General features: G+C 41.5%; 1 protein-coding gene and 1 long non-coding RNA gene across 2 annotated transcripts in view; one reads left to right on the top strand and one right to left on the bottom strand.

Moving 5' to 3' along the window:
* The first annotated feature begins 49,148 nt into the window (after nucleotides 1-49,148).
* LOC134286702 (uncharacterized) lies at nucleotides 49,149-54,159 on the top strand. Its single transcript, XM_062848358.1, has 2 exons — nucleotides 49,149-50,665; nucleotides 51,168-54,159. Exons 1-2 carry the CDS (start codon nucleotides 49,149-49,151, stop codon nucleotides 54,157-54,159), a joined length of 4,509 nt encoding a protein of 1,502 aa, XP_062704342.1.
* Nucleotides 54,160-71,524: 17,365 nt separating this feature from the next.
* Nucleotides 71,525-72,089, bottom strand: part of LOC134288250 (uncharacterized) — a 943-nt gene continuing 378 nt past the window's right edge. The window contains exons 1-2 of the long non-coding RNA XR_009997842.1: nucleotides 72,029-72,089; nucleotides 71,525-71,942 (exon numbers count right to left, since the gene is read on the bottom strand). The exon at nucleotides 72,029-72,089 is cut by the window's right edge and continues 378 nt beyond it. This is a non-coding gene — a long non-coding RNA (uncharacterized LOC134288250). The remainder of the gene's footprint in view (nucleotides 71,943-72,028) is intronic.

Raw genomic sequence — 72,089 nt, 5'->3', positions numbered from 1 at the left:
TTATTCGAAGTACAACACAATAGGAGATAATATCACATTGGTTGATTACAGTACAAATGCGAAAAATCTCCCTTTTCCCCCTATCCGCAACCCGGGGACGCGCCCTGTTGGATTTCGGAAGCCTTGGAGAATATTACAAACCTTCAATGGCATTCCCATACACTAACCCACATTGCCCATTCAGGGGTCTGACTGGGCCTATTACCCTTCCTCAGTTTGTAATATTCTCACCAACTTGGAATTATATTTTCCCGACACATAAATGACTTCGCCAAATGTTCGATATACTGTGCAGCAGCATGATCAGTATAACTATGTATATCAGATGACTTGAAGATCTTATTTTTACATAATTGTTTACCATTAATTATACATTCAGCTATTCCAATCATTACTGCAAAGCACATCGGCTGCATGCCTGAATTCAAAGCTTCCTGGAAAATATAATCCAAGCCCAGGGATTATTTGGGGTTAATTTCACGCCGAAATCAGCAATATTAGCATAAAAAATATTAAATATTTCTCTGCTTCGATATAACGTACACTTCGATATAACGTACAAAGAGAAAACTTTTTTGTACGTTATATCGAAGAGTACCTGTATTCATAATTTTTCAATAATCCAAATAAATCTGTGAAAATCGACTGTTTATGTTACTAATAATTGATTTGCAAACAAACAAATATATTTTATAAATTATTTTGGTTTAATTTGCTGAAATCCATCAGCAATGTTCTACCGGATTCCACGCCGGTCGAAATTCAGGTATTCTTCGATATAACGTACAACATTGAAATTTTTATTTTTTAGCAGGAATAACCATCAGATAAACTACGAAATCACTCATTTCAGTGCTGTGTTGCAGCATCAGCCTTGTTACGAAAAGTAGCGCAATTTGAGGAAAAAAATAGTGTACGTTATATCGAAGCAAAATGTAGGTTATATCGAAGCACCAAATACGAAATTAGTTTTTCGTGAAAACTCATGTTTTTCATTAATGGATTTGTGAATTTCACCGAAATCATAATTAAGGATTCATTTCACGTCAAATAAATCAACACTAGCATAAAAAATATTAAATTTTTCTCTGCTTCGATATAACGTACACTTCGATATAACGTACAAAGAGACATTTTTTTTGTACGTTATATCGAAGAGTACCTGTAACTTAATTTTCAGCAATCTTCAACAATTTGCTGATTTTTTTCAGTAAACTTTTGACATTTTTGTTGACATTTGACTTTGCTGAAATTTTCAGTATTTTTTATTGCTAAACGGATTGCTATATTTTCAGCTCGGCTAAATTCAGCAAAGCTGATTTTAAGCGAAAAAAAATTTTGTGTGTAGGGCAGTGGAGGAAGCTTATGCTCCTCTGAAGAGAGAAACAGCGGGGACAGGCTTGATGATTAACTCTACCAAAATGAAGAACATGATAGCGAGTAGAGTTATAGGCAGGTCTAGTGGTGTTAGTGCTGAGGTAGTATTTGATGGAGATGTGTTTACGGTTGTTGAAGAATTATTTTTATTTTGGAACACTTGTTTAACCAGTTTAAGTCCCGTAATTTGCAAACACAAAGAAATTCGCTCTATATAAGACGCTGATTCTTCCAGCTACTCTCTACGGCCACGAGGCGTGGATGTTAAAGGAGGAACGATAAAAAATAAAATTTGGACATGCACGGCGATGTATGGCTTGTTCCGGAGAGCTAATAAAAGTGGATACTTCTCAATATCGATTATTGGATCAAACAGACCCTATTCTGATGACTTATCGAAAATGTAAATTGTTTCTCTAAAACCCCTCAAATGCACAGGTATGCAAGACGACATACAGTTCACAGTCACATACAATATTCATCTCAAAATCGTTGAAATAATAATTGTAAGAAATTTAAAAGCTTTATTGCAATGAAAAATGTTCAATAAAGAAGCATTAAGCAGCCAATCTCTTAACATTCTTTTAGAACGCTTAAAATAGGTGGTGTCCAAAATACATTACAAGTTTTCTACTGTAAATATATTTTGGTCATATGACGATCTACATGGGGATGCTGTGCGATTGCATACTTGGAGGCGTATTCATTTGATTATTTGCAAAAAAAATATGTGTTAATGTATGCTACTTCCATGATTTAGCAGTATCCATGGCATTGAGATAATTGCCCTGTCCAAATTATATATACCTGAGGGTGTCCAAAACATACATATATTCGGTGTCCAAAATGCAATTCTAACAGGCGATTGTAAATTGTGATTTTCTCAGCTTAAAATGCTTTCGTTAAGGTTTTTGTCACCAGAAACGCAAAGTACAATCTATTATAAGCGTATTAGTAACTTTGCAAAATAATCAATTACTTTCTTAGGAAGCTAGGGGACGATTTTTCCAACGTTGTTCTCAGCCTGTCCAAAATACATGAATTACCCTAGACCGAAAAGCTTTTGTAGTTTTTGAGCACATAGTGCTGCAGACAATTCTCGGTTGGAAACAAGAAAATTGAGTGTGGCGCAGACGCATAAATCACGAGTTGTGCCAAGTTTACAAAGATGTGAATATTGTGAAACGTATAGAATACGACAGACTTCAGTGGGCTGGACACGTAGTGTGAATGTCGGAAGGAAAATAGCAAAAACAATAGTCAGAATGCCACCAGGTAGAGGCCGACGACTTCGTGGGCGACCGCGAACGCGTTGGCTGCTCGCAATTGAAGAAAATCCTGCGATCCCTACGCATACACGTTCGGGGGAACTGGAGGTACATCGCCCAAGATCCACGAAGATAGTGCTCTACTATACGCTCGGCGTTGTAGAGTTACTTTGTATCCAACAAGGTATAAAGGTAGGTTTTATGCGCATTCTCTGTCTTAAACGGGCCCATTTATCCAAAGCGGTAAACGCCCAGGAATTCAATAAAATCATGCTGGAGATGACGACATTGATTGCCGCCCGGTCCAAGATCTGTTTGTAATGGAAATATGCTTGACTTCCTTGGGAATACATCATCATCGTCACAATGATTCATAAATGAAAAAAAATAGTCATCTGTCAAATTGGTATATTATATTCTGAACGTGCCTAAAACGAACCTTAAGCTTGTTTTCTGCCGAAATAAAAAAAAAATCTAAATTGTTTGGAAAACAACCAAGTAGTTTTTATTATTATTATTAACCGAGTAATTGCGCACAGCCATATGTGGCTGAGTGACAAAAAAAAAATGCTTGAACAAAACAACTCTCTACCATTGGGTTTGAGGTACTGTGTTGTGTAAACATTTCCTTACAAATTGGTCGTGTAATATGTAAGGAAATGTTTTTACGTAGTGTTGTTTTGATCATGAATGTCTTCATGATATAGCTTCAAATTCCATGAAAACAATTTGACCAACATCAAAAACAATTGTTGTCAATTTACTGAGAGTTTACGCTATCTACCCGCAGGTAAATGATTTCCTACATTCCCAACATTATGGTTCCAGAGATATGTGTTTACCTTCAAATTGAGACGCAATAAAGCCACCGATTCCCTAGTCTTCAACAATACTACCAATGTTACAAACACTCGAATCTTTTTACGACGTTCTGTAATAACGAAACCTATCCCAATGTAACTGAGTAAGCGTATTGACCTACAAACCACTACATCCAGCATTTGAAACGGGAATATGTATTCCCCAAAACTGAGTAAATGCTTCCCTGCCCTGCCCCCGGTTATATTCCATCCAATACACGCACAGAAACGTTCCGGCTTATTCCGAGATATCGCCAAATTATTAGTCACCACAGACAAAAAACAACTTCCCAAAAACAACCTCCCGTTGTAAACAGTAAACATCCATCAGCAACCGGTTCGATCCGGATCGTGACCAAACCTTCTAATAAAACTGTGCTCGCAACCAACCAGCTGATATTTTACAGGGGGAAAATATGACCCACCTCAATGTTGCTCAACGTGGATAGGGAGCGGAGCGACCGACCGACCGACCAAGTTCAAAACAACAACCAACCCAACCAACCAGCGCCAGCGCCAACGCTACGCACCACACAGTAGAGCCCGTACCACCACGCGGCGACGGGCATTCGAGCTCATCGCTCATCATCATCAGCGCGAACCAACCAACACCGCGATATGTCGATGAACCTGTGCTCTCCATTTGAAGGGCAAAGCTGGGACTACTGGACTCATCGGATATAGAAAAAAGTATGCAGAAAAAAAAAAGATTCGTCCTATAGGGTAAGGGGTGTATGTTGGGTATGCATACATAACTTGGACAGACAGAAGGCGTTACAGCTGTTTTAAGTAAGCTGCCTCCTAACATAGCATTGGCATCTACAACCTTGGTCTTTTCAAACTTTTTGAAGCTTGAGCATAGATGAACGTATTCACATTTTTTGGAGCTGCTCCAAACAGAGTGGTTGACTATAATAACAAAAAATGCACATAGAACCAACCACCGACAGGAGAAGAAAATCGGGCACCGATTCAACGCCGACTGGAAGACGCTGCTATAAAAACGTCCTTCGTTAAGGAGCTGGACAACCGTGCTGCGAATATCCCGGAAGGTGGAAGATCAATGAAAGGCCATCAAGAACGCCGTCATCGCCACCGGTGAGTATAGTATTTGGTAAGCTACGCACTCAGAAAAAAGCTGTGGATCACAGATGACACCTGACAGAAATAGAGGAGCGAAGGAACGCCAAAGCCGCGATAGAGTAAGCGAAAATACGAGGAGCCAAAGCCGTAACCCGTCAGAGCTATTCGGCTCTCGAGAAGGAAGCGAAACGCTTCTCTAGACGGAAGAAGAGCGTGGGCGGACTCCCTGCTGACGAAGGCGAGAAAGCCGTGAATACCGGCGACATTCGTCTTCCTGGGATGTCTCACGTCGCCTTAGTGAGACTAAGATGAATACTACGAAGCCCGTGAATGAAACGTCTGGACAGCTATTGGCCGACACGGCTGACCAGCTGCAATGCTGATTCGAGCACTTTGGAAACCTTTTTCAAGTGCCGGCCACGCCACCAACATCTCAGCAGGATCCGCTACGAGTTCGAGGCATTGCCCGTGTCAACACCCAATCTTTACCATTGCAGGAGATAGTATCATAGTATCTGCATAACGACTGCATCAATTTATTCTGTAACATATGGGAAACCACGACATTTCCGATCGGCTGGATGCAAGGTGTCTTAGTAAACGTACCTAAAAAGGGTTACCTGACTGTTTGCGATAATTGGTAGGGTATCCATGTTACTGTGTATCGTTCTCAAAGTTCACTGCAAAGTGATCCTTTACCGGATACAGGAGAAAACTTGATGCAACTCTCCGACGGCAGCAAGCAGGATTCCGTGCCGGACGATCCTGTGTGGACCATATTGTCACGCTCCGTATCATTCTGGAGCAAATCAATGAATTCCAAGAGTCTCTCTACCTGGTGTTCATTGCTTACCGAAAAGTATTCGATCGTCTCAACCCCGAAAATATAGGGGGAGCTCTCAGGCGTAAGGGTGTCCCTGAGAAAATCATCGGCCTCATTGAAGGGTCGATGCTGGAGTGAGGCAAGGATGTATACTATCACCGCTACAGTTCCTCATAGTAATCGACGAGATCCTGGTAGGCGCGTTTGATCGTGAAGAAAACCGTGGGTTGCGGTAGCAGCCCTTTATCATGGAGCACCTAAATGACTTCGAATTGGCTGTTGACGTTGCTCTCCTAGCTCAACGGCGCTGAGTAAGCTCAATGACCTTGCTGATCGCTCCATCAACGTCAACAAGAACAAATCGAATGATGTAAACACGGTCAACACTTCTAGTTTTACGATAACTGGGCAAACAGTCCCAAGTAACCAGCAAGCATTTAAAATAGCATTCCTTCAGCATTATAGTAGCCTTTACGACAAGGCGTTAAATGCTAATTAGCCGTATATGCGCCTATAGTGCTACCTCACAGCAGGTTTTGGCAAAATAACGGGCTGTCTTAGTGCTATCCCTTCAGGAACGTCGTGACGAAATGTCAAAGAAGCGTAACGCCTCGTCGAGCAAAAAAAAAAAAAAAAAACAAAACAAAAATAGATTGACGTCTGCTTCTCGTTCTCTCAGCTTGCTTCCCTGCTTCATCGTCCTTCCATATTCTAGCCGGTGCTAGGTGGTACTTTTTTGCTGATGTAGGTTTGAACTTACGATCCGGAGATTGATTAATCATATTTGCTTCGGATTCTGTTGCTCCTGATCCACGATGCTAAAGCTGTCCCGGTGGCGTGCGTTGATTTAATCGCCAATATAAAGAATGATTCGATAACAGCTTCAGATTCAACATCCAATACTTGTTTTCATTGAGATATTTCATTGTGGTAGAGCATTACGATCCCTTCTTTTAAATATCTGTGGAATAAGATTGTTTCTTCCCTCTTTCAAACAATCCTATGACCCACCAAGGCATCCACCTATTCGGCACATATTTTCCGACGAAATGATAAATAATTGGTGATTTTTTTATGGACAAGTTCCCAATCCAATCTAGATGCAGTAATGTTTTCTTTGATGCGTTTGGATGAGTAGGGGAAAATGAAGAAACAAATAAGATGTACAAATTTGTAAACAGAAGCATAGGCTCTGTAAGAGAGAGACAAAATGTGTTGCCAAATGCGTAACATAGCTCCCAACCTTTTTGCTCCTAGCACTTAAAGAGCAGTTGAAAAGCATTCTGTATGCTCCCAAGTGAAACCACTTAAAGCAGTTGAAATGCTAATTAACAGCCGAAAGCTTTTGAGCAGCACAGCTTATGCTAACTCAAGGCAGCTATGCATTCGACCTGCTTATGTAGGGCAGCAAGCAGTTTAAATGCGTAATACGGGCTGATACACGGCTTATTCAAATGCTTAGTGGTTACCTGGGAGTGGATAATGGTGATAGGTTCCAATCTGTTCGGCCGACAGCGGCACCGATCAAGAAGGTGAGGCACTGCTCTAACCTCGTTTTAAAGACATGTACAAGCACATGTACATGAACAGTCAACGCACAAAAATCCAAATTTTCAACTCAAACGTGAAATCTGTGCTGCTGTACGCCAGTGAAACCTGGTGTGTATCAACGGCTGCGGGTCTTCATCAATAGGTGCCTGCGGTATATAATTCATGCATGGAGACGTCACCATTGGGTCTCCAGTGTGGAGCTCCATTGTCGATATCAGCAAAAGCAGATAGCGACAGAAATTCGGGAGCCGAAGTGAAGGTGAGTCGGCCACACTCTACGCAGGGGCAGAAACGCAAACTGCAAGATTGGAACCCAGCAGGACATCGCAGCAGAGGTAGGCCCAGGGGCTCATGGCAGCGCAGCCATCATAAAGAAATAAAGGAAGTCGACAAAAATTTGACCTGGCCACAGGACAAAGCGATGGCGGGCAATCGCCCAAGATGGAGTTCTTTCAATTTGGCCCTCTGCACCTCCATTGATGCTTAGGAATTGTACGTAAGTAAGTAGTAAGCCCCAAATTTTTGTGACTTGATAACAGACAGGAAGAAGGCAACCCCAAATACGGTGGGCTAGGACTGTTCCATCTACGAATTTTGCGGTTCGATAATAGAAGTACACTAGAGCTCCAATGGCGCTGTAGTCACTTTCCCTATTCAACTTAATTAAAAACTTTATTAGTAATAATTCGACAATGATTTTTCTTAAGGGCCTAACTGACTTCATCGATTTCTCTTCGTCGACTCTCTCTTTCGCTAATAACTTGATCAAAACAAACAAAATCATTATTCTATTTGTTTCTAGAGCAAGATGTAGTCGTCGTCTTCGCATTTCAACCAAAAAATCTTTGAAAAACTTAATACACTTTCCGTAATACATAACACAAAGAGAGGATCAATTAAAAGGAATGGAAAATGTCAGTTAGGTTCTAATGAAGAATCAGTGTCGAATTGATTGTTTGTAAGTGTCCAGCTTGTAGAGGATATATTGATTTGATAAACAAATTTTATTTGACACTTCTAGTACCGCTACTGACCTGACGCTGTAAGGGCGTGGCAAACTAGATGTTAGTCACACGAACAGTGGACTTCTGTGACTAATTATTCTAATAGTTCGATTAATACTAACGCTATGCAAGTTAACTTATGTTATAACAAAGTGGTTGTGTGTGTTTGTTATTTGAAAGCTATTTTCGATAGTACCTTTACCAAGAAAATATTGAATTGCAGGTCGAGTTTTTTTTCTTAAACTTGTCAAAAACACATCGTTTACCCTATTCAAACTCCCTGACCAAGCGGAAGTTGGAGTTTTTTTACCCTATCCCCTAATCCCCTATGCGTACCAGACTCTGTTCGAACGCGTTGGATCTTCAGTTGAATGTGAGCGCAAACGCGAAAAACAGTCGCGGTTCCAAGGCCATCCGCAACTTCCCTCCACGTTTCAGCAGACTGCTGTTCCCTGCTATCCCCTCTGTTCCATTGGGTGATGATGTGGTTCTGTTTGTGTTTTTTTACCGTCGAACGCGCACGCCTATCGCTGCTGTATGGTATCCATCCATTTATAGCCAGCTGATAGTTATAGGAATAATAAGTCGATATTTTTGGGAATCGCTTTGGTGGGATAGCTCTACCACCGCGTGGTGGATGACCAAGACGAACTACGTGGCGAAGTGAATAGGGTAGTGGAGGTATTTTGGACCGGGCAGGTATTTTGGCCCACCTAGGGAGTTTTATGATATTTATCACATAATCTCTACTAAATCTTGGTAAATTTTTATTGGAACACGAAAAGTATTCAAATATGTGATGACGATTATTTTGGATGTCAGTTAAATATGCTGTTCAGTATCAAAAATAGAGAAAATGTTTTCACTTCCAATGAAACGCACGGAAAAGCACCAAAAACAGAGAAGGTGACAAATTTGTAGTCGGCTTCGAAGAGGTATTAAATTTTAAAAATAAATATTTATTTCATGTGAATGTAGTTAGGGCCTTGTAAGAACTCAAAATAAACTGTTCTTAACCTCGGTGAAGCGATATTATTTACTAAAATGGTGGTTTGAGGTATGGCCAAAATATGTTCAACATAATCAGATGTGAATATATTTTGGACCACCTGTCAGATCCATCTCTCCAGTTCCTTCTAAAGGGAGAAAATATTCATGCCAATGTAATGTACTCTAGAAACATATAAATAGAATAAGTTTGGACCTCCCGTGGTCTGGGTTGTTATACGTTTATTTTACAATGTTGTGGGTTCGATTTGTTCTAACAACTTTTCGCCTAGTTAAAAATTTCGATTCGATTGACAACTTTTCGACAAGTTGAAATTTTCAGGTATGCAGTCATCCAGTTTAGAAAAGTTGTCCTTCTCAGCAATCAGTTGATGATTGAGACAATGTCAGTGACAATTTACGTATCATTCAAATTACTTTATTTTTGATGGCCCTTCCACTCATTACAATATGTGTGGAACGCCTTTATATTTAGCAAAATCTCTAGACTTTCACACTTATGTGAAGCGTTACGTAATTTATGCATGGTGACTGACGTCATGCAATAGTTAATAAATATACGTTTTGCGTAACTTTTTTTTATGAAACATCATACTACAATGCGTAAAAACTGGCAATTGCAACAAAATGTCATCTTTTTTTACCGTTACGTAATTTTTAAACGTTCCCTGCTTCAAAAAATGAATAGAAAAGATCTAAACTTTACGTAATTTTAACTATGTTTAAATTTTTGCTGAGGTGGCTTTCATTTCATCAATCAATTGAAGTTTATTTTGGTGGGCCAAAATATGTGCACTTGGTGGTCCAAAATAAAATCAGGTGGTCCAAAATAGAAGCCCGAGATCCTTCAGGAGTTTTGATATTTCTTGTATTTACTACAACAACTTTGAGTTCTGTTTGGCCTTTTTCGACAGAAAACATGTTGCTCTACGTGATGCCTACTGAAATTATCCATATTTTGAAGTGGGAACTTTCTTTTTTCGCTGAATTGTTCATCCACTTCCTAAAGGGGTCCAAAATACCTCCCTTACCCTAATAAGCAACATGTTAGTAATAGGGCATTAGAACATTTGGATGCTTCTACCGAGGCTTCGTCAATGAAGCGTTCCGAGAATTTGTATTCCAGAAAAAAAAATCAGCTCAGCGAGTCACACTGTTATGGGGGATGGTTATAACATAAAAGTAATCTTGTTAGTGTCGGAAAGGAAAAGGAACGAAAATTAAGCAGGCTTCGCGAGAGCTCACTGCGACGGAAATGTTGCATGAGGGAATTACTCATCGTTGCTGTAACTTCTACAATGTCCAGGGATGACCATATATGGTGGCGACGAAGACGACTAGGAGACTCGCAAATGCAATCACCTGATTCTACCAACAGTTGGCTGAATGTCATCCTTTATCTGGAAAATAAAGCGACAAAAAAACTCTGAATATTGGACTCATTTTCTGGAAATACGTAACGACTATGCCAAAAATTAGTCACATTTTACACTTAACTTTTGCACATTTTAAGAGCATTTCACTAAAATATTGCATAGGTGAGATCATCATTTTTTGTCACCATAGGCTGTTCATATAAATGTTGTTGTTGATGTTTCAGTCTTGGGCACCCATGGTGGTACAGAGGGCCGAATTTAACCTTCTTCGTGCATTAGCTTGTGGTCACCTCGCTGACCTAGTGCACATTTAGGGGTCATAATGACCCCAATGCACGACGAGGGTTAAAGATTTCCATCCTGGCGATTGCCAGCCATCGTCTTGACCTGTGGCCTGGCCAGGTCAAATTTCTATCGACTTGCTTGATTTCGTTGTTGAGGCAGCGCCGCCATGAGCCTCTGGGTCTGCCTCTGCTGCGATGTCCTGCTGGATTCCAGTCTAACGCTTGTTTGCAGATTTCGTTTCCGTCCCTGCGTAGAGTGTGGCCGACCCCCCTCCACTTTCGCTCCCGAACTTCTGTCGCTATCGGCTTTTGATAACATCGACAAATGGAGCTCCACGTTGGAGATCCAATTGTGACACCACCATGCACGAATTATATAACGCAGGCATCTATTGATGAAGACCTGCAGCTGTTGAGTGTTCTCCACTGATACACACCAGGTTCACTGGCGTATAGCAGCACAGATTTCACGTTCGAGTTGAAAATTCGGATTTTGGTGCGTCGACTAATCTGGTTGTTTTACCATACATTTCTTAAACTCGCAAAAGCAGCACTCGCCTTCTTGACCCGTGCACCTATGTCGATCTTGGTGCCGCCATCATCGGCCGTCATTTGGCTACCAAGATTTTGGAAGCTTTCAAAATTCTCCACTGATTGCCCCGCTACCGTAAAGCTGGAAGGGTTGACCGTGTTTACATCCAACGATTTGGTCTTGTTGACGTTGATGGTAAGACCTGCCGCTGAGGAGCGATTGGCAAGATCATCGAGCTTGCTCTGCATATCAGAGCGCCGTTGAGCTAGGGGAGCAACGTCATCAGCCAGTTCGAAGGACTTTGAGAACGATACACAGTAACATGATGCCCCGCCAATTACATCTATATAAATAAAAATGAAGAAAATGGTGTTTGTATGTCGCGAATAGGCTCGAGAACGGGTCAACATATCAACATTATTCTTTCACTGTTACATTCGTGCAGGGCTCCGACGCGACGTCTTCGTACGGAAAAATAATTGCAAAAATCGACTGGGAAAGCACCGAAAACGAGAAAGTTTGAAAATCCATTTTTCGGGCCATTTATGTGCAGAAATGCATGCCAGAAACATAGTAGGCAGCAGAGCGTTCATGATTAACAAAAATTTTAATCATGATTAATCATTATTGATTAAAATTTTTATTTCAGTGATTATTGATTATGATTAATGATTAATTTGGTTTTGAGGATGATTAAAGATTATGATTAATGATTAAATTTGGTTTTATCTGTGATTATTGATTATGATTAATGATTAAAAATGGCTCATTGACTAAAAATCATGATTATAGGGTGTCCCAGAAAGTATGGGCACAACTTTGCCGCTCTGCCATTTGGGAATGGATGCATAAACAAACTTTATTTTCACACATATCCTGCCTTAATATGTCAACATCAAATGCCAATCATTAAAATTTGCATTTCACACTTCGTTTGAATGTGGTAGAACATTTCCTGAAAGACCTTTTAAAGCTTCTGCACAAATTGCTATATTTTTCAATAACATCGCTTAATAAATTGTTTTCTACGCATGAAATGAAGCTCGATAAAAATTTCAAAAAATTTATACGTGTATTTCAACATGCGTATCTATTATACAACCCTAAGTTCGAATTGAAAACATATACTTTTGAACCTGAAAAATGAATTGAAACACCAAAATTGATATTTTTGAAAACCCGTTTTTCTAATAGTTGAAAACAAGCTTCTGAATATGTATCAAAACATGCAGAAAATTACATTTTAATTTCACTATAAGTTCAATAAATGCTCCAGCTTTATAAAGTGTAGATTGAATTGTTTTTATTCTCGACAAAACATGTTTTAAAACTCGAATGTCTGTGGGCATGTCTAATCCAGAAATAGAAAAGGCGAATTTTTCAATTTTCTCAAAATTATGATTTATCCGTACGCACAGTCAAAAAATATTTTTATAAAAAATTTCAATCAACCATCTAAGGAAACATGTTTTTGAATGTATCATGTGAAAAGAATTCGAAAAAAATGTTTCGAATTTGGAAATTTAGCAAAACCGTAAAAAAGTAGTTTGTGCAGAAGTTTTTAAAGATGTTTTTCCATTTTAATCATTCTGCATATAGAAGCCATTTTTAATGGATAAACTCTTCACAGTTATCAATCAAAATGCTCTGAATAATAATACAAAAATATAAAAATTGTTGTTTGTTAAGAAAATGATTGTATTTTCGCTATACAAAGTTGTGCCCATACTTTCTGGGACACCCTATAATCAATCACAAAAACTGGAAGTGATTAAAATATATTTGCCGTTAAAATTATTTTTGAAGTTTTAAAAATAAAAGGTAACTCTGTCTGGGAGATTTTTGAAAGAAGAATCATAAATTATAATGTTTAGAACAGCATTTAAACCAACTTTAATTGAATAATATATTTTATTTGATGAATCATTTTTTGGTGATGAATGATTAATGATTGATTAACTTTTTTTCTTATGATTATGATTACTGATTAATGATTAAATTGCGACATCAGTGTGATTAAGATTAATGATTAATGATTAAATGAGATTTTTTTTGTGATTATGATTAATGATTTTTGATTAATCTTAATCATTAATCATTAATCATGATTAAATTTATGATTAATCATTAACGCTCTGGTAGGCAGGCAATACAACGTTTGCCGGGACAGCTAGTAAATAATAAAAAAGGAGTAAAAAAGGTTACCAAAGAGAAGGTCTCAGTAAATTTCAGAATAACCTTATTTGAAAGTTTTCTGCAAAAATTATTTGATGAACACTTTGTTTTTTTTATGTTTTTTTGTTTACTTGGCCTGTTTTTAAGTTTGTTTATTTATTCGGAATTGAAGTAGATAATTCAGCCCTACTTCTGCGCGACTCTCCCATACGTTTCGTGATGTTTCAATTGCACCATAACCCTGAACCATTCAGGAGATCGCTTTAACCCTCTAATGGATACCTGGGGTCCATTGGACCCCAGAGCCACTTTGAAGTGGTCGCAAAAAAGTTTGGATTGACACATCGGTCCCATTTTCACAGTACCTTCAAACTACACCCCGATGAGTTATTTGTGCAAAAATAACAAATATTTCATGGCGTACTATAGATTATTTTTTACGTCAAAGTTGAACCGGGTGATTTTGGTCTCCTGGGGTCCATTGGACCCCACGACACGAATGATTATTGTAGAGATAGAGCATAAAACATTAGAAAATTAAAATAAGCTTAGTTTGGAAGTATCAAAATAATTTCCCGCAGTGTATCTATTCAAAAAATGCATGCATACGGAAATCCTATTACAACGCGGGCGATTCACAGAAAGCAAGCATCCGAAATCCTGCTCTGGGTCTGAGCGTGCGCTGATGAAGAGGAAGAAAGATAGATGGTCGACGGGTGATGAATAAAAGGAAGAAAGAGAGAGGTAATAGATTTGATTCATGGTGCGGTTGAATGAAAAGTTCAGTTATGAGATAGATGTTGTTGAGAACGGTCTAAGTGAGTCGGTCGGAAATAAAATATTATTTTAAAATAGAAAAAGTAGTGTTAATTTATTCGATGCGGAGAAATCCTACAATGGCGCAGCCGGTAGGATTCGAACCTACGCTCCCAAAGGGAATCTGATTTCCAATCGTTTTACTATACAAATCTCCCTACAAAATATTCTACCTTTCATTCGCAACAACTGCTGATTTTGACCTTGCTCTCTTGGGTGGAGCTTACCTGGCTCCAGAAGTATCCATCGAGCACAAAATCAGAAATTTCCAATCGTTTTACTATACGGATCTCCATACAAAATATTCTACCTTTCATTCATCACAACCGCTGACTTTGACCTTGCTATCTTGGGTGGAGCTTACCAGGCTCCAGAAGTATCCATCGAGCACAAAATCAGAAATTTCCAATCGTTTTACTATACAGATCTCCCTACAAAATATTCTACCTTTCATTCACAACAACTACTGATTTTGAACTTGATCTCTTGGGTGGAGCTTACCAGGCTCCAGAAGTATCCATCGAGCACAAAATCAGAAATTTCCAATCGTTTTACTATACAAATCTCCCTACAAAATATTCTACCTTTCATTCACAACAACTGCTGATTTTGACCTTGCTCTCTTGGGTGGAGCTTACCAGGCTCCAGAAGTATCCATCGAGCACAAAATCAGAAATTTCCAATCGTTTTACTATACGGATCTCCATACAAAATATTCTACCTTTCATTCATCACAACCGCTGATTTTGACCTTGCTATCTTGGGTGGAGCTGATGTGGCTGACGATCAGCAGATCCGGTGTTCGAATCCATGCATGGAATTATTTTAATTTTCTATGTTTTATCTGTCAAATCGGTTCTAGCGATTGCTAGACGCTAAGAAAAATCAGTTTTATTTTTTACTTCTTTTTATAAGGGGGATAATCTGCTCAACAGACACCCTAACAGAAGGTTAGGGTAGTGTAGGTCTGACAGGCCGTCTTCTACAACAAAAGTAAAATCCAGGACTACTCTCTCCTCGTACCCACTAAACCATTCCTATGGTCGCCAAACCCTACGTCTCTCCGGAACCACCAAGAAGGTATTGCTTCAGAGAGGGGCTAGTGCACATCGCACCCACAAGGTTAGCTGCGTAGCCTGCAGCAACGAACATCGATGACTCGCTTTGGAGAGTCCATCACGGTAGCATGCTGGCGCTTAGCCAGTTTCCCGAGTGGTCCTCGCCACTCCCTTTGTCCTCGGAAGGCGGGCAGAGTCAACCCCGCCCGCGCCCTACTGCTGAGCGGACATCAAGAACTGATGCCCACATGCAACCCGATCTGACCTGCCCGCAAAGGAAGGGTATCACTACCCTTCAGGCCCTATCAGATGCATCCGTAGGTTGCTGACGGCAGGGTCTCCACCTGCCCCGACCCTTGCAGGGGACCCCTTTCCAACCGCGGGCTTGGATCCAACCCAGTAGACCGACGCCACAACAGCACCGCTACCGGGACTTCCTCTCCGCGGCCACTTAATCGTTGTAAGGGTCGATCTCGACCGCATGGCACCGGTATGACCTACGAAGCCGACTCCGAACCCCTGGACCACCTCTTGTACTGCATCTGGACTAGCCATTCTCCGAGTCCACGCGCCACCTCCTCTGTAGCTCCCAGACGATGTGGGTAATAGCCGTTGAAACGGCGTTCCAGCCAAACTCATCCCTACACATCCTCTGGACCAAGTTGTCCGGAGTTGTGTCCTCCCCGCATGTGGCAAGCATGCGGTCACGCATTGTGCGAAAACGCGGGCACACGAACAAAACGTGTTCCGCAGTTTCCTCTGAACCATTGCACACTGGGCATTCGGGAGAATCCGCATGCCCGAAACGGTGTAGATACTGTCGGAAGCAACCATGACCTGTAAGGACCTGTGTCAGGTGGAATGTGACTTCCCCATGGCGCCTATTAATCCAACTATGTACCCTCAGTATCAGCCTATGGGTCCACCTTCCTTTGGTGGAACTGTCCCACGCGCGCTGCCATTTGACCATAGAGGCCATCCTGACAGTCCTGCGTATGCCTCTTGTGCCGCGCATTTCGAAGCACTCCATGTCCTCACTGATAAGAATGCTGATAGGCACCATACCAGTAATGACGCAGAGAGCGTCGTGTGACACGGTATGGTACGCGCTCGCAACCCTCAGGCACATGAGCCTGTAAGTACTTTCCAGCTTCCGTCGGTAGCATTTAGTACTTAGCGCGGTGCCCCACGCCGGGCCGCCATACCTAAGTATGGATGTAGCAACACTAGCCAGAAGCTTGCGCTTACTGGCGTACACCGCAGAGCTATTGGACATCATCCGGGACAGTGCCGCAATAGCTGTGGAGGCTCTTTTACAGGCATAATCGACGTGGCTACCGAAGGTAAGCTTATCGTCGATCATCACGCCCAAGTGTTTGACGGAGCGCTTTGACAGGATAGTACAGTCTCCTACACTGATCTCCGTCTGCTGCTCCGACCTCAGGTTGTTAACAACCGTCACCTCTGTCTTGTGGTGAGCCAGCTCCAGTTTCCTGGACCGCATCCACGCCTCCACAACCTTAATCGAGTGGTTGGTAGTCAACTTTACCTCCTCGATCGTTTCACCGTAGACTTCGAGCGTAATGTCGTCGGCAAATCCGACAATCACCACTCCCACTGGATACTCTAACCTCAACACCTCGTCGTACATGACATTCCATAACACCGGACCCAGGATGGAACCTTTCGGGACTCCTGAGGTTATGTGAAAGCACTTCCGACCCACCTCCGTGTCGTAGACTAGTACACGATTCTGAAAGTAACTTCCGAGAATCTTGTACAGGTACTCCGGTATCCCCAGACGCAAGAGCGCATCGGCAATAGCAGACCAGCTGGCGCTATTAAACGCATTCCTTACATCCAGAGTCACTACCGCGCAAAAGCGAATTCCCCTCCTCTTAGGCTCGAGTGCTTTCTCGGCGGTTTTTGTAACCGACAAGATAGCGTCTACGGTGGACCTCCCCTTCCGGAAGCCGTACTGGTTACTCGAAAGACCATCTTCGCCCTCGGTGAACCGCAACATTCTATTGAGGATGATCTTTTCGAGCACCTTCCCCGCCGTGTCAATCAAGCATATTGGTCTATATGCCGACGGGTCTCCGGGTGGTTTCCCCGCCTTTGGCAATAGTACCAGGCTCTGCCTCTTCCAAGCTTCTGGGAAAACTCCCTCGTCCAGGCATTTCTGCATAGCAGACCTGAACATCTCGGGAGCCTCTGTAATAGCTACTTTTAAGGCCAAGTTCGGAACTCCGTCCGGACCTGGGGCCTTCCCTACGCTAAGGGACTTAGCTATCCCCGCAAGTTCCACATCGGTGACCCTCTCCTCATCGCCAGCCCCAGTCCCCGGCTGTCCTACGAAAGGAGGCCAAGGACTAGGATCATGACGCGGAAAAAGTCCTCCAATGATCCCCTCCAACATCTCTGGAGATTGCTCTGTAGGAGCCATCACACCTCTCGTCTTGGCCATAACGATCCTGTAGGCGTCACCCCACGGGTTCGTATTGGCACTCTGACAGAGACCCTCAAAGCAGGCCTTTTTGCTTGCTCTTATCTCGGTCTTAAGCGCGACTCTTGCAGCGGCGAACACCACCCGCCGTTCGTTTCGCTCTTCCTCTGATCGTGCTCGCTGCATCCGCCGCCTAGCCCGTAGGCAGGCGCGGCGCAGGTCCGCAATCGCGTCGGTCCACCAGTAAGCCGGTGGCCTCCCATTTCTAGGGTGGACTCGCCTAGGCATGGTCGCATCACACGCACGTGAGAGCACCGCTACCAGCTCGTCGCCGTCTAAACCGATTAAGTTTCGCTCACGGCGGAGCGCCTCCCTAAATACCCCTTCGTCGAAGTATGATGTCTTCCACCTGCGAGGGCTTGGCCTTGGCCTAACCGCCTCTTCTTCTATCCGCTGTCTGCTGTTATTGTAGTCGATACTGTAGCGAACCGCCAGGTGGTCGCTGTGAGTGTAGCCATCATCTACTCTCCAGTTCGAACTACTTGTTAGGCCAGGACTACAAAAGGTCACGTCAATAATTGACTCCGCTCCGTTTCGACTAAAGGTACTCTTGGTACCGACATTAGCCAAGTCGACATCTAAGATGGCCAGTGTTTCTAGCAGGATCTGACCCCGCTGGTTCGTGAAACGGCTTCCCCATTCCACGGCCCAGGCATTAAAGTCGCCCGCTATTACCACCGGCCTTCGCCCTGTTAGCACGGTCGTTAAGCGGTCCAGCATTTGCGTGAACTGCTCGATCGGCCACCGCGGAGGCGCATAACAGCTACAGAAGAAGACCCCGTTTACTTTGGCGACCACGAAGCCCTCATAGGTAGTAGACACCAACTCCTGAACGGGGTATTTACCCGTCGTCCATATCGCCGCCATTTTTCTGGTCCCATCCGCGACCCAGTTGCCGTTGCCGGCGGGTACTCGGTATGGGTCCGATATGATGGCGATATCCGTCTCCCACTCAGAAACTGCCTGACAAAGCAGTTGCTGAGCCGCATCACAGTGGTTCAGGTTCAGCTGCGTTACCTGCACTGTGATTTGTTGCTCACTGCGGCTTTCTTGAAGGCCGGGCACCTTGGACCACCCATCGGATGTCTGTTGTTCGAGGATTTCCCGGTACAGATCATGCAGATGGGCGGACTCGTGCAGCTTTGGGCCTTATGACCTTCAGCGCCGCATCGCCTGCACAGTTTGCGCCTGTCGGGGCCTTTGCAGTCCCACGACTTGTGTCCTGGTTCCAGACACCTGAAGCAAACCTCTGGTGGCTCGTGGAATGTCAGGTGACATACACACCAACCCACCTTTATGCTCCCTACTTTAACGGACTTTTTGACGTCTGCCACAGGTAGCTGAACCAAAGCTATCTGTGTCCCTGCTGGCCCTTTCCGTAGCTTAACGGCTGCGGCGGCCACCTGCACATCGCACTGTTGCCGCAGTGCCGTGACGAGCTCTTCCACTTCGGTGATCTCATCGATGTCCTTGACCTTCAGAGTCGCCTCATGTGTCAGAGCCCTCACTTGCACACCCTCACCAAGGACTTCTTCTGCCAGCCTCTTATAGGCGGCGCCCTTGTGCTCCTTCTGGCGCTTCAGCTCCAGGATCATCTCGCCCGTACGAGTACGTCTAATACTGCGTACGTCGGCTCCAAGACCCTCAAGCTTGGCGTCGCTTCGCATCATCTTCAAGACGTCCGAGTACTTGGACTGTTCCGTCTTGATGACGATAGCGTCGCCTTTCTCGCGCCTGGCATCTGCCTTCCTACGCCTTGGCTTGGCGTCCTGCGCTACTACCTGCGGATTCGCCTTCTTCTTCCTCTTCCGCTCTACCTTCGTCCAAGGGGGGTCCTCCCCTTGGATCGCCCTACTCTGTGGCTGTTGAGGGCCCACTAGCGGTCGCAACCCCTTGTTCCCATCGTTCCGGGACGGGCCAGCCTTTTCAGGCCCACCCTTCCCAGCTTTCCGGGAACCCAGGCTGGGGTCCGACCTTCCGGCATTATTACCGACTTTCGGGGTAATGATTCGCCTGGCCTTGCGGGCACCGCCAGACAGCTCCTCGCCTGACGGTTGCCTCGCCCGCTTCTGCGATTGCTTGCCCCGTTTGTCGCGAGCAGTCGCTTCCGCCTTATTCGGACTTCCTGCGAAGGAGAAGGCCTCCGTTTGGGTAAACTTCGGCACTTTCTCATTTGCAGGCTCCGCTGCTGCAGCAGTCAGCAACGCGAGTGCCGCGTGCTCCTGCTTGGCATTGTCGATCGACGCCCTAAGTCGAAGCAAGGCCGTTTTCAGGTCCTTGCTTATGTTCGACTTAGTGGACGCAAAGTCGATGATTTTGCCAAGCTGCTGCTCAGCCACCTCTATTGCGGACCGTCCTTTGGATCCTCGGTTGACGGCCCTCAACAACCACGCTCCGTCCATAACCTCCACCGGCTGGCTTGCCGGGAAGTGAACTGGACCACCCACGCTTGAGCTGCGTACGCAACTCCCAGCGCCTATCTCCTCACTTCTCCTTGTCGGAGATCTCATCAACCCGCTTCTTGCGAAAGGGTTGATCCCACCACTATTTCCACCTAGATTCTGATTTTTATTTGACTTCATGATTAAATCCCACGAGTAGGTTGTTTGTCTCTGAGGAGGCATTTGTTCTAGAGTTGATCCGGTTTGATCTGATGGGTTTGCAAAATAACTTTATAAAAAAAAATCCTCAGCAAAATGTATCTTATTATCAATGATATAAGTATGACGTAGTTTCAAAATTGGCCACGATTGTTGGAAAGATATTTAAACTATGAAGTGTAAACGCTATCACTAGATCAATGTTTTTCAGATTTCCATGTTGCACAATGTGACCCGTTGGTTGAGAAACCCAACTTTAGACATGAAATGGACAAATGGAAAAGTTTGTTATCGCATATTTGGTGTAAATCAGGTCGGATCAAGCGAAGGTTACAATACAAACCACTTCTAGATCGCGGTTGGTCAGTGTTTCTAAGCTGAGCACTGAACTAGGGAGTATTTTTTTATGTACATTATTTATTTGCAGGAGTTTTATTACGCTTATAAATATGTTTTCGATTGTGGGGTAAAATAATCAAATTCCAATTTTCAGATTAGTACAATCTATCTTCAACGTTCGCTTGGTTGGTAAGTATGTATTCATTTATTTAAAATAATATTATTTTATTTTTTTTTTCAGGCTTATCGCATTCACATCTATGAATTCATGCATTCGAATACAAAATAATGTAATTATGTCTGGTTTAAATTTAAAGCAAAAGATATTAAAAAGGCACTTGAATAAAGAGTAGGGGAGAAGAAGGATGTAGAGATAGAGCATATAACATTAGAAAATTAAAATAAGCTTAGTTTGGAAGTATCAAAATAATTTCCCGCAGTGTATCTATTCAAAAAATGCATGCATACGGAAATCCTATTACAACGCGGGCGATTCACAGAAAGCAAGCATCCGAAATCCTGCTCTGGGTCTGAGCGTGCGCTGATGAAGAGGAAGAAAGATAGATGGTCGACGGGTGATGAATAAAAGGAAGAAAGAGAGAGGTAATAGATTTGATTCATGGTGCGGTTGAATGAAAAGTTCAGTTATGAGATAGATGTTGTTGAGAACGGTCTAAGTGAGTCGGTCGGAAATCAAATATTATTTTAAAATAGAAAAAGTAGTGTTAATTTATTCGATGCGGAGAAATCCTACAATTATATCTTGTGATCGTCACTTCCTAGAATAATGCTGTCTTCGACAAAATTGTTCAATAGACCAAGGGCAATCTTATGACGAACAAATTGAATTAGAATTTGCCCAGTAGGTGGCGCTATTGTTTATTCAAATTATGGATTGAAAGTTAAATTTAGCTTGAATATCTTGAGATTCGGAATGTATAGAAAGTTTGTGTCTTCGGCAAAAGTGTTCAATACATCAAGGATTATTTGGTAATGAAAATTATTTTAAAGTTTTTCTGCAAAATGGCGCTAATAAGTACGCTTCTTTTGAAGTGAATATCTTGAGAATAACACAATATAATTACATTCTGTTCACAATACCAATACTTCCAATTTGGTGGATAATTTACTTCAGAATTGACTCTCCAGGAATTCCTCCCAAAATTTCTGAAGGAACTCCTACCAGGATTCTTCCAGAAATTAATACAGGGATTCTTTCAGTAATTCCTCCCGAGGTTCCTCTACGATTTCATCTGGGAAATCCACTTAAAAGCCCTCCGGAAATGACTCCCAAAACTACATCAGGAATTCCACCAGGGATTCAACTAGGAATTCGTAAAAGGATTCTTCCACAAATGCTTTCCGAGATTCCTCCACGAATTCCTCCCAGAATTTCTTCAGGAATTTGTCTCCGAATTGCTCCCGGGTTTTCTCCAGAATTTCCTCCCGGGTTTCCTGCATGAGCTTTTCTAGGAAATCCACTTGAAATTCCTCCTGAGATTTCTTCAGGAATTCCTCCGGGGGTTGCTTCAGGAATTCCTCCTGGGATTTCTCCAGGAATTCTTACCGGTATTTCTCAACGAATTTCTCCCGGGATTCCTCCAAGAATTCTTCCTGGCATTCCTCCAGGAATTCCTCTCGGGATTCTTTCAGGAATTTCTCCCGGGATTCTCCAGAAATTTCTTCCGGGATTCCTCTAGGAGTTGCTCTCGAGATTCCCCTAGGGATTTCTTCCAGGATTCCTCCAGGAACTCCTCACGGGATTCCTTCAGGAATTCCTCTCCAGGAGTTCCTCCCGGTTACGGGAAGGAAACGTTGAAATTTACATTCCATTTTATTCGATTTTTCATGAAAATATATTTTGTATCACAGAGAACAGACATCCAAGCCTATAGAAAATTGTCTCGAATGCTGTGCAAGGATTCAATTTTTTTAGCGTTGACAACACTAGCGTCACCTATGCGGCAAGTTACTACAATTAGTGGTGAGTACGCATATCTACATAAGTTTTATATTCACCACCGACAACAGCGTGGGAACATTGGGATAGCAGCGCCACCACAATGTTGCCACTTGTGTTGCCATTTCAAATGAACGTTTAATTCCTTAAACAGTTTTGAAACTGAGCTTGGATGTCTGATCTCTGTGCTGTGGAAAATTGTGTAGATTATGATCAAAGTATAATTGTATATATCCCATAATCTGGGAGGGTGGTGGGGAGAATCTCTGAATATGCTACGAGCCATGTATTAGGTATGGGAAAATAGGGGGAGAAGGGGGGTGTCAAAAATTGTCAAAAAAAATGCTACGCCACTTATGGATGGCCCCTAACCAAGCGATCTGTCAATTCGTTTATCCAAACGAGATTTACGGAACGATAACGACTGTGGGTTGTGTGACGTCATTTTCTATTAGTACACACTAAATTCACTATAAAACACTCTAAAATTTCGTAATTCAACTATTTCTCCCCAAGTCTGTAGATTCTATAGTGTCTATATTCGGTAGGTCCATGTCCTGCCAAATAACAGCTGTAGACACCATCTCTATAAATAATAAGCATCCCGCACCAGCGTCTCCCAATAGGAGAGTTCGTATCAAATGGCTCATCAACTGAACATTTTTTACCTACCTAACAACTAAGACACCATTTTTCTAAGAAATCAGGATCCTGAGATATTATGAGATAAAAAATTTGCATGCTATCTAGCACTGCCTAGTGGTGGAATATCGAATCAAACGGTCCATAATCTATAAGTTCTTGACCAACAAAACAACTTTGCCGAAGACATCAACTATATAAGTAATCAGGATCCTGAGATATATGAGATTTAAATTTTAATAGTGTTACGTCTGTTTGTCTCTGATTCCTCTTGGGTTTATTCAAATATTACGAAACGCAAAATTTGACAACTTAAGGGCTCCTCCCTTCTCCGTGCAACAACTTTGGTATGGAAAATTTTGAATGAAACGTAACACAGCGCTAGACCACCTCCCACTCCTTTGCGTCACGTAATATTTGAATGACCCCTTTTGACCCGCTGAACATATATGTCTACTCGTCTACAGCAGTGCGATTTACCCTATTGTTTCGATACGTCTTGTCCTTGTCCGCTTGTTTAGGTACGTTATATCCTGTAGATCGGGAGCATTTTTCAATGCTCACTAGTACCACCTAGTGGATACTTCCCGAACTAAATTGTTCATCACTAGATAGGCCTTGACTTTCCTAACATCTTTGCTGAAAACATCACCCTTTCAAAAAGTAAGGATCATGAGATACGCGAGAATATATGTTGGGGTCCAATGGACCCCAGGGTCCCAAAACGGACCTTCATTTAAGGTATCCTCTTGAGGGTTAAAAGTGTTTGCCATGGACAACTTGATAGGAGTTGATGAAAGTTAGTAAGTTAGAGAAGGGTATTTGGTAACTACGTTGTGCTTCATGAAAAATGGAGATTCATGAAAACGGCAGAAGAAAATGCAATGAAATTAAGAAGACTGCGATGCATGGAGATTGAAGAAGTTGCAGATTCATGCAATTTGCGTGATATTCAGTCGGTATGACCGATGGCCGTAGATGATGCACATGTCTATTTAGCTATTGATACAGAAGAGCTCAGTATACTTTTAATCGGCTTTTTTTAAACTAAGGTTTTTATTTAAAATTTACTTTTTTAAACGTGTATTTTAACTTATAGCTAATTCTACACTTTTAAAATTTACTTGATCTAATGCTTTTGGCGTGACCCCAATAATGTTTTAAACATAAATGTTCATTTCTTAGCATTTTTTTTTTGTGCTACGAATTGAAATTTAGGGTATTTTGTCCAATAGTGAACCCTTAATCTATAGTGGACCCCTAGCAATTGTTCTCAAATTCTACCGGTAAACTTCCACCCGAAGACCGTATCTCGTGTTCCTAGACAGCAGGCTGGAAAGCAATAATTTGATTATTTAAGAAAAAATGTGAATGTAAACAAGTCCGATTTAACATGATTAGAGAATACGATCTACCCAATAGTGGACCCCAACAACCCAATAGTGAACCTCAGGGGATCCACTATAGGATAGTTTGATCGAGAATTCAAATGATTATTTTATGAGAAATATAAGGTGGTTTTGTTCAGTTTTTGTGTGCAGTATGTAGGAAAGATATAGAGCAACAATTGGTGAACCATATCCTCGCTGTTATAATTCCAAAAAGGAAAGAGTGAATTTTGGAAGAAATCACGATTGAAATTCCCAGAATCAAACCTTGAAGGAACTCTTAGATAAATCCCAGAAGAAACTTATGGTCAATCTTGGAAAATCTTGGAGGAATACCAGAAGGAACTCCTGAGGAAATACTCGAAGGAGCTTCTGGAGGAATCCAAGAAAGACTCTAAGAAACTTTTTGAGGAATCTCAGAAAGAACTCCTTGAAAAACGAATCGAAGAAGAAACTTCTAGTGAATTCCCAGATTTAATTCCTGGAGGAACACCAGAAGAAACTGCTAGGGTGATTTCAGCTGGAGCTCCTGGGGGTCCCTCGAAGGAACCTGTGGAGAAATCTTAGAAAGAACTCTCAGATCAATCTCTGAAGGCACACCTGATGGAATTTCAGAAGAAGCTTCTGAATGAATCTTAGAAGAACCCTAGATGATATGAGTAGAAATTTTCGTAGGAAAATTAGAAGGAATTAATGGAGGAATTCAGAAGGAACTTCTGAAGGAATGCCTGAAGCAATTCTTGGAGAATTATCACTCTGCAGCAGACGAATTCGTTGGTATTTTGTTTACTAAGTAGAGGTTACCCAGTAGCCCATATAAAAAAAGGCATTTTTAAAGTTTTGGATTATTTACGAATATGAGCAATAAACTTGAAATTTTCAAAAAAAATGAGCTTCTAAACGATTTGAAGAACATTTCTAATTTTTTGATATGTCATGTAAAAATAGTTAAACTTCGGTAGAAATATAAAAAAGTATAAATAATAAATGGATTTGATGAAAAATTACAAAAACAAATAGGCAAAATCGTCAAACTCATTGGATTTGTTAAGAAATTTTCTTGACGACTTTGATTTGACTTTAATTTTTTGAATAATTTATAATGAATAAATTTTCCGAGGGGGGGGGGGGGGGGTTGACATACGAGAAAATCGAAATTTGTGTCAGCCTTACTTATTTTACAAATTAACTAGCTAAATGCTCAATACACGCCCTTTTTAAACCGTTATATAAATTTTTATTAATTTTTCCCACTACACACTAATTACGTAATACAGGTTTTTAAAACTCGCCAGCTGTTTATATACCGCGGCGTTCTTTTAGACTAACAGGGGTTCAAAACTGCAACCCGATAATCCCTTAAATCGAAGAAGGTGCGTTTTGCCTCAACAGTGCATATTACCCCAGATGCCCTTACAATCTTGGACTTACAAAACATTTCTGCTTTCTTGCGTTTCTTGCAGGCAGAGTCCTATGTTCCTGCTACTCAATGAGAAACTAATTTGCCAAATGTCCACCCTGTATTCGTATGAATGCATTCGATTGGGCAGCTATATTATCGCTCAATTAAAAATTAGAAATTAGCAATAAACTTGATCAAAATCGCCTAACACTTTGTATGGGTGAAGCAATAAAAAATTCGGTTTTTGTTGAATAACTGGCAATCCTATGGATATTTTTCAATAGTTTTTTGTGCAGATGATAAAAAGAAGAAACATCTCTCTGCTATCAAAGACTTTGATAGTTTTAAATTTTATTTCTGTGAGATATTGGCTATTGCTAATTTTTGCCGTTTCAGTGCGCGTTAATATTTTAGTCTCTCGATTGACAGTCGTGATGATACTTCAAGGATCAAGGAAATTAAGAACATCGCCATTTCGAAAAGATCTTTGATCGTCTGATAATCGAACTCGTAACCCTCAGCCGGCGTGCTTACCGCTTCGGCTATAACACCCTTATCATTTTGCAAATCATTTAAGATGAAAATTGATTTACTTTCATTATGTGATTCAAAATAAAATTATCATTCATTCATGATTGAAATGATACCGTAAATATTTACATGAAGCACCTACACGTCGCGTCACAAAGTAGTTGCCGACAAGTCTACTTGAAACACTTCCGCAAAGATTAGTATCCGTCCTAGGGGCGGGACAGCTCTAATATTGATTAGCAATATTAGCAGTATTAGAAAATATTAATCCCAAAGCCGTGGCATACTTTAACCAAGTAAGCCACGCCATTTTCAATAACAACAAAGAGACATGACAAGAGATAGTCGTGCTTCAGTGCTTTACGGTGGATATTTATAATCAGGATAAGTACTAATTAGGACAAGATCGATGAAAATCGGTTCCATATCGTCCTTCTCACTCTAGTACTTGCTAGCGAACACGACCGCTTTTAGCTGTAGTATCTTTACGTTTTCGTATTTGTTCAAATATTGCATGTGTACAATAGGACACACATTATAATGCAATGTAATGTGTGTTGGACACACAGTTCATTCGTTGTTCAATATTCAAAAGTTTTAGACTCAACAATTTATTACAGTAGCATCCAAACTCAAAACGGCATTAATCCTTGAGTAGTCTTGTCTTTGACTACCTTAAGGGACACCGCGCTCACGAAGATTTTATCAGCTTGCGCGGTAGCCTCAGTGAAATCAGAAAAATTCTAACCATCATACGAGAAACGATGTCTGTTTCTAAATTCAGAATATTTATTTTTATTGGGCATGGACGTCTACACACAATTTAAATATGTAACTGTTTATCCAGGAGCATCGTGATGAAACAAGGACCTGAGCTTGTTTATTTCGTCTATTTTGAATTCATTAAACACTGCGCCATGGGTTTCCGAGATCCACATCCTCGCTGCTGAAGATTGAAGCCAAACTAAAATATATAATTAGAAGAAATTAAAGATTTCGTCAATTGAAGACACTTCACCGACCAACCGTATTTTCTCCTCTCGTCTTTGTGACAGTTTATTGTTGTATGAAATTCCATGGCATACTACACAAAAAATGTTGTGGTAGATGGTGAAGATTAAGAAACTAATATTTATTAGGCAGTATTAGCGCTGGTATTAGGAGCTGTCCCGCCCCTAGTATCCGTCGATCAACAACGTGGGTTCCATCGTTGCTCAGCAACCAATCTGTGTTTACGCTGATCGCGCGAGATGATGAATGTTTGTAGGGGTTCCGCTGCGCTGCTGGCTGGTTAGATCCCCTCAGAATAAATCATTTCGGCATGTCATGTGCTTGACATCCAGTTTTTGGAGAAACAAAACAAAAAAAAACAATACTGATTCGAACTACACAGCTCTAACACTGTATGGTGACCCACTACTTCAGTCAAGGCTGAGTTCAAAAGTTCTTGCAAAGAGCTTTGCACAATAATGTTGTTCATGCATTAGTCGAGTTGGCTCAACGGGTAGTTGCTGGCAGATCCTATGTAGACTCATGTGCACTCTTCTATTTGGCGTAACGTCCCAACTGGAACAATGCCTGCTCCTCAGCGTAGTGTTCTATGAGCACTTCCACAGTTGCAGTTAATAACTAAGAGATCCTCGGCCAATGGCCATTTTGCATGTGTGTATATCGTGTGACAGACACGAAGATACTCTTTGCCCAAGGAGATTAAAGATATTTCCAACGGATTGTTCCTAGACCAACCAGGAATCGAACCCGGCACCCTAAGCATGGTTATGCTGAATACTCACGCCTTTGCAACTGTGGCTATATAGGCCATGATGTGCACTAATGAATAACTAATATATGCATTATTTTAAACTAATGACCAAGGAAAACGATTTTGCATTGTTTAACATCCAACGTTTCGGTGTTGATTACTGTTGATTATACCTTCTTCAGGGAACTAGAACTTATCACTCCCCTTCTCAATTAACATTTTCCTAATTTTCACCTAGAAAAAACTGATAGCATTTGAATTGAAAAGAAATTAAAAATGAAAGATGCATTCATAAATTCATGAATCAGAAAACAACATTAGGATGTCCTCCACATCTGCAAGCAGCATCCAAAATAACTTAGCAAAACATTTCAAATCCTGCTCAACTTGCTCTTGGGTCGCGATCGTTCCGCGTGAACCACGATTATCGCCCAACAATCACGTTCAATTTGAATGTCGAGGTGATTGTACATACACCCGCCGATGATGACGACGACGACGACTATGGTGGCAGCAGCCGCAATGACGACGGCTTAGAGGTTTATTAAAATTCATAATACGCACACCTTGTCGCTCTCTCACGTGTGTTTTGTTTCCTTCATATTTCGCGTTGATCGACGGGACGTTCGGTGGCGTAGTCGGTGGAAAAGTGGTGTGCGCGCACTCGTTGAAGTCCACTTCCCGCACTTACCGTTTGACCCTTGGTGAGTGTGAAGTGTACCTGCGTATGTTTACCCTGAGAGGAATCATCCGTGTTTTCGCATTACACTGTGCGGTATGTTAGATTGTGATTATAAATTTAAATTATAAATGACTTGATATATAAAGTCAATTTTCCACAGGTGTCTCTCCGGCAGAGCGTTCATGATTAACAAAAAATTTAATCATGATTAATCATTGGTGATTAAAATTCCAATTTAGGTGATTATTGATTATGATTAATGTTTAATTTGATTTTTGGGATGATTAATGATTATGATTAATGATTAAAATAATTTCAACTGTGATTATTGATTATGATTAATGATTAAAAATGGCTCATTGATTAAAAATCATGATTAATCATGATTAATCAATCACAAAAAACAGGAAATGATTAAAATATATTTGTCGTTTAACATATTTTTGAAGTTCCAAAAGTAAAAGGTAACTCTTTCTGGAAGGTTTTTAAGAAAGGAATCATAAATTATATTATTCAGAACAGCATTTGAAACAATTCAAACTGGATCATATATTTTATATGGTAAATCATTTGTGGTGATGAATGATTAATGATTGATTAATTTTTTTTCTAATGATTATGATTACTGATTAATGATTAAATTGTGAAATCAGTGTGATTAAGATTAATGATTAATGATTAAATGAGAATTTTTTGTGATTATGAATAATGATTTTGATTAATCTTAATCATTAATCATTAATCATGATTAAATTTATGATTAATCATTAACGCTCTGCTCTCCGGTCTATAGACCGGTATACATCTTACCGTATCTGCTTTCTCACACAGCCATGCAAAAGCAGAGGAATTCTCAGTTTCTAAAAACAACGCCCCGAAGGGCCATATGGCCGAGGCGAATAACTCAAGGGTATTATGCAAGACCATGCTGATGATGTCTGGCATGAGTTCAGCTCCTGGTCAGTTGCCCCGTTGTTATGCTCATTTTCAAACTGGTGTACTTGTCCCTTTTTTCCACAAGTATCCAAATATTAGCTCACCGCGTTGGTGACAACATTGCCGCCACAGCTGGGTGTAGGGTAACATGCGTTAATAGGCATCAGCGATAATCAATATTTATCCAATCACTTGAGTATCACCACCAATGTCAGTGTCGGGGTCAACTGCAGCGCCGTCGCAGCGACGGCAGCAGCAGACTGACAAAGGGGAATGCGCTGCTACCCCGCGAATCATAAACTCTGAATAATCGTCGCGACCTACCCGATGGATGATGCCGGTAATACCTAGTAGAACGAATAATAGATCAAAAGTGTTGGCATCTCTAAGCGCAGTTGTACCCTACTGGCAATTACCTACTTGGAGACTAAACTAGCTCAGGTAATAATCGATTCGCCTCAAGCTTGCATGCACCGGTTAAGTACGCTGTAATGAGAGCATTAGTTTTAATACAGTTCACTCAAGATTTGATTAGCATCGGTATCATAAATGGTAATGTTTAGCGGATACAACGGAAATACAGTTGTTTTGAATTGTGTTTTGTTTTCATCACATTTCTGTCTGTTCATATCTACCTTAATGGCGTCAGCGTAGCTTTTGCAGTGCGTAATGTTGAATAGGGCTACATCTTCATCGGTCTTGAGCGTCGTTTTTTTCTGCTCATACATTCAGGAGTCCCAGGTCATCTCTACCGCGTGCAGCCAGTGCATTCGCAGTCATCCCTCAAGTCGCCGACCTCTACAAGATTATCTGCTGAACATTAATTTCGTATGACAGCAACGCTACCAGGATTCTCCCTGTGTATGATCTACGTAGGCGACTGCGAACCCTTGGACCACCTCTTGTATAACGTCTGAACTAGGCATTCTCCGAATCCACGCGCCACCTCATCTGTTGCTTCAAGACGATGTAGGTGATAGCCGTTGAAATAACATTCCAGACAAACTCATCCCTACACATCCACTGGACGAGATTGTCCGAAGTTGTGTCCTCCCTGCATGTGGCAAGCGTGATCACGCATAGTGCGAAAAAGCGAGCACATGAACAAAACGTGTTCCGCCGTTTCCTCTAAACCAGCACAAACCTAACATTCAGGAGAACCCGCATGACCGTTACGATGTAGCTACTATCGGAAGCAACCATTCCCCGAAAGGATCTGAGTCAGATGGAATGTTACTTCCGGCACCTGTTAACCCATCGATCTACCCTCGGGATCAACCTGTGAGTCCACCTTTCTTTTGGTGGAACTGACCCACACATGCTACCATTTGACCATGGAGGCCAACCTGGCAGTCCTACGTATGCCTCTTATGCCGTACATTTCGAAGCACTCTGTGTGCTCCCCGATAAGGATACCGATAGGCACCATACCAGTGATGACGCAGAGCGCATCACGGTACGCGCTCGCCACCCTCAGGCACATCAGCCAATAAGTACTTTCCAGCTTACCACGGTACTTAGCGCCGTGCCCCACGCCAGGCCGGCATAGCTTAGTATAGATGTAGCGGCACTAGTCTGAAGCTTGCGTTTACTAGCATGGAGCCGTCAGCGGGTCAAATCGCGTTGCACGCAGTATCCATTCTTGATATTGTCGGCCCGCCACCAAACCGGACGTCGCACAATCAAGTCGCGACGCGACCCAACTCGCGACGTTTTTGATTCATGTCAAAAGTAGTGCGCATCCTTCCCGTTGTTGTCAGCAACACAGCGCACTAGATGCGAAACAGTTGCGACACTTGTGGACCAAGAAAATGGCAATTTTAGATTGAATGTCGGTCTTGATTCCAACCGGATAGATAATACTTATGGAACAGTTGGGCGCGGGCTTGGTGATTGTTCATGCTCGTCTTTCGAGAACAACTGGAGTGGTAAGGTCAACCCGGGAAGCTAGCAAATACAGCCAGCATGTTACCTTGGCGGACCTTGTTGCTGCATGACTACGTAGCTAAGCTTGAGGGTGCGATGTGCACTAGCCTCTCTCCGAAGCAATGAAAAGACATAGGGTTTGCCGAAAATTTCCATTTGTTTAGTCTTAGTGGGTCGGAGTTGTAGTCGTGTCTTATGATTTGCCTGTAGGAGATGGTTCCCAACCCGTCCTGGACCTGGGCCGTGCGGGTATCTGTTAAGCAGATTATTTCCCTCCCCTCCATTGCTTAGAGAAAGAGAAACAGCTGGACGGTGAAGCTGCTGGCATAGAATAGCACTACGGAGCACCTGTTCCGGTGATCAGAGCTTGAGTACCTCTTATTCCTGCGTAAGGAACTCCTTTTCCCTCCCCCGGTAGCGTGTCGGTAGAGGTCATGGATGGATGGTGTTTGACGAGGGCTTCTGTCATAAAGGTGGCTGCACAGCATCTTGACTCTCCATCTTTGACTTTGCGTCTTTCAAGTCGAACATAAGCAAAGACCTCCAGCACAGCTTATTGAGACTTCGTAAGTCGATAATAGTGCCCAAACAGGACTATGATAAACTTATGGCAGCTGGGCAGCAGCACGGACTGAAGCTGTTAGTACACAGCGTCAAATATTTGTCCAAAAAGAAACCAATGATGTTTGACTTGTTTGACTCGATCGAATTTTCATTAGTGTCAAAGTCAAATTAGTGAGTTCTTTCCTTGCCAAATATTTGACTATGTGTACTTCAGGCCGTACTCGCAGAAGCGTGTGAGATGGCCGTCTCAGGAGCAGATACTACCGGAGCAGAAAATAACATCAAATGAATGACAAATTGAATAAATAAAAGGTGTTGTTATATCAATAATAATTGCAAACCTAAATTTCAATTGCTGTATTTGATGTCCAGAAGGCATTGAATAGCAAAGTAATAACATTTCATATTATTAAATTGTGCTTCAGGCCCACCCAATTGTATGTGATTGGGTGGGCCTGAAGTAGTTGACCCATTCCGGGTCTAAAGGAGCAGGGGCTTGTGACCATAAGATAAGAGCAGATCAGCGGGAGCCCACCCCCTGAACTCTAGTAGACAGGCAAGAAGACAGACTACAGAAGAATAGGTGCTTAGGAACGCTAAGCCAACGAGACATTAGACGGGATGCTCCAAGAGCGAGATGGGAGGCGCTCTCGCCATCAAGACGGACGAGTCCACGTACTCGGAAGGCGATGAGGAGTAATGCCAAACTCATGGATCTTGGAAGTGATATACTCAGTATTCGACGTACTCATACAGGCAAAATAAACATCGAACTCAAGCGCGACAAACCCGCAAGAGTTCCGCCTAGAAGTGTTTCGTGGGAAAGGTCCTTTGTGAGGGTGTCGAAATGAGGGCTCTCACCACGGAAGCGGTTCTGAAGGTTAAAACCCTGAAATAGATCATGGACGCGGAAGAGCTTGTCGTGGCACTACGGCAACAGTGCGAGATACAGGTGGCCACCACAGTCGTTCGGCTAATGCCATAGGTATGGACCTCAAACGGAATTGCTCAAGTTCAGAAAATGCTTCCGCTCAGTGCATTCTTTTTCCTTGACCGGAATGATCAAGATATTCAACACAGCAAGCGCCATTTGATTTGACGTTTCTTCTCATCTCCGTACTGGGGTAAAGAAAAATCAAACGTTTTCTCATTTCTTGAGCGATTCCTTGCCTGATTGAGTAGATTAAGTACCACCGATAAAAAAGACCCGGCAGGGATATAGGTCGTCGTGGTTCAGCTACTTGTAGCGGACGCCAATGAGTCCGTTGAAATATGAAGCTCACGCTTCTGAGCTGAGAAAACAGCAAGTTAGTGTAACTCTTCGCAAGTGAGTGTTCCCATTCTTGACGTCAAGTATACCGCACCGAAATTAAAGCTATAAGGACTGTTTGCAGATCAGAAGAAATTTCTCGGCCTATCTTGATGCATGGGAAATTCCTTGCCTGAATCGCTCAAGAAACCGTCTTTTCTCCGATCGCAGTACGCAATTGCAAAGAAATGACAATTCAAATGGCAGTCACTGTAGAAAGTTTCTGCCAGGAATCGGTCAAGAAATTTTTTGAGCGATTCCTTTGAAACACGAAACTGAGCTATAATAATGACACAAAAAATACACACTTGGTTCAAATGTGTGAATAAGTTACCGACGATGATGATTGGTGCCTTGGTGCTCAATCTGGAATGAAATGCTATAATAAATTGAACGCATTTGTTCTCCAGACTCAACAATTGATTTATTAATCTTGTCCAAGGACAATCCATCTCCTCGCCGCTATTCAACTAGGTGAGAATTATTGTAATTGTGTATTCGGAACCAGGAAATATGGATTGCACGTAGCACACTTGTTTGTTGACAAAGCTCCAATAGCTGGCCAATGTCAAACTCTGGGCGAACACAATGGTATAATTATTTAGGCAGACTATGATAAAGGATTGATAACACGAAGGGCTTACTTCCTAAAGCGTAGCGCTAAAATTCACACCCGTGAGTGCCTGCTAAACGACAAAATATAGAGCAGCGTGTGGTAGCAGCAGGTATTCACCTTGTGGAAAAATAATACCCAGATAAGTTCCTTATTCCACCGCGAGTGCTGCACTGCACGACACACGCATAATCGTATTTAGTGTTGGAAAATATAGCCATAAACACTTGTTGGCTTGGCACACGTCGCCCTTTTGATGATAGCTAGTAGAGGGACGCGATACCATGGTATAGAATCTAAAGATAGTCATCGCTGGAAGGTCACCTCACGTGGATCGAATTATAATCCTGGGGCTTCGGGAGTAGTTTTGCCTATATGCAATGCCACGTTCCTTCACGTTGTATGAGGAGTCGGTTTTTCTGGAAGACTGTTCCAAATGGGTTCATGCAATGTTGTCCTAAGGGACAGAGCTTGTTTCTCAGCTCAATGTTCGAATACACGCGCGTTTTCTCCTTCGGGTATTTAAGCCCATCGCAAGGCCCATCGTAAACTTACTATTTTTCTTAACATTTTTTGTCACAACGCATGCTGACTGTTACTACTTTTATCTACATTGGTTGTGATGATTCCATTGGCTTCGGTGATCATTGTGACATGCTCTAGTTGAAAATTGATAAGACATTTTCAGCCCTAGTTTTGGGCCAACTTTTACGAGCATTGAATTTGGTTTGATTATAATTAGTTACTGATAACGTGAACATTAGGCAACGCAACCTGTTGGCAAACTTACAAGAATTTTGGTCAAACTCTATGGACCAATGCACCTGTTCATGCGATTGATGTTTGAGCGATACCGTGTTATCTATACACCGTGGTGTAGGGTATTGGTTCCCTTATTAAGCATGTGGCTCCCATTTTCATCCCACGAAAAACAAAGGATTGAAGCACTGTTTGTTTTGTTTCTTATTTTTGTATGTTTTGTTAGAAGTGAGCACCCATCACGGTGTGCCAAAAACCGTTATTAACAAATAAAAATGTCCACCCAAGTGGCACCCGGCATTCGAAAGATATACTATTCTAGTATCTCCTCTGAAAATTTGAAAATGTTTCATCGAGGGAAATCAAAGCTTTTGTGATTTGAAGATTTTGAGCCATTTCTATAGGATTTTCTTATATGAGTAAATAGGCACGCACGGTGTGCCTGATACCACTATTAACAAATAAAAATGTACTCCAAACTTATACCCGGCGTTCGAAAGATATACTATTCTAGTATCTCCTCCGAAAATTTGAAAATGTTCTATCGAGGGAAACCAAAGTTTTTACTGTTTGAAGATGTTCCTATATTTTCATAGAATTAGCTCATATATGGGAATATTGTCATACAGCGCTCTTCATATCTTAAACAAATAATAACATCGCTAAACAAAATTTAAAAAAAAAAACTTTGTAAAAAAGAACAGGGTTTGGAACCATAGGAGTGTCACAGTGAAAGGATTTTCGAAAAATATTGGAACGGGCCTTCATAGATCAAGATCGAACTTTGAATTGAGAACTTGGGGTGTTCAATTGATATACGCATTAGAGTTTCTAGGGTCACAAACCCCTATTATTTTTTTTTCTCATCCCATAACGCGAACTAATTTTAAACGGTGTCATGAGTTTCACAAATTCCAAAAGTACAATAAATATTCAAGCAACTTCTCTGGTAATTTGGCAACATTTTTTTATCTGTATTAACGAGAATTTTAGCCCTAGGCTAGTTCATCTTGGGACCCACACTTTACTTCCTTTCCGATGGAAAAACTCACATTTTGTGAGTTTGTCGAGAGTGGAATTCGATCCCAGGTCCTCGGCGTGATAGTCAAGTGTTCTAACCATCACACCAGGTCCGTTTCACATTTGGCAACATTTCATTGAGAGGAATGTCAATTACCGTAGTTTGAGAATCTAATTAATATTTCATAGTTCTACCTGCTACTCGAATGCAAATAAAAATGCGGCACGCCGTGAGCGTTGATTACATAAAATTTCTAAGTGTTTGGCACCGGTTTTTTTGTTTTAGGCACGTTATAAATATGTTGGTTTCTTGTCGGTGAATTTGAAAACGTTTCATGGTGAAACGAGATTTAAAATTAATTATCAGCCCAAGGTTTTGGTATTCCTAGGAAGCTTTGTAAATCGTTGGTATAATGTTTAAGATATTGAAACTTTTAAAGTAAACCTAAATACTAATCGTTTTACTACCCAGCTTTCATACGTCATGTTACTAACGTGTCTTCCGTGAATTTAGAAATTTTACATTTAAATGATCATCAGTAACAACAATTTTAAGCTTTGATTTCAATTTCATCGGAGATATGCATACTATCGCTTTATCTATACACTCGTTAAAAACACCTACTGAGTTTTGTAATAGTATCGCAAAAAATGTGAAATATAATCAAAGTTTTAGATGATTTACAAAATATATATTCATTGCGAGGAATGATTTACATGAGAAATTGAAATAATATTCTATGAAGTTACTATATTTTCAATAAACTTTATTATATCTTATATTTTCTAACCACTGTAATTTGCGACCGGTTCAATGAAATGTTGTCAAATTTTCAGAGAAGTTGTTTGAATGTTGTATCTTTGGAATGGTGCTTGTGAAACTTATTAATATTTGTTTATGATTTGAAGAGCCAATGAAACATCCTTTGACAATATCGCCATATATGAGCTTATTCTATGAAAATAGAGGAAAATCTGTAAGCATTAAAAACTTTGGTTTCCCTCGATAAATCATTTTCAAATTTCCGGAGGAGATACTAGAACAGTATATCTTTCGAATGCCGGGTGTGAGATTGGAGTACATTTTGAAGTGGTATTAGGCACACCATGCGTGCATATTTACTCATATAAGAAAATCCTATAGAAATGGCTCAAAATCTTCAAATCACAAAAACTTTTGTTTCCCTCGATGAAACATTTTCAAATTTTCAGAGGAGATTCTAGAATAGTATATCTTTCGAATGCCGGGTGCCACTTGGGTGGACATTTTTATTTGTTAATAACGGTTTTTGGCACACCGTGCCATGAAAACAAAAAGAACGGAGTCAATCGGTGCCGTTATCGCTTGTTTTCGAAAAAGATGAAAATGGGAGCATGAGATTACTGATGGCACACATACCCTATATTAGATCGGACAAACGCCGGTTTTCATACAAAATAGCGATCTTTAAGATATGGTGTCACGGTGTACTTTGATGGTTTGAGCTCAAATTTAGATGCGAAACTACAAATACGATGAATTTTATGTTTACTAAGTACAAAATGTTATCCAAATTTTGACTGTTTATCATACCTATTATATGTGCATCATTAATACAAATTTAGGCGCGATTCAGAACGCGAAGTTAGAACCGTTCGGGTAAAACACTATTTTTTAGACAACTAATTTTTGAGCTGTCATATCTCGGAAACCAGTGAACCGAATTGAATGAATTTTTTAACGTTTATCAACAATATATTGATACTTTATACAACGTTATAAAATGTAATATTTTCTCACGGCGAATTAAGTTATATTTGAAATTTTTAGGCAGACAATAAAACGTTCCATAATAAATACAAAATTTTCCATAAATAATTCGAAAAGTACCAGTGAAGAAACAGGGGCGTGAGCAGTAATAAATAACAAAAGTTCCATAAACAAATAAAAAAATGCATTAATAAATCAAAAGTTTCTATAAATAATTGATTTTTGAGCAATTAAAAACGTCAAAAATGCAATGAATAAATCAACTGTTGCAATAAAAAAAGCCATTTTTTCCACCAAATAACTTCGAATTTTTCATAAATAAATCCGATTTTCCATAATAAATTAGAAAATTCACAATAAAAAAATATCGAAAAGCAATAAAAAATTAAAAAAATGCCATAAAAAATGACTAAATTACCCATGAAAAACAAATGCAGGAAAGTATGAGGCAGTAAAATGCTGAATCGCACTTATATGACTGAAACGACTGAAAAGCCTGCGTAACTATGATTGCAATTTACCGAGCAATTGCTTGCTGTCCGAACTCGCTATCGCTCGTCGGACCTAAAAAAGGGATAACATCTATGTTTGCATTACACCGGGCCAATTCTTGGATCTGTGGTTTGCCAAGAACCGAAACGATGCAGTTGCGGTGCATCGGATATCGGAAACATCGGCGGCATTTTGCCGCCTCAGTTCCTCAATCCTCTATGCGGCTTCGCCGCATGGTCCATGTGTTTTTTTGGCTTAAAATGCATTTACGTTTATTGCTCGTTTTTTGACATTTATTGGACACATTCTACGGGCCCCGTATCATCAATACCAATTTTTCAAAGTTGAGTTATGGCATATTTGACATTTTTATCACATTCTACATTACTTTTACCATTCAAAAATGTATTCGACATGATATTATTATGACAATAAATATAAATTGAACGACGATTAAGATTAACATTAAAATCGTGATTTTAAGTCATTTAGGCACACTTTTCATCCAAACTGTCGTATTTTAAACACCAACACACTGATTTTTCAAAAGTCTTCCATCATTTGTAGATAAATGTATGTAGATTTTTTAGCATAAAAAGATTTTTAATCGGAAGACTTTACAATTCTGAAAAATGGCTGATCATAGTATGGGTTTTAATTGCGTTGTAACGTCACGAAAAATCAACATTTTTAAATTTTATTCAAATACGGAAAACGTTACAAATATGAAATTTTGTATGCTCTTTGTACTCGAAAAGATCTTTCAAATGAGACTAAAAAAAAGAAAATCGGTTCACGGAAGCCTGAGTTTCACCTGGTTGAAGTTTGCGTTGTAACGTCACGAAAAAAAAGTTCTGTGGAAAAGACCAAATCTTTCTGGCTTGGACGGCTTCTGAATTGGACAAACGTAGTTCTATATTCAAAACAGTTTCGTTCTCGTTGTGTATGAGCTCTTTTTCAAGATATCGTTTATAAATTGCGTACCATTGCCCGTTCATAAACTACGTAGATTTTTGAAGGACGGGGGAGATGGTGTTTGGCCAAAATCTACGATGTAATTGTACTGTGATATTGTATTTTTTTAAATCGTAATCAAATACCACTCAAACCAAAAATTTCTGTGATATCAGTAGCCAACAGATGAAACACTGACGAAATTACAAAGTTATTAAGTTGGTCAAAGACTAACAGTTGATAGATAGTTGGATTTAAAGTTCCACCAACAGGCGGCGCTAGAGAACTTACAAATTTTAAATTCATACATCTCAGGATCCCTATTACATAGAAAAACGATTTCTTCGGCAAAGTTGTTTGGTAAGTAAAGGAATTGCAGTTGATTTACCAATAGATGCGAGATATTGCCACTAGAAGACGTTAGTTTCCATTTTGCAAAAGCAGTAAAGGGATTAGAATTTCTTGAAAAGTATTCTACATTCTACAACTTTTTTCAATTTGGACATATTGTATTCAAATCAAATAGTAATCAAAGATCAATATATAATTCTTAACTTCAAAATTTAATTTGATTTGATTTACTTATTCCTAAGATATAAGAGTTAATAGAACACCAGTCAAAAGTATGATTCTGCTTAAAGCGCTCCATATTTGTGTAGAGCTAACCAATCAAGTCCGAATTTGTAGAAATTACAGATAACAAGATGAGGAACTATCAGTCCAAATTTGAGAATTTTTGATATAGTTTATGTAAAGTTACGGCTTGTTGAATGTGTTTTGGATAATTAATAAAATTGGCATGCTTTTAAAAATTTGCAACTACCATCATAGTGTGTCAGAAATTAATACCATACGGCTATTAAACTGAAAATCCTTGATCTACCAATCAACTTTAATAAAGCAACAATCTTTCCAATTAATCACGATCCTGAGATAAATAAAACTAAAAATGTGTATGCCCTCTAGCGCCTCCTAGTGGAAGGATTTGAAATCATACGGCCCATCAATTGAAAGTTCTTGACCAGCCAAACAATTTTGTCAAGGACACCAACTGTCTAAATAGTTAGGATCTTGAAATATATGGGATCGATATTACGTCAGTGTTACATCTATTTTTGATATAACAAGAATCACTGACAAACAGACGTAACACCTACGAAATTGAAACTCATATATCTCAGGACTCTAATTACTTAGATTTTAGACTTTTAGAATGTGGATGTCTTTGGAAAAGTTGTTTATCTTGTCAAGAATTTTCAGTTCAAAAGCTGTTTGGTTCAAGTTTCTAACTTACTAGTGGTACCGTAAACCGGGGTCAAATTGATCTTCGGGTCGAAATTGATCACACGTTTTTCGGTTGGGTTTGGCATGGTTTAAATAATTTCCTTTCAACTATCGTGCAGTTTGGAAGCGATACTAAACGATAATGTAAATTATTTGAAGTTTTTTTTTATCTAACGGAAAATCGTCTGATCAATTTCGACCCGGAGATCAATTTGACCCCGGTTTACGATAGTTGAAATTTTGAAAAATCATGCACTTTATATTTGGGGTAAGTGTACCAGTTATCGTCATAGTGGTTCCCTATTTGGTCATAGTGTTAATTTGAAAAGTTTTCAAGCTTTGACCTATTATGAATGTTTTAGTAGCAAGAATTTAAAAGCATCTTGTCATTAAAACTCTTGAAATGATGCACAATTTTGAATTATCTCAAATAACCACTATGGCCAAATAGGGAACCACTAACTGGCGATAACTGGTACACTCAGCCTATTCAAAAAATATTCAACATGTTGTAACTTTTTATAAAGTGCCCAAAAATTTTGCCAAAAAATAGTTTCTCAATTAATCAAAATTTGTTAAAAACTTTTTGAGAAATTCTAATCATTTGTAAACTATTGTAAACTTTTAATAAGCGTCGCCCAGTGTGCCAGAATCCCACATCCAATAGTAAATCATTTGTAAGTTTTTGACTTATCAAACAACTTTTCCAAAGCCACTAACTCTTTAAGTAATTTTGACTTTGACATATATAGGTTGTTTTTTTTTTTTTACCAGAATTAGGTCTATTTGTCTCTGGAATCACAGAAATTGATGCCCCTAAGTGGTATGCAGATCCTCAGGTATGTCATTGGTTCAATAACTGCTCGCACATCTTAAAACGTTTTTAATTGAATCAATGACATTGCATAAATTATTGAAAAAATGTTTAATTCGACGGCATGATTAGTTTTATGCTGCATAATCTAAATATCTGGCGGTGCGAAGTAATGAATATCAACGGTTTAGTCTTTGGGACAAAATTAGACGAATATGGGTCGTATTAAGCCGAAGATGGGTACCATTAACCTTCATGAAGGAGTTTTCATACTGCTGATAGCTATAACTTGGCGCTCCGAGCCATTTATCACAAAACGGATTTTCAATGGGATAAAGTCCCCCTTGAAGCAGTGAAGATAATGCAATGATGTATTCACAAATTCGGGTAAATTTGGCTGATTATTCTGATTCTAACATGATGTGCATTTTCGTTACGTTACAACGCGAGCAGAACCCTGTTTGAAACTGAACGGGCGTTGTAACGTCACGAAATGTAAAAGTCGATTATCCGAAAATAAATCCGAAATTTAAATGTTTTATTCCATTGAATTGAAGAACAAACCAATAAATTTCAATGGTGGAAAAAAAAATCAGAATATCATAAAAATCCGAGCAGATTTTTTAAGATGTTGGTAGTGCGTTAGAGAGGGTCGGATTCTAGCGCGTTGTAACGTCACGCTGCAAATACGCATTTTGAACACGTTTTTCTAATGAAAACTAAATGTTCAATAGTTCAAATATATCAGAAATTTTACAAGGAATCCGAATATGAAAAAACATTTTAAGGTTTACGCTCGTTTTCATGAGTTATAGTGGAAAATCTGACTACGAATGCGTCAAAACGTTGTAACGTCACGGTAGAATGTGTCATTGATAATTTAGTTTCTTTTAGTTTTTTTTCGAGAAAAATCCAAAAAGTGTCAATCCATGATAACTTTTTTCAACGTTCAAAAAGTATCTATGTTTTAATAGTTTGTGAAGCATTTGTATATTGTTAGTGTGGTTCTGTCACATTCGCCCGAAAACCACTCGCCCGAATTCCAAATGCCCGAATGACAAACACCCGAATGTAACAAACGCCCGAAAGTCATTCGCCCGAAAAGACCATTCGCCCGAAAACCATAATAATCTAGAACACTTTCTGCAATCAGTTTAGGCGTCGTCCACGCGTATGCCTGAACGCCATTATCAACTAAAAGTTACTGCAACCATTTTCATCAGAGGTTTTTGCTTTCTTTGAACACAGTCTGATTTAAGACTTATACTGTTACAAACATTTTCGGCAATATAGCTGTGGAAACATTGATAGGAATTGTCCCTTCTTTTGTTAATAGGCTTTTCTTTCTAGTTTCACCTTCAAGGACATTAAATACAAATTTATGTCATTTGTTACCAGAAATTTACTCTTCTTGCAATCATGGGCTGTTCTTTTAAGTTATTCTGTTATGAGGAACCTTGACGTTTTACGTTTTTACAACTTCTGGATTCTAAACATGATTTCAAAAGAACAGCTTGCTCAAATAAGAATGATGAAATAGCTCACACGTTCTAATTTTTATCAATTATTGTTCATTTTAACGAAACGTAGTTATTCCGAGTAGATCAGTCGTGAACACTATTAACTTAAAAGTGTTGACTACTCTGTGCTGTGTCTTTATCCTTTCGATCATAAGAATATCGAGTCGGAAACGGGTCATGCTCCTAAAAAATCGCATCTTCATGTGGCAGATGTTCCTAAAAAGATACTATCATCGCCATCGCCCTGTGATGGCCACCAAACCCGAAGAAATGGTGCTAGCCAGAGCATCGTAATGTGTAAAATTAATTAGGGTTTTCTCCAAAACCGATGGCGTGAAATACCTCTACCTTGCGTACCCGGAGAAAGAGATAGGTGCACGTGGAAAATAAAAGCAGGGGTACCAAGTGGAACCATCTCCAACTTCCACAGCTCGGGAAAGGGGCACCAATTTGGTACCATTTCGCTTCACAGTTACTCTGTTGGTGGCTTGAAGGTGTGTGCAGTTGTATGGGTGGCCTGGCCACCATCCACAATCAGAAAGAGGGAGAGAGAAAAATCACGGGGAAGGATGAGTAATGTGCCATTGACCTTGTAACGAAACAGCTGATTACTCTTCGTCTTTTTGGTAGGCATTACCGTCGACCAGCTGATTTTGTTCACTCTTTGGCTCCACGAATGAAGAGATGGTTTTACATAACTTTCTTTTTGCGCAGGCCAGACAGCCGGCGTAGTGCGATGTTGGATAAGATCGAGACACCGCTAGTTCGGTTTATTTAAGCTGTATAATCGCGAGTTTAGGTTTTTGCAGTATGGATTTAGTGGAGAACGGGGGTACATTGATCTTTTTTTTACACTGAACTCAATCAAATCATATAACACCTTGTAATTGAATGGGGATTCAATGGAAATTACATCCTTCCGATATTCCCAATCGGTGTATAAATAAGACATAAACTGAAATGACGAATACATAAATATAAAGGTCAACCTTCTAAACTAGAAGCAGATCACACCTGTTCAGATTAAGTTCCGCATCGACATTTTTATGGATACCCATTCGGCTCTATAAGGCACAAATGCAATAAAGTCACCATCACCATCACCATCCCGGGTCGGAAGGTAGAATCACTCGAATTAAAGGCCAGTTCATTAGGATGTTCGAAAACTGTTGTAGCGTCATCCCTCTAAGTTGGGGCAAATTGTGTTGGCCCAATATGGATATGACTGATCGCAGCGTGACCTAATAATCCTCACCCGGAATATAGTCGGGTCATCATCCATAGATGGAAACAAATCTTTACGACGATCATGCCGAATTCAAGCTGAATAAATCTTCGAAATCCCCCCAGCCGATCTTTCAACCACTGACTGACTGGTGGTGCTCTCGCCATAATGGGCGCCATGTGGAAGCAAACTGAATTAGGAGGCGAGCCGAAAAAATACTTCCTCTATTTCCTCTTATCGACACCATCGGAAACGAGATTTAAATATTCAAGACAGCAACAAAAAAAAATCTCAGCACGACAGAATATAAACCGTTGCACACACTAATAGGTAGTTCGATGTCATTGATCCTCATGGTCAATAAACCATCCGATGCGATGTGTGCGGTTTTTTTTTGGCACTGCCGAAAAAGTTTGTGTCGCGGAAAGTTTGGTGGAATGGAAGATCGTGCTTCGTTGGTGATACTTATTTAGTATGACGATTGGAATTCCCAAAATTATCGTTGTTTTTCGGGGGTATCCCTTTCATTGCGGTGATTTCACGTTCACGATCTGATACTTGTTAGATATTGAAATTCCTGACAATCTGGCATGTATCTACTTGATTAAGATGTATTCATTATCAGTTCTGCAGTAAACAGTATCAGATATCAGTAGTCCGGCTCCAGAGGCATCAGGTCCATTTGGGAAATTTGTACTGTGAACAGTGCAGCCACACTTCCAAAGGCTCAACGTGATATGATGTTTTCATTTGCAAAGCAAACAAAATGGCTGGTTCTGTTGAGCCGAGTAGAACAAGATCTTCAATACGAAACGTGGCTGGCCGAGTCAGTATGACGTTACCCAATAATGTTAACATCTTTTTTTATCAGAAGCGGTAGTAATCATTGTCTATGAATAACACTTAGAACCGTCTGTTCCACTGAGTGGTATGAGTTCACTAAAGGGGATGTTCACAAACCACACAGACCAAATTATGGTCATCTCAGGGGAGGTGGATCCCCCTCAGACTTTTGTCCATAAAACAATTTTAAAATTTGTATGGAGCGTAGACCTTTGGCCAGACCCCCCTCCCCCTGCCACCAATAAGTCATACATGGATTATGAACAGCCCCAAATAGGTGACCCCTAATTCATAGTGTATTGAGGCTAAGGACTTCCGGACAAATTTATGCTAGCCTGCTTCCACTGAAAATTTGACGTTTGAACGGTGCCGGCATCGTTAAGACGTCAAGATTTCTGTGAGAGTATACACTTCGAAAATATCTCCGTCCATCGTATTACACCGCTGCCAAGGTTTGTCCTCTCTCGCTCAGTCCCACCTACCAGCATGTACTTTGTCTTAGCCGCATTCACCACCAGTCCGACCTTTGCTGCATCACGTTTCAGGCGGGTGTACAGTTCTACCACCGTTCCAAATGTTCTAGCAATAATATTCATGTCATCCGCAGTGTTGGTAAACTCACACTCAAAGCTCACTCATGAACCGCTCCTGCGTGAGCAAACTCGCGCACGATTCTAAATCATTTTCTCACGCGCGAGATTTTCATGCAAAATCTCGCTCTCACGAGTCAAGCGCCGAAATCTCATTTGCCTGTAAAACGAATCCAAATCAATTTAAACGACAATCTTTGTTGTTGTATGCAAGGTTTGATCTTGTCCTGTTATACAATCCTAAAAACTTCGTTGTAAATAATAAGATTACCAAGAAATTAAGGAATGAGTAAAATCACGAGTCAACTCATGCATGATTTTTTCGGCGGTGAGTTTGGCGAGTCAAAAATCGCGCGTGAATCAACTCAACCATGAGATTTGAGAATTTGAGATTTTACCAACACTGGTCATCCGCAAACCAGACAAATTGGCCGGATTTCGTGAAGATCGTATCCCGGCTGTTGAGCCCGGCTCGTCGCATAACACACTCCAGGACGATGTTGAAGAGTAGGCAGGAAAGTCCATCACCTTGCCGTAGTCCCCGTCGAGATTCGAATGAACTGCATAGTTCACCCGAAATCCTTACGCTGTTCTGCACACCGTCCATCGTTTCTCTTATCAGACTGGTAAGCTTCCCGGGAAAGCTGTCCTCGTCCATGATTTTCCATAGCTCTGTCGTAGGCCGCCTTGAAGTCGATGAACAGGTGGTGCGTTGGGACCAGGTATTCACGACATTTCTGGAGGATTTGCCGTACGGTGAAGATCTGGTCCGTTGTCGACCGGCGATGAAACCGGCTTGATAACTTCCCACGAACTCATTTACTTTAGGTGAAAGACGACGGAAGATGATCTGGGATAGCACTTTGTAGGCGGCATTCAAAATGGTGATCGCTCGAAAGTTCTCACACATTAACTTGTCGCCTTTCTTGTGGATGGGACAGATTATCCACTCCTCCGGTAGCTGTTTGGTTTCCCAGATCTTGACTATTAACTGGTGCAGACAAGTGGCTAACTTTTCCGGGCCCATCGTGATGAGTTCTGCTGCGATACCGTCCTTACCAGCCGCTTTGTTGTTTTTGAGCTGGAGGATGGCATCCTTAACTTCCTTCAGCGTGGCAGTTGGTTCGATCTCGTCCTCTGCTGCACCAACATAGTCATTTCCTCCGCTGCCTTGATTCCCCGTGCCTACATTCTTTTCGCCATTCAGGCGCTCGTCGAAGTGCTGCTTCAACCTTTCGATCACCTCACGTTTGTCCGTCAGGAGGTACCCGTCCTTATCCCTGCAGATTTCGGCTTGCGGTACGTATAGCCTTTGCGGGATGCGTTGAGCTTCTGGTAGAACTTACGTGTTTCTTGTGAACGGCACAGCAGTTCCATTTCCTCGCACTCTGCTTCTTCCAAGCGGCGCTTTTTTCCCGGAAGAGACGGGTCTGCTGCTTTCCCTTCTGTCTGTATCGCTCCACATTCTGTCGGGTTCCATGCTGCAGCATTACCGCCCGCCCTGCAGGACCCAAACTTCCAGGGGAGAGAGGAAAACTTAAGGCGGTAGTTGGTGGAACGCGAGCCAATAGAGAGTACTCATGTACGGTCCCCGTAACGCGAAGATAAGGAAGAGCGAGAATAAGTTTTTAGTGGGTCGAAACCCACATAACCCGAGGTACCGCCTCTTGAGTATATCATATATACTGCGTTTTATATATACGAGGAAACGCAATATACAAACTGTTGATTCTGGCAACACGCCACCAACTAGAAATAAAACAAAAATTTCATTACGTAATTTGTTAAACACCCATCACACAAACACATATGTATCCACACATTTGTTCAGAGTAAAGTTGACTGTTGTACCAAACAGACGCGCGTTAATTTCGCTCCTCCGAAAAGCCGAAACTCGTTCGATACACTCCATACCCGCGAATATCGAGGACATTTTGTGGTCCGCCGATCCGGATTGTTTCGGTTTCTGATCAATTGCTCCGATAGCAGTTGAATTCGCGAAAAAGTGAATTGAAACACGCACCCGTCGCGCAGTGAGGGCTCACAAGTAGCCCGGAGAAAAGTGACGCCACCCGAATAACACATATGTTGTAGATGAGTCTATATGACTCCTATATGACCAAATTTGGTCATATTAGAGTCATACCGACTCATGTATGACATGTGTGCTACTAGGGCATTGCTGGTGGCGAGCAAACGGCTGCCTCGGGTCAAGTGTTTTTCGTTTTTAAACGTGCTAGCGCTGATGCTAGCAGCGTTTTCGTTGAAAAGTGCCTCTGGGAAGGTCGATTTCCCATGGATTAAGTGCTTTTTCGAGAATTCCGTACGATTTGATCCGTGTAGTGAAACGATCACAACGTGTACGCGCATGCTCTTGGGCTTTGTGTGAAAGCAAAAGAAAATGGCCACTACCAGTGCAAATTGAACATGCTATAGTGTTTTTCGCAATCGCGATCTGCTTCCCTTGAGTGGAACGCAAGTGCTGGGAGTTTGAGGGCGATATTCAGTGAAGTGTGAAAGAACCGCATTGTCGGTGAGAGAATGAATAAGCACGATGAGCATGACACGTACACCAATCGTGACGCGAAGTGGAAAAATAAAGGCGACGGCAAAGAACCCGTCGGTACGGAGAAGACCACTGGCGGCGAAGATCCCGTCGATGGAAACGTTACGCCGGTGAAGGGAAACAGCCAGAACAGTGAACTAGTGTCGATCAGTGAACAAAAGAAAAACAAGAAAAATAAAGAAGCAAAAAAGAAGATGGCCGCTGAATACAAAGTGCTGAAAAATCAAATGAGTGCATTAAAAAGAAAATTAGTACGAGTGAAAACGGCGATGGAAGCTGACACCGACGACCCCAATCAAAGCCTGGACTGCAAACAGTTTTTGCAGCTTCAGCTAAAGATTGTGGAGAGCGTGAACGATAACTACAACACACACCAACAACGAGCTCACGGCCTCGACATCAGCGATGAGGATCGTGACGAGCTGGAAACGCTTTGCATCGAGTTCGAGCAGCTTTACGGTGAGTTGTATATTGTCCTAACTAAATTGTTGTAATCGCCCTCGCAAAAGGACGCGCAGTTGGTTCAGCTACCCGTTTCGTCCCCCGTGAACGTGTCGCAGCTGCCTCCGTTAAAGGTGCCGTTGCCAACGTTTGATGGATCGTACGAGAACTGGTACGCATTCAAGTCGATGTTTGAGACCATCATGTCCCGCTACAGTTCGGAGTCCCCTGCAATAAAACTCTACCACCTCCGAAATTCGTTAGTGGGCAAGGCTGCGGGAATCATTGACCAGGAAATGATAAATAACAACGACTACGACGCAGCTTAGGCCACACTGACAGAACGCTTTGAAGATCGCCGGCTAATAATTGATAAGCACATCGATGCCCTATTCGATTTGCCGAAGCTCACCAACGAAGACGCGATTGGGATGAGGAAACTTCTGGATACGTGCACGAGAAACGTCGACGCTTTGAAAAATCTAGGTCTGCCTGTTGATGGACTGGGGGAAACAATGCTGGTCAACCGCATCGCTTTGAAGCTCGACAGCGAGACCCGCAAGGCATGGGAACTGGATCAAGTTTCAACGACTCTACCCAGCTACGATGAAACTTTGGATTTCCTACGCGAAAGGTGTCGCGTTCTTGAAAAGATTCGTCCCCTCACCAAGCCACCAGTGAAACCTCCATCGAAACTCCAGCTTCGTAGCTCCGCAGCGTCCCAGGTCCGGACGAGTTCTTTGGTCACCACGACGGATACTTGCCCACAATGTTCCGAAAGTCATGAGTTGTGGAAATGTGACACCTTCAAAAAGGCTGGCATCGCTGATCGGTATGACACACTCCGCCGGGTCGGCGCCTGCTTCAATTGTTTGCAGAAGGGGCATCGCACGACTGACTGTTCGTCCAAGCGTTCGTGTAAAAAATGCAACAAACGTCACCATACTACGTTGCATCCAGCTGACAGCCAGCAAAGGAAGCCAGAAGATTGTACGTCCGAAGGTTCGCAGCACGGTCCGCAGCCAAAGCCCGAGAAAAAAACGACACCACCACCACCAGCACAAGCAGCTGCAGAATCCGTCGGTACAGAGGTGCAAGCTGCGCTCTGTACTCATCCAAAGGGAACAGGAAAGCAAGTTCTACTTTCAACAGCTGTAGTTCTTGTTTACGGAAGAGCTGATGTCTACCCTTGCAGAGTCTTATTGGATTCGGGTTCCCATTCCAATTTTGTCTCGGAACACTTCGCAACTCTGCTTTCGTTGAAAAAGGAACCGGCCAACGTTATGATCTCTGGACTGAACGACATCAATACAACTGTTCGATTGAAGATTCATACGAAGATCAAATCTCGTATAAGCGATTTCACGGCGTGCCTTGAATTCTTCATAGTACCCAGAATAACAGGAAATTTGCCCCTGTCGAAAGTGAGCTGCACCAGCTTTACGATCCCGAACGACATCCAGCTCGCAGATCCGAACTTCAACATTCCTGACAGGGTGGACATGCTCCTTGGTGCTGAGGTATTTTTCGAGATGTTGAAGTCAGGTCGTATGTGGATCCCGAACACCAATGCCGTTCTACAGGATACCCAGTTCGGTTGGGTGTTAAGCGGACCGATTCCAAGCAAGGTGTCGGAGAAGCAACAATCGTTTTTCATCACCGCTGAAGGTACCCTCAACGAAATTGTACGGATTTTCTGGCAAATCGAATCGTGTTGCGAACCCGGAGAGAAACTCGTAGCGTCGGATGCGGTTTGCATCGACCATTTCCGTGAAACACACAGCCGTACCGCTGAGGGCAGGTACGTGGTTCGCCTGCCATTCAACGATGTGAAGGACCAACTAGGTGATTCGAAGGCTATGGCAGAGAAACGTTTTCTTGCCCTAGAGAAGCGACTGGATAAGACTCCAGAAGTTAAAACGCAGTATATTTCCTTTTTGAGAGAATATGAGATGCTTGGTCACATGACGCTGAACGAGGAGACAGAAATCGACGAGCTTAATTCGGCGTACTACCTACTAGAGATGGTCGGGTTTCGGATTTTGCAGACCCGAACCCGACCCGTACCCGAACAATTTTCAATTTTAAAACCCGGACCCGACCCGAACCCGAGAATTTTTTGTTCCGTCAAACCCGGACCCGACCCGAACCCGAAAAATTTTCGATGATCAAACCCGAACCCGACCCAAACCCGAAAAAATATTTGTCAATAAACCCGAGCAAAAACCGAGTTCCCAAAAAATTGTTAAATGAATCGGTTATAACAAATATAACATATTTCCAAATACTGATTCATCTACACTGGTACCAAACCCGACTTAAACCCGACGTTATTCAAACCCGACCCGACCCGTACCCCGAAAATTTTGAATTTGTTTAAACCCGAACCCGACCTGAACCCGAGTTTTAGAAAATTTCCAAGCCCGAACCCGACCCGTACCCGTCGGGTTCGGATTCGGGTCGGGTTTCGGGTTTGAAAACCCGAAACCCGACCATCTCTACTACCTACCACATCATTACGTTTTGAAACCCAGCAGCACAACAACTCGGCTTCGTGTTGTGTTCGATGGCTCGGCGCAGAGCGACACTGGAGTCAGCATTAACCAAACCCAAATGGTCGGTCCATCGGTGCAGAACGACCTCATATCGATACTGTTGAACTTCCGATCGCATAAATTCGCATTCGCTGCCGACATCCCAAAAATGTATCGGCAGGTCGAGGTCCACAAAGACGATGTCCGTTACCAAAGGATACTCTGGCGGGAAAGTCAGGATCAACCAATCCGAATCTACGATCTACGAACCGTAACTTACGGCCTTGCATCATCCCCGTTCTTGGCGACAATGGCACTTCGGCAACTAGCCGAGGACGAGAAGGAACAATACCCGCTTGCTGCCGAGGCGGTCATAAAATCATTCTACATTGACGATGCACTTACAGGAGCAAGCTCTCTGGACGAAGCGATTGCACTCAAGGATCAAATCATAGGACTACTGGAACAGGGAGGCTTCAAGGCGCACAAATTCTGTTCAAATTTGGAAGAATTGCTGGCTACTGTTCCTGAAGATCAACGAGAGAGCTGCGTAGACATAACCGATCCCACCGTAAATGCGATAATGAAAACGTTGGGCGTCTCGTGGAATCCCAAGGAAGACAGATTCACGTTCGTCGTGCCAGGAAATCCGAATCGCGAGGCTCAATTGACGAAACGATTGATTCTGAGTCAGATTGCTCGAATTTTCGATCCGTTAGGATTCGTAGGACCCGCAATCACTGCAGCAAAACTCATCTTGCGGGAACTCTGGAGTTTGAATTTGGACTGGGACCAACCGGTTCCTTGTGAATTGGCGAAGCTGTGGATGGACTATCGTGATCAACTACACAGCTTGAACAATGTGAAGATCGAACGGTGGATCCTTAGTGATGGAGCTTGCGCACGCGAGCTCTGCGGATTCGCTGATGCGTCAGACATGGCATATGGCGTCTGTCTGTATGCTCGGACGCAATGCAACGATGGAACAGCGAAGATGATTCTGGTGTGCAGCAAGTCACGAATTCTACCACGAAAGAAGAACAAGCAGAAGGAAATTACAACTCCGAAGGCCGAATTACTAGCAGCGTTGTTGCTCTCGCAGCTTACAGCAAAGGTACTGGCAGCCATCGACATCGATTTCAGTTCTGTTAGATTGTGGTCAGATTCGCAGATAGTTCTCTGTTGGCTGCAGCAGGCTCCGGATGTACTGACGGTCTTCGTCGGAAACCGAGTTAGGCAGATCCAGCTCTTGACCGCTGGTTATACTTGGCAGTACATTCCTTCGAGGGAAAACCCTGCGGATCTGATTTCCCGCGGCGTAGCACCATCGGAATTGAAAGGACGAAGGCTCTGGTGGAATGGGCCTCCAAGCTTCCAGAACGCGCAGCCGCTTATCGACCAGCCACCACCGCTTTCGGAAGAAGAGGTTCCGGAAATGAGAAAGACCGTTCTCGTTTCTGCTACCGAACACTCGAGATTACCGTTATTTGATCGGGTCAGTCGGTATATGATCATACAGCGAGCAATGGCATATGTGATTCGATTCTGCGATTACATCAGAAGCGGTCGACAGCAGTTGACCAAGGGGCTACCGACAGCATCCGAAATGAAGCGAGCATCAACCTTGATTACGCGCTTAGTGCAAGCTGAAGTATTCTTCCAGGAGCTACACGCAATACGGTCCGGAAATGACTACAAGCTGCCGTTTCAGAACATGAATCCGTTTATCGACCCAAGCGACGGAGTTCTACGTGTTGGCGGACGATTGAGGAACGCGGCCATACCGTACGAGCATCGTCATCAAGCAGTCCTTCCAGATAAACATCCGCTAACAATCAACTTGATCCGGCACTTGCATCGTACTAACTTCCATCTTGGTCAACGAAGCCTGCTTGGAGTCGTCCGGCAACAATACTGGCCACTGAAGGCAAAGAACATCATCCGAAGCATAGTACATCACTGCATACCGTGTTTCCGGATGAGACCCAAGAAATCCACGCAACTGATGGGAGATCTTCCGGATTACCGTGTCAAGCCGTCTCCCTTATTCTCGCATACCGGGTTGGACTTTGCGGGACCATTCAACCTTCGATCAAGCACAATCTCTAGACATCCGACAACCACGAAGGGATACGTATGCGTATTCGTTTGCATGGCCACGCGTGCTCTGCACCTTGAAGCTGTGTCGGATTTGAGTTCGGACTCTTTCATGGCCGCACTTCAGCGATTTGTCAGTCGCCGAGGCCTGGTGCAGAAGCTGTATTCAGACAACGCAACTAATTTCGAAGGCGCCAACAACCACATGTGTCGCTTAGCTGAACTGTTTCACGACGAGCAGCACATTCGTGCTGTTAACGAATACTGCGCACCAAGAGGAATTGAATGGTCATTTATTCCTCCTCGGAGCCCGCATTTCGGAGGAATCTGGGAGGCGGGAGTTAAATCAGTGAAATCGCATCTGAAGCTAGTTTTCGCTGAACATCGTCTGACGTTTGAGGCTCTGTCAACCGTCCTCGCACAGGTGGAAGCAATTTTGAACTCCCGTCCTCTCACACCGGCTTCCGACGACCCCAATGATTTGAACGCCATTACGCCAGCACATTTCATAATTGGGAGAGAATTCCAAGCCATACCGGAACCTTCATACGCCAGTATTCCGCAAGGCTGGTTGTCGCGTTTGCAATTCATCCAGGATTTGAAGCAGAAGTTTTGGAGAGTGTGGATGAACGAATATCTGCACGAACTTCAGAAACGCCAACGAGATTTGAAGGTCACCGAATTCAAGGTTGGAGCCATGGTAGTCATCATCGACGAGAACGCACCACCGTTGAAGTGGGCTCTGGCCCGCATCATTGAGCTGCATCCGGGCAAGGACGGGAACACACGCGTGGTGAGCTTGCAAACCAAGAACGGCACTACCAAGCGAGCCGTGAAGAAGATCTGCTTGCTACCACTAGACGACGAGAAGGACGACCAGAAGTTGGAATCTTGAAATTTCCAATTTCAACGCCCCGGAAGATGTTGATTCTGGCAACACGCCACCAACTAGAAATAAAACAAAAATTTCATTACGGAATTTGTTAAACACCCATCACACAAACACATATTTATCCACACATTTGTTCAGAGTAAAGTTGACTGTTGTACCAAACAGACGCGCGTTAATTTCGCTCCTCCGAAAAACCGAAACTCGTTCGATACAGTCCTAGATACAGTCCATACCCGCGAATATCGAGGACACAAACTTTAAAGCAAAGCCACGCTAGGAAAGTCCTTCAATAAATAACTGTGGAAATGCGCTAGGTTGAAGTGCCAAAGGGTACGTAGAGATAGAAAGAAGAAGAGTAAGTAGAAGATTGGTGATGGGACATTTGCACAGGGTGTCGAGAAACTGATGGGTGAAGGATGGGCGAAGAGGTGAATTTCTACGAAGAAATTTATTTTCGATCTTTTGCCCTTTCAACGGTTTGTTTTTTTTGGCCTTTTGTTCCTAAACCGCCCAAAATAAAGCGCACTGCCCTAATGGCCCCACACCATATACAAAATTAAGGTAACCTTCCATATTAAAAGATCTCTTTACATGCTATGTCACATGACACCGTCCTCATCCCGTCGATTTTAGTTTTGAACCGCAGCACCGTCTCGATCAGGGTCATCGATGAATGTTGATTCATTGTTGAATACCTTGGAAAGTTCAATCCTCCTCAAAGGGTTAATGCTGTTTACGAAGAGTAGAACAAAATTGAACAATTTCCACTCCAGAAAACTGCAGCTCGGACATCAGCCTTAAGGGCAGCTTTCCTATCCTTGTTCCTTTATTTTTCTGACCACGCACCGTCTCAGCTAGAGCAGGCGTTTCATTAAATCGTAAACGAGAGGGAATGTAAGGTTGGCAAACCACCACACCGCGTGGCTGGATCGCTTATTCTGGAAAGGGAAAACAAGATGACAGGGCAAGATAAGCCGAAGAAGCGAAAGGTTTGACCTTCTCGGTAAGGTTTCTTCCGTATCGCAATTACGAGATAGGTACGGGGAGACATTGGAAGGGTTACGATTAGCAACATTTTAGAACGAAATGAGTTCCGTTCTTGTGGTTGATATCAAAACAAGTGCTAATAAGTTTGCTGATAAAGGGCCAAAAATGTGGTAAATATGATATACAAGCTAAAAACAAAAGCATAACGTTTTGATATTAATATTTGCTTACATCATGCCATAGTTTGTTACATGAGCAGTAATGATTTTGTGTGTTTGTTGTTTTCACTCCACTACTGGCATACATAGCAGTCTGAAGGTGCGCATGGATAATGTGATAAACGTTATCGCTGATTAAGTACATCGCAACACAAGGGCCTAACCCTTTAGCATCGCTTCGAGACAGCTCAGAGACAAACAAGGGTACCCTCTTTCCATTATCTTCTAAGGGGCACCTAAATTTATTGTTTTGTGTTGTAAAATCAGCCCAATCAAAACTCTGTAATCATATCATTATGTGTCTAAAAATATCCCAAACATTCAATCACAACAGTCATCTATAAATTCCACGAACGTACGATTCACACCGGTATTGTGGTAGAGCGACCGTTTGCGCATAAATTAAGCCGACCACATGGAGTTGTTTGTGATTCCACAAAGCCGCCACTATCACTACCAAATGATACAAAATACTGGAACCAACCAGTTTCGTTGATAGTAACCACATGATGGGCAGAAAGGTGAACCGTGAGCACACGTTGTTGGCTGACAGAGCGCGTCGGCTTCCTTATTTGCATGGGAAGTGTGGAATCCTTTCTAGTTGCAACAATAAGCCGCTATATGTATGTACTGTGGATGTTTGCAAACAACAGCAGCGCCGCCACGGCTATTCGCGATGTTATCATCATAGCACGGGTAATGAACTTGACTGTTGAAAACCCTATGGGGCCGTTAAAAACCGAAGGATGCGTTAGCTTCGATGAAAAATTAAAAGGTATCTACATATCCCTGTAGACTGTTTTGTTTGTTTATGGATTTTGTGGTGATACGGCTATTGAGGCGCGAATATCAAAAGAATGCATATGTGTATGTAACTGATTAATTGTGTGTTTGAGCTTTTGATTTTTTTTTCAACCAATCTTAGTATCTTATATGTCTTCCCCGCATGGTTACACTATTAAATTCATGCATAAATTCTTCTACAACTTCAAACACAGCTGCAATTATATACTTCATCATGGTGGAATTTAATGCTAAGTCACGTTTTGTATTTCATTTATTTAGTATTATTAGATCATTATTATGAAAAAAAAAACTGAATCAACAATTCCTCGCCAGAACTTCGTTGATCTTTCAACATCAGTCTAACCTTTAATGTTTCTTCACGTTTCAGGTAGATGTACAGTTCCAAATGTTTTACATAGCAATAATAGCCATGTTATTCGCGATACAGAGAAATTGGCCGGATTGCGTGAAAATCTCCCCCGGCTGTAGAGCCCGGCTCGTTGCATAGCACCCTCCAATGCGATGTTGAACAACATGCATGAAACTCCATAGTCCCCGACGAGATTCGAACGAACTAGGTAGATCGCCCGTAACCCTTACAATTTTTTTGACACCGTCCATCGCAGCTTTGATCAGTCTAGCGAGCTTCCCGGATAAGCCATTCTTCAGGGAATTTTCGATGAATGTTCAGCTCTTAGCAGTCGATACTTTCCAACGCCGCCTTCTTGCTGAATTTTACATGTAGGTATGTATATTTTTATTTGTGTATTCAGTTGTTCGTCATAGTTCTGCTTCTACGTGATCATCATTCATCACCTGAAACCCATCCGTCCAGATGCTCCTATAATTGCCCTTGTATATTTCGAATTGCAACACGAAGCTTTTGTAGGATGCGTTGAGCTTCTGGTAGAACTCCGTGTTTTTTGTGAACGTTTCTTTTGTTGGCACTTTACTTCTTGCAGGTGGCCCTTTTTCCCAAAAGAGGCAGGTCTGCTGGTTCTGCATTTTTTTTTCGCTTCATGTTCTGCCGAGTTCCATGCTGCAGCATGATCGTGCTCGTTGCTTTTTTCCTCCAAAATTTCTCTACGCTCATCGTCGAACCAATAGTTCCTTAGGCTCCGTTGCACAAACCCAACGTTGCTCTTAGCTGCGATGTTGATGTTTGTTTTTATTGTACTCCAGCAGTTCTCGGAAGAAGTTCATTGCCGGTTCTTTCATCGATCGGGTACTAACCGATTATGATTACAATCCTGAATATCGCTTAACACCATAAAATCTATTCTCAGTTCGCGTGTGTTGCCTTAGCTCTGGTAAATGGTATGATACCATCTAAACGTTCGCACCATTGATCCAGTCCAATACATCTCTATAATGTCAAACCCCCACACATATGTAGGTGTAAATGAACCAAATTTCCTAACCACATGTTGAAAAAAAAATGCTGGGATTTTCCAAAGCCTATTATTTTTTGAAAATGGATGAAGTATTGCTTTGTGGGGATCAATAAAACACTTTGGGATGCACTATTGTTTAAAAATAAATGCCGGTGCCATTTTTTGCTGTTTTTTTTTTTTCATTTGCATCAAAACTCATCGGAAGTACCGTAAACCGGGGTCGAATTGATCAGCGGGGTGAAATTTTTCACCCGAGCATTATATTATTATCCCATACTAGGAACTTCTATATGTTATTATGACCAAAAACTTCTTACCTCTTCTAGTTTATAGATGTTTAGAGAATAGCGTTGAGAAAATTTTCTCGACTCCCTGGGCATAGTGTATTATTGTACTTGCCTCACAATATACAAGTTCATGCAATGGCAAGCAAAGAAGGCCCTTCAATTAATAACTGTGTAAATGCTCAAAGAACACTAAGTTGAAACCAGGCAGGCCAAGTCCTAGTGGGGATGTAGAGCCATAAAGAAGAAGAAGAAGAAGAAGAAGAAGAATAGCCATAGAGTAATGCGGGGCAAAAGTTCGCACCTAACAGACTTCACAAAATAACTATTGAACGAAAAGAAAATAATATCGTTTTTCTTCGTTAAATGGGTCCCTAACATGTTGCCTTCAAAACGTAGTACTAGATTTTTTAGTGTAGTTTTAGTAACACCATTTTTAAAACAAGTACTCCAATGCGAACTTTTGCCCCATAGTGGGAGCAAAAGTTCGCATTATGCGGGGCAAAAGTTCGCACCTTGTACAGGGTAGTTTATTGGTGCGATGTTCATTTATTTCATGGTAATTCATGTTCATCTTTTCACTCTAGCCATGAAATCTGTTTCTTTCTGTTCTTAGAATTACGACCCAACTGGAATACAACCTGGTGTTCAGCTGTTGTAAAGAGTGTGTTTTATGAAGACTTCCACAACTATTAACTAAGAGCTGTCCTTTACAGCGTTACTGAAGTTGTCAAAATATATTGTGGGGTAATCATAGAGATACGTGTTGCACAAAATGCATGAAAAAAATCAAATATGCAGCAAAACTGTTGAACACGACTGTTATCGAATCTTATCCCTGTCAGTAATGGTGATGGATTATAACTGTGAATTTACTCACTAAGCTATGAAAGACTCGGTTAAATTGGATGAACATAAGACCTTCAGAAACATACGAAAAGACACGACGAGGATGACGAAGAAAATGTTTTAAAATGTTTTTTTGGCCATTTTTCATTCATTGATTTAAATGCGTGAACATAATGTTTGCTCTACAATCAATTTTCTCATAAAACTAAGTTCAGATCCTCTGTCGTAACGATTTCAGGGTTCATACTACTCATATTATGCATATATACTATACGAAATTATCATTGCTTCAAAGATTCTGTAATTATATTGATGTACTAGACTCACAAATCTAGTGCGAACTTTTGCCCCACTGTCGAGGTTTTAACAATATCCCTTTCTGCAAGAAGCACTAGTAGTTTATTGTCTATTCGAGTGCACCTCGCGAACTACTATGGAATAACGATTCTCCGACATAAAGAGGTTATGAGATTCTTCTTCTTCATGTTACTACAATTTCTTATTCCAAAAGGTCCAAAAATTCTATCAAAACCCCTAGAAACACATTTTTTCGCATAACTCTGCCAAACCATAACGAAATCATTCCAAATTTTATTGACGAGTAGCTGACCTGATTATGTGTCGAACCCATACAGATTTGTTTGGGTTCTTAACTCGTGCTCAGAAAAAGACCCACTGCGAACTTTTGCCCCGTGCGAACTTTTGCCCCGCAGAAGAAGAAGAAGAAGAAGAAGAAAAATACTAGACGTGCTTTTCGAGATAATGGTTTCTTGCTTAGCTGAAATCATTGCCTCCAAAAAGCTAGTTTCAGGACATTTTTGCTTTGATGAATTTTAGAGTTCGGTGTGGTTCGTGATGGCGATGCCAGGCATTGGCAGAAAACTGCTTTTTTTTCGATTCGCCGCGTTGTTGTCGTCATCGTATCGTCGATCCCAGTGCAGCAGGAGCAGCTTTTTTTTTTTTCCTGTAGGGGTACACAACCACTGCGACCATTAATTGATCTATTGTGGTAAGACCCAGTTGCTTTATGCAGTACATTAGTACACTCACTAGTATTAAGAACTAGCGATTGTTTTTTTTTAGGCCTGCATTATACCCCAGTCTGGAATAGCTTCCAAAATGAAAGCCACTACCTTCTTGGGATTTATATTCCACCAGATATCTCGGGGATGCATGATGCATCCACCGAAATAACGTTCTCTCTTCTTAAAGAGAAAACTACACTCACAAAGTAGATGTTCCGAGGTTTCAGAGTTGAAACCACAGAACCGACATTCTTCTGATTCAATCTTCTTGAGCTTCAATAGAAAGTGTCGAGATGGGCAGTGCCCAGTTAACAATCCTGTGTACACACTTAATTCGCGTTTACTAAGTTTCAGTAGTGTGTTCGTGTTTTTCACGCTTGGCACGATGAATCTCTTTGACTGGGATATTCCAGGTGCAGTATGCCAGTTTGCTCCTACGCTCTGTTTCTCCCATTTTTTTTAGCTCCATCGATAGAGCACTTGATGATACTCCACAGAAGGGTTCCGGTCCATACAAGGCACCCAGAGATCCCTCCCTACCTAGCTGGTCCGCAATTTCGTTGCCTGCAATTCCACAATGACCTGGTACCCAGAATAATTTTACAGTATTCCTTCCAGCCAGTTCCTTCAGTAGTGTAATGCACTCCCATACTAGCTTAGAATAACATTCAAATGTGCAGACTGCCTTTAAAGCTGCCTGACTGTCTGTAAAGATATAGATATTCGCATGTCTATATTTTCTTTTAAGACAGATGGCAGCGCATTCCAAAATAGCTTGAATTTCAGCTTGGAACACCGTTGGCCATTTACCCATTGGTATGGCGAGTTTAGTCCTGGGTCCATATACTCCAGCCCCAGTTCTATCACTCATTTTCGATCCATCCGTATAGAATACAATAGATCCTGGTCGAACCGTTGGTCCTCCTGATTCCCATACGCTCCGATCATCAATCGAAACTTTGTATGGTATATCTAAGATGAATTTAGGTTCCATCCAGTCTTCATTTTGTATTACTAGTGGATTTACAGTAACATTGGTTAAGATTTCCAAATGTCCTGTTAGATCGCCTTCTAAGATGTTCTTATATCTTTTTAACTTCAAGGCACTTTTCTTCGCCTCTAGTTGCACAAATTGGTGCAAGGGTAGCAGATGCATTAAGGCATCTAGTGTTGAACCAGGAGTACTTCGAATAGCTCCTGTTATTGACACTGTTGCTAAACGTTGAAGTTTAGCCAGCACTCGTTGGGCTGTTTTGGTTTTGGTTTTAGGCCACCAGACTAGAGAGGCATAAGATACTTTGGGTCTAACAACTGCCAGGTAGATCCAATGAACTATCCTGGGTTTTAGCCCCCACTTTCCCCCGATCACTCTCCGACAGGCCCAAAGAGCAGTTGTTGCCTTATTTACTACATGCTCTAGATGTTCACTCCAGTTCAGTTTTTTATCTAGTATGACTCCTAAATATTTCACCCTGGAGGAGAATGTCAACTGTACCCCATCCAAGGACGGTGCCTTTATATTGACATTTCTTTTTCTTGTAAAAATTACAAGAGTAGTTTTTGAGGGATTTACGTTTAGTCCCTCTCCTTTACACCAGGCAAGAGTGCAGTTTAACGCTATTTGCATTCTGTTTGATAGCGTTTCATCATGCTTCCCTCTTACCACTATCACGATATCATCTGCATAACCAATGACTTCGAATCCCATTGCCACTAAACTATTAAGCAAGTCATCAACCACTAAAGACCACAGCAATGGTGAAAGTACACCTCCTTGGGGACAGCCCTTAGACGTACTTATTTTAATGGTTGATTCGCCCAGTCTGGAGACAATACATCGATTTCTTAGCGCTGCAGTGATCCAGTCAACGATTGAGCCATGAAAGCCCCGTTTATACATAGCTGATCTGATTGAAGCATGTGAAGCGTTATCAAACGCACCTTCAATATCAAGAAATGCACAGTACGCTACTTCCTTGTATTTGATGCTTTTTTCTATTTTTTGTGTCAACGTGTGAAGGGCTGTTACCGTCGACTTGCCTTTGCAATAGGCAAACTGTAATTTATTTAGCTTGTGAGCTTTTAAAAACGAGCCTTTGATATGCTCATCCAGAATCTTCTCCATTATTTTGAGTATAATTGAGGTTAGGCTTATTGGCCTGTATGCTTTAGGCTGTGTTTTGTCCCGTTTGCCGTTTTTAGGTATGAATATCACTCTTACCTTATTCCACCAACTGGGAATGTAGCACAGTGTCATGCTACTAATAAACATCTCAACTAAAGCAGGGATGATTATGTCCCTACTGTGCTGTATTAGCGCCGGAAAAATGCCGTCTTCTCCAGCAGATTTGAAAGGGTCGAAGGAATTTATTGCCCAGTCCACCATTGCCACTGTGAAAATTTTTCGGGATTCCATGAGTGCATCTTTTCTGTTCATATTGCGTCCAGAATTTGTCCTCAATTGTCCCGATGAATTTTCATCAACAGCAAATGAGCCTGGGAAATGTTTTTCCATCAGTACTTCCAATGTTTCTGAAGGACTTCTGGTGAATGTGCCATTATCCTTCTTAACGTTGCCTAGGCCATTTGAGTGTTCCTTAGAAAGGACTTTTTGAAGCCTGGCCGCTTCTGAAGTGTATTGGATGTTTTCACACATGAATCTCCAATGTCTTCGTTTGCTTTTCCTTATTTCAGTGCTATATTCGGTTAGAGCCTTTCTATATTGGCCCCAATCCGAAGTTGCTTTTGCTCTGTTGAAGAGTTTTCTTACTTTCCTCCTCATTTTTTTGTAAAGCGTTGTTCCACCAAGGGACTTTCCTGTTTGAACTCCTTTCCCTTTGTGGACAACTTTCGTAGTATGCTTGTATAATTTTGTTAGTGACCATCCTAGAAGCTTCTTCTAGTTGCTCTGCTGTTCTTATTTTTTCGTCCAGCAGAGGTTGCTTGGTCGCAAGAATTTGCTTGTAGAGATCCCAGTTGGTGTTCCTGGGGTCTCGATAGAATTCCCTCACGGCCTCTCCCCTCTCTATTGAGAAGGTGATATGCTTATGATCTGAGAGAGATACCTCGTCAGATACTTTCCAAGAGGTAATTCTATCTGTTAGAATTTGGCTACAAAGTGTTAAATCAAGTACTTCATGTCGCCTTGAGTTAACATATGTGGGTTTGTCCCCTCTGTTACATATATCAATGTTATTAGCAGAAATATATTCTAAAAGGGACTCACCTCGTTTGTTGATGTCACTGCTTCCCCATACAGTGTGGTGAGCGTTGGCATCGCAGCAGATAATAAATTGCTGGTTTTGTTGTCTGCAGCTGGTGACAAATTCGCAGATTGAGGACGTCGGAGCTTCTTCTTCATCACCAGGAAAGTAAGCTGATGCTATATTAACGATAGACTTACCCCTGGTTGTTGGAACCTCCACCCTGATGGCTACGATGTCTCGTTTGATAAATTCTGTAATGGGAGTAAAATTAATCCTTCCATTTACTAAGATAGCTGTCCTTGGAGAAGGATGGCTATCATCATAGAGTAACTTACATTTTGGTGTAGTAAGGCCCATCACCCTATGATTGTTGACCCACGGTTCCTGTACTAACGCCAGGTCGAGGTCTTCTTTGGCAAACCTTTGCAAAAGTACGCCTGATGCCCCTCTTGCATGCTGTAGGTTTGCCTGAACCAATTTTATGTTGGTCATTGCGTTGACGATCCGCTTTTTTGTGACTGGCGGATCGTCGGCTTAGTTTTTGTGCCTTTTGTGGTGGACTCTTTGGAGATTTCTGGGACCTTCTTTTGCATTCCCAGTGAACTACTGTTGTTCTCACCACGGTTATTATCCTTTTTCGGATTCGTTTTAGCAGTTCCTTCTTGGGATTCAGTTTTAGACGAACTTTCACATTCATCACCAGTAGTATTTACCGGACTTGGCCCAGGAATTTGTTGCTGCTGGTCCACTTGAGGGCCCGGCAGCGTGTTCCCTAGGTCTTTGCCCTGTATCGTACTGGCGACTTCCGTTTCCATTGCCATATCCTGAACCTCTATACAGTCAGTGTAACTGTCCTGCTTGTCGATCCTGCTTTTCTTGACCCGACGTAGTTTTGCAGTGTGATACAAGTAGTTGATTTGAAATCCCCATCTTGTCAATTTCTGCATTGAGTCCTCGTTCACTGTGAGAACCAGCTCAACATCATTCCCGTTAGGGGAAGATCTTTGCAGAATTCTCCAGGAATCCGTGTCCAAGTCATTCTGTGACTCAATGAATGCCATTATTTGCTCGTTGCTTTTAGTGGCGCTTTTTGGCAGGTAGGCTACCAAGATTTCCGATCTAGGAATGTTCTTTTCGTCGACCGCTATCAACTCAACTCCCTCGCATACAAGTAGGCTCGGAGTTATCCTTTTTAACCAGTCCGCTGTAGCCTGGTCGTGGCAGTTGATAACAAGGAAGCCTGTTTTTATGGTGCAGCCTCTGAAAATCGGTTTTACATCTGTTCCCCGATTTTCCACTACTTTGTTAATAATGGTGTCTTGTACCAATATTAGCTGTTGTGTTGTTAGAGCTGTAGTCGGATAGTCCTTTGGTATTATTCCTATGCGTACTTGGCTCACAACCTCCGTGTATAGCGGATTTTGAGTAGCAGTGGGCTTAGTTTTCCTATCTGGGACTTTTAGATTCCTTGATAGACGACTCTCAGCTACTGCCAATGCCCCCTTACCAGGGACTTTAATATTCCCGGGTAGAGTATGAGCAGTTTTTGCTTTTTGCTTCGTGCCTGGGACTTTCAGTTTCCCGGGTTGACTTCGCCCTGCTGCTGCCTCTGTTTTCCTATCTGGGACCTTCGTATTCCCGAGTTGACTGCATCTTCCAGCTTTAGCCTGTTTACCTGGGACTTTCAGTTTCCCGGGTTTGGAGCGTTCAGCGTCTTCGTTTGTCTTATTCGCAACTTTAGAGGTACCAGGTTGCATGTGGACAGCATCTGCCTCTGCCCTTCCATCTTGGAAGTTTGGATCTCTTTGCCGTTGCAGCCGGATGTTCACCGATGATGTGGCTAGGGATTTTCGAGAATGGTCTTTGTGCGGCCTTCCCGTTGGTGTTGATGTCCCTTTTGTCTTTTTGGGTTGTGGCTTCTCACCACTCGATAGGTCATCTCTAGGCCTTTTCGATGGTTCTGACTGCACGCTTGGCCTGTAGGCAAGGCGATAGGCCTCGTCTTTGTCATAGCCCTGATCTAGCAGTTTTTTCAGTCGCTTTTTACCGGCACCACTTAGCTTGATTCGGTCCATTTGCTGAGATTGTTCCGGATTTGCAACGGTTGATCCCCTTGATGTCTTGATAGTGACGCTTTATCGATCGTCCTCGTCGCTGTCTTCCATCTCGGAGTTCTTTGGAGTGTCCAAGTTGATCGATGGACAACTGGACAGATTTTCCAGTGATTTACTATCTAGCTGTGCTTCGAGCTGCTCCAGCGAATCTCCCTGGTCAGTGTCCATTTTTTCCAGCTGAGAGAGGCAGTTGGCACCTGTTGTTTTATTTTGTTTGTTGTTGTTGCTCATTGTTGTTCCCACGAGTCGCACGGGAAGTAAAGGTCGACTGCGCCAGAGCCCTGCATTAACGCAGCAAGGGATGAATACTGTAGGGCCCATATAGCCGAGGCGGTAAACGCACGGGTATTCAGCATGACCATGCTGAGGGTGACGGGTTCGATTCCCGGTCGGTCCAGGATCTTTTCGTAAAGAAAATTTCCTTGACTTCCTTGGGCATAGAGTATCTTTGTGCCTGCCACACGATATACACATGCAAAATGGTCATTGGCAGAGGAAGCTCTCAGTTAATAACTGTGGAAGTGCTCATAGAACACTAAGCTGAGAAGCAGGCTTTGTCCCAGTGAGGACGTTACGCCAAGAAGAGAGAGAGGGATGAATACTGTGGGGTTCTCCCTGGTACCCCACAGGCTCCGTTCGCGACTGAGTATTTGTTTTCACCCCCCCAGCCATGCATCCATAGGCACGGGTCGCAGTACACCGTAGATTCGGGGTTAGACCGTATTAGGTATTCGTGTGGCTACGGTCATCACCACATATATCCTCCTCCTTTACCCGGGCTTGGAACCGGCAACAATGATTCTTGTTAATTCTGAACATACACAAGTGTATCTCCAGAATAAAAGAATCATCCTTGGCGGAGCAGCTTAGTTCGGTGTGAAGCGTTACGAAGCTGTGGCAAGATGCTATATAGTTAACCTTTCAGGACGCGCGCCATCAAGTAACTGAAACTGCACCGCGCTCGCGCTGTATACGACGAGTGTGTTTTTTTTGGTAGTGTTGTACTTTTTACAACAGCTCGCGTCCTGAAGGGTTAATTATTTTTCGTGTAATTGTCCAACAAGTATTGAGAGGTTCGTCACGTCAAGTGTCGGCTCATGTTCCCTAGTAATATTTTCCTTCTCAATTTTTTTTTTCATGTGAAAAATAATTTGAATTGTTCGCCATCTTCGGTGTCGACATGTGTCAAAGATTATTCGAAAGGAAAATAAGTGTTTTGACTCGAATAAAGGTTGCATGAATCACATCACTTACCAAAGTGATTCCAGAACATGCGACTTCTTCCCTCCCCACTAACAAAAAATCCTTCCCGTGACAGTCGTGGAGAAGATGATGTGATAATGGCCTCTAGTAGCAACGCACGTCGTACTAACATTCCAACCTTGACCTTAAGGACGTGGCCAGCGCCATTATTGACTTATCAAAGTTGCTGGTACTTGTGCAATTTCGATTGTTCTGGTCAATCACGGAGTAGGAACTACGAAAAAATTATTAAAATTAATCAAAGCAAAATATGAGCATGAGCATAGATGACCGTACGACATCTATGCTCATGCTCATATTTTGCTTTGTTGAATTTTAATATTTTTTGCTCAACTCCTACAGCTTTGATGTCCTAGACTCAAATGATCACTAGACATTAGAGAATTTGATGCCGTTTTGAAATATTCAAATTATTACAAATATTTGAGTGTTCCAGAACAAATTCTATCAAAAATTCAATTTTTTAAGGTTATTCGGACTACAAATGTGATAATTACATATGTTTCCTCTAATTTCATTGACAACTCATCGGATTTATTAGGAAATTTTCTTTAGACGACTCTAATTTCATTATAAAAAAATGTCAAATTCCGGTAAAAATTTAGCGAGGGGAGGGTGACAAGAGATAATCGAAATATGTGTCAACCTTATTATGGTAGATTAGTATCTTTTCTACTTTTGCCATTATGTGCCAATCCCTGTCGAGCCGAATACCAGCCACTAACATTAGTTTACTCCACCAGATATCCATTCTAGAGGCAATAAGTAGTTGGAAATCCCACCGACGCGTTTTAATGCTTTATGTGAGCTTTTCGCTTCAAGGAGAAACATCAGAGAATACAAACATGGCTGCCACAATGACCGACTTGGATCCCTACTCACGTTTTCAAGAGCACCAATCTTGATAATTTGTTTACAAATGCGCTCGATTAGAAAAACCTGCCTCTTTTTGCAAGGGAGCGAAGCCAGAATAAACAAGTACGGCTTGATTCGAGGCTTCGTTCATCAGATTTGTGCCTCTAAAATTTGTATGCAACATTGCAATGGGATTTCTTGATGTACCTTAAGAGGGAGAACAACATTAGACAACGGCTAGCATGCAACGGCCAGTGGCACAGTCGAAAACTTTTCCTGACGATATTTACTGAACTTGCGTTTCGTTATTTGAGTGCCACTTTTCCAATATTGATTAGTAAACATAAACAAAATAACCAAAAAATGCAGTCCCATTTTATTGAGCCTTGAATAAATGGATTAGATTAAAAAAAACAATAACAGTCCAATACTTACTCAAACACAACCTATAGCACAGTGCCGACAAATTCTAGAACAATAATTAGTTTAAATTTAAGGTGAAACATCAAGAAATCCCATTAAAATTTTGCATACAAGCTTTAGAGGCACAAATCTGATGAACGAAGCATCGAACCAAGCCGCACTTGCTTACCCTGGCTTTGCTCACTTGCAAAAAGAGGGCTCTTTTTTAAATCGAGCGCATTTGTTTACGAATTTTTTAGATTGGTGCTCTTGAAAACGTGAGTAGGGATCCAAGTCGGCCATTGTGGCAGCCATATTTGTATCCTCTGATGTTTCTCTTTAACCATGTTGAAAAAAGAACTTCCGTTGATAGGTTGTCGCGCTTCCTGAAATATTATAATATTGTCGCGCTTATCTTTTATTAGAGTCCTGCGGCGGTCGTACGCTCGCAAGGCATACCGCCGCATGACAGTCGCAAGGCAAAACAAAAGAAAAAGTGTTCCCGCCAAAAACAAAAGCACGTGGGTTTCGCGAAGTGACAGATGTTTTTGAATGTATTTGTGACGAACGGCAAGAGTGGCTCAGTGGAATGAGTGTTCTTGCTGTCAAACCCCATATACTGGAATTATGTACTTTTAAATCTGGTGACGCTGTTATGATTAGTGACTGTCGCGCTAATATCAGAAGCCAGAGGCAGATAATCGCCATATTCTGATTTTTCTTGAGAGGCATAATAAATGATCTCAACATTTCAATCACGGCTTTGGCGGTGACTTGATCGTTGTTTCCTGCTTGTCCCCATATCCCCATCCTACCGAAGCTCGCCTTGTTGGTAGAGCGTCGTAGAGGTAGGTACATGCGTTGCGTACAAACATCAACCTCCCGAGCGATCGCGCCATATCACGAGCAAGCACCCGGCAATCGATTTGCGCATGCGTGAGTGACCCTTTTGTAGCCGGTGCCCTTCGTTTCAAGTTCATCGAGGTGTACTCTGTCTAGGTATAGTTTGTGTAGAGGTGCGAGCCTGATTGGCGGCAATCCATCGGACATCCGCTCGGACCGACTTATAAGGAGATGCTGAGAACGAACGGCTTCGATTACTTACACCACTTGAGGCAAGCTGCTGGTGCTGTTTTTTGCTGTCCTGCCTTATCGTAATACTGCTTTGGTTTAGTGATTCGCTTCCTATGCTTCAATTCTGTTCAGGGCTATTGATTATAATGTGCTCCTTTATGTACTACATTATTCATCGGTTAACTTACTTTCGAAAATAGAATCACTTTTGAATAGAGCGATTCCACGAACAAGTGGGAAATTTTTCCAGTTTTTTTTTGTATTTTTTGATTTGCATGGAACCTTGCATACAAGTTTTTGGGGAACAAAAACGCCGTTTTGCATACTTGGTTCGCCATTTTTAATCTAGCCTTACTTATGAGAAGGGCCTATGAAAAATGCACATGATATCTTCAAAAAATTGTATCTCGAAAACGGTTTGTCCGATCGGTTTGGTGTCTTCGGCGAAGTTTTAGACAATTGTTGGTGCTATATGGAGAAAATATGCACGGTAAAAAAATATGTTTGGTTTTTGTGATTTGAACTAAAATATAGTTTTTCCCTCAAAAGTGACATGTCAATATTTTTTTTATTATCCTTATGTTATAGCTGACTGAAAATGCTACCTAGTGCACAGTGGGTTGTTCTGGAGAAAAATAGGTTACAATGAAAAAAAAAATGTTTTAAAAAATTACGGATTTCAAAAAAAGCTATTAGGTAAAGTCAAAAAAGTTTGTCGCCCTAATTTTATGAAAGTACATCAAATTTGCAAGAAAAAAGTACTTCGGTAACATTTTTCTAAGATGCACCGTTTAGAAGATGTTACTAATTTAATATTGATTTTTTTGATAACTTAATAAGTTTTAGCCCTTTTCGAATGTACTCCGTGTTTCTCCAGTTTCAAAAGTATTTTTTTCGGAAAGATTGGAAAATTTTGAGTTAAAATGACACTGACAGCTTAATGATTTGAGTGAAATTCTCTGCCTTAAAAGTATTTTGAAAAACAAGTTACAAAATCCCACTATCAGGAACAATGATTTCTTCCAGTGATTTTTGGTGTATTGTGTTGAAAATGTGCATTCAACTCTTGCATATCGCAAGCTCCTCAATTAGCAAGATTCAAAAGAGCGAATAAGGCTTATTTTTCAGGGGTGGTATTTGTGCGCAATAAAAAATAACATTATACTTTGTACATCAGTTTATTTTTATTCCTGTATTTTTATCAAATTATTGTTTACACAACTTTCTTAACAATATCGAATATTTTGGCATCATTGTCAGGGCAGTTTGAATAAAGCTTTGCCTTTATTGTATTTTCTGATAGAGGAAGAAATGAGTGGAATTTTTGAGTTCCTTGAATTGTTTTTGCATTATTATATTGATTATTTAGCTGCAAAGACATATTTTCGTATTCTTCTGTAGTAGAATAACAAAATGACAACTTTGTAAGTTCTTCTTATTTTCGTTTGTTTGCCCAATTAAACAACTCTCTTGCAGTCTTTATCGGGTGTTCGCGTTCTTTGGCTAAACTTGCTCTGGTAGCCATGCGTTTTATCGTACCTCCAATAGCATCGCATGGACCTTTTCCGTGCGATGTTGCGAAGAAATGCCATTCAGCGTCAATACCATACTTTGACTTAAACTTACAAAGGCTAGAAAAGTTTTTTCGGTTTTTATACTGTGAAGCAGCACCATCTGACATAAAATAAATTTTTTTCATGTTTTTATTTTGATCAATTTGTAAAAAGTTCATCATTTTATCAATAAACAAATTAACAGCGACTGAATCATGTCTTAGTTCTTCTGAAATTATAATGAAGCTAAAATGTTTAATTTGTCTATTTTCAGTATAATATATTACGAAAGGATGGATTGTGGCCTGTTGCACGTTCCAATGGTGTGATTGAACTTCATCCTGCAAAACGAAGCTGTAATTTTCAGAAAAGTCACAAATAGCCAAAAATTCACCATCTTGCAAGTTTTGTTTTGTAGTTTTCAAAAAATTGGATTGTTCGGTTTTTACAAAATCATGCGGAATCAAACTTTCTAATTTTGAGCTGAAAAATGTAACAAAGTCATCGGTTTGCTTTACAATAGTTTCTAAATCACATCTGTCAGTGGTAACCCATTGTTCGAATGAAAGCTTTTCAACAAAGTTTTCTTCCAGTTGTTTCAATAAACTGTCTTCTAAAACTGAGGTATCTGGGCAGTTTTTACATCTTCGTAGATGGCAATGAGTTGTCTTATTTTCGCAAAGTAATCTATTCGTCAATGTTTTTAGATCATTCAAGGCATTGTATTTTTTTAAGCTATGTAGAATTAAATTGACATTTTCATGCGTAGTGCAATCGCAAACATTATGTGCTCCTGTGATAGTCAATAGTTTACATTGCCTTGGCCGGAGGCTTGCAAATGATGAAAACCCTATTTTTACATTGACGTACACTTCATTAAAGCGATTAAAAGCTTCTCTTAATGTCATCATTAACAATCTTTTCTGAACAGCTAATCTTTTATTTCCTGTCTTTACGCTAACAAAATCTCTTTGGCCTGGCATTGCACGGCTTATATCATCGTCCTCAAAAAAATTCAAACCAGTTCTTTTGTTTCATTACTCAAAGCTTTTCCAGAGCTTGAACCTTGAGATGAATCTAATACATTATTTTTTTCCTTTCTTGCATCTGATGCCATATTTCTACTAGTTTTAAATTCGTCTACAATTTTTTGTACTGACCATGATTTTGGTAACAATGATAAAATTGATAGTTTTTCTTGCCTTGTGGCTGAATTTAAAAATTTAATTTTCATATTTTCTATGACTTCATTAAACTCGTTTGCTTTTTCTGTTTTAGCGTCTAATTTAAAAAGATTTCTTCGTACACCTTCGACGATTTCAGCGCACTTTTTTTCAGGATAGTGAACATTTTTAACCTTACCTAAATCTATAGGCGAAACACGAATAGCTGCTATTCCTCGGTTGAATATTTCGACGTCTACAGGCATCGTGAAGTCTTCATTTGATTGAATTGTGCTTAGCGTTGACGCTGATGGTATCGTGACCAAACTTTCATAGCTTTGCGAATCAGGTACAACAGGTATGGTCTGAACAGTTGGCATCCTTGAGCCACCGGCTACGCTTTGTTCTTCGTTTTGGGTGAGGTGAGCTCTTGAATCAATATGTAGACGGCAAGACGAACAAATACGAAAATCCTTGGTGTTCAGTGTGGATACCTTGGAAAATCCAATTGACTTCAGTTTTTGGATGATACCATCCGTGAGATATCGCAGCTCTTTCGAACACTGAATGTCTTTGAATGGACGAATACATCTGATTTTACTCATTTTGTAATCTGTAACATAGAAAATATTTTCCAATTGTTAGTTTTGAACGAAAATATCACAACACATATAATTAAAATGTGTATTTAAAACTTACCTTTGCACCAAAACGTGTTACACTTTCCTTTACAATTATTATGTTATCAAACAACACTGGA

This window comes from Aedes albopictus, chromosome 2, assembly GCF_035046485.1.
Source record: "Aedes albopictus strain Foshan chromosome 2, AalbF5, whole genome shotgun sequence".
Lineage (NCBI taxonomy): Eukaryota > Metazoa > Arthropoda > Insecta > Diptera > Culicidae > Aedes > Aedes albopictus.
Note: the sequence above shows the minus strand (reverse complement) of the source record. Positions and strands in the feature narration are given on the sequence as shown.

Excerpts from the sequence above, each read along its gene's own strand:
- LOC134286702 (XM_062848358.1), top strand. The coding sequence starts at position 49,149 with ATGCTGGTCAACCGCATCGCTTTGAAGCTCGACAGCGAGACCCGCAAG. Across the intron at positions 50,666-51,167 it reads TACCTACTAGAGATGGTCGG|CAGCACAACAACTCGGCTTC; the intron begins GTTTCGGATTTT and ends TTTGAAACCCAG.